Source organism: Oreochromis niloticus, linkage group LG7, assembly GCF_001858045.2.
Source record: "Oreochromis niloticus isolate F11D_XX linkage group LG7, O_niloticus_UMD_NMBU, whole genome shotgun sequence".
NCBI classification, from domain to species: Eukaryota; Metazoa; Chordata; class Actinopteri; order Cichliformes; family Cichlidae; genus Oreochromis; species Oreochromis niloticus.
The window spans coordinates 33,712,356-33,784,444 of record NC_031972.2 but is presented as its reverse complement, the minus strand read 5'-3'; the positions used below and the strand labels follow the sequence as shown (position 1 = coordinate 33,784,444).

At 39.3% G+C, this 72,089-nt stretch overlaps 2 long non-coding RNA genes across 9 annotated transcripts; one reads left to right on the top strand and one right to left on the bottom strand.

Annotated features, from left to right (window-relative positions):
- The first annotated feature begins 22,944 nt into the window (after positions 1 to 22,944).
- Positions 22,945 to 66,072, top strand: LOC100696331 (uncharacterized). 8 transcript variants are annotated; one of them, XR_003221221.1, is made up of 4 exons: positions 22,945 to 23,239; positions 23,343 to 23,455; positions 60,537 to 60,619; positions 65,786 to 66,072. It is a non-coding gene; the product is annotated as an uncharacterized LOC100696331 (long non-coding RNA). The 8 variants fall into 8 exon arrangements; XR_003221223.1 differs by lacking the exon at positions 65,786 to 66,072 and adding an exon at positions 60,697 to 61,928 and having other exon boundaries at positions 22,945 to 23,235; XR_003221222.1 differs by lacking the exon at positions 65,786 to 66,072 and adding an exon at positions 60,697 to 61,928.
- On the bottom strand, positions 65,786 to 70,796 carry LOC109202845 (uncharacterized). The gene is made up of 3 exons (XR_002062811.2): positions 70,452 to 70,796; positions 70,235 to 70,359; positions 65,786 to 65,905 (listed from the first exon to the last, which is right to left on the bottom strand). It is a non-coding gene; the product is annotated as an uncharacterized LOC109202845 (long non-coding RNA).
- Positions 70,797 to 72,089: the final 1,293 nt, after the last annotated feature.

Here is a 72,089-nt window from a genome sequence, read left to right as displayed (position 1 = left end):
AACAACCAACTTTATTTGTATGAGCACCATGAACACATCATATGGATGAGAAGGGAAAAAAAGGATATGTGGGATTCTTATGACTAAGCAAATATTGCCTTATAGTCAGCTGTAGGCAACACCAGGCTGCACCACACACAAGATTAACTCACCCAACAGTAACATGCACTAAACCTGCCCTTTAAATTTAGTTGCTTATTAACTGAAGGTGCAGGAACACACTTCTGGAGTCACTTCTAGCCCACTTTAACCCCCAGTAGTAGTAAATATAGTGATTCTTCTAAGGCTAAGAATCCTCCACTATATGTTTATCACCGAGGAAAATTATCCAAATAACAAACTCAGCAGAACTGGAAACCTATTTTGAGTTTAATAAATTGGTCAAAAACAGACAACAGACTGATAGAACTTTTTCAATACTAGACAGCCAATAATATCAAGTGAATAATATAAAATAAATAGCATAGAGAAATCTGATATGTTGGCAGCCTTAAATAACACACAGGTTTAGCCTGAGTGGCCTGGAATGGAATTAAAGCTATGAGAATACGCCAACCAGATGCTGAAATACAAAGAAATTAACTTGCATTTTTTAAAAAGAGAATGAGATACAGAGTGAGTGCAAAGCTTCAAATGATTATTTTTATAGTCAAAGATCGGGCTAGAGTATCAGAAACACAAACATTGACCTGATTAACTAACATTTCAGCATTTAGCCACATCTCTTATTTACTGTTACAACTGTTACTGTTCTTATTTACTACAATAATATCACTACTAAAGTTCACACTAGGCCAAACAGCCATCAGGTCACAAGGAAATGCTCCCTGCTGGTGATAGTCAGTCTGCTACTGCGAACCACATTTTCCTGACTGAAACACGTCTGACTTACCACACGGCACCCCTCTAATGCAGAACTTAAGAGGATAACAAGGTGTATGAAGGCACTAACACCATCTAAAAGACTGGCAGTATCTGATGCCCTGGTATGAGAATGTGTTATAGGGTTAGGCTTTAAAAAGCTCAGCAGTGCAGCATGTCATACAGGGAAACAGTTCAAAAGGGTAAAGCAACTGAGTTTAAAAAAAGACTCCTCCAGGGGGCTTTGACACAGCTGAAGCAGCCAAATGTGCCAATTATGTACCATAAGGCAAGACTGCATTATGATTTTCAATCACTAAAACAAGGCAATGAGAAAATGTGCAGCTGTTATCAGACATATTATCAGTAGTAAACCTCACATAACTTTAAGAGAGTTCAAACAAAGTCTTGTATCTTCTATTTTAATTTAGACTATGTCATAAGCATGGCAGCGAAGGGGCTCTTTTATCTCAAACCTTGATCTTTCACTGAATATGGACAAAACCAAAGTAACATGAAAGACATCTGAGCTATATCGTGTTCATATTGATCATACAGTACAGGGGCAAGGGGCCTATGGGTACAGAAGCACCACATCCACATCACTATCTCTTAGTTATGCTTAAAAGTCATTTGATATTACATGTTTAGAACAAAAACTGATTATTATTACAGGAAAGTCTGAATGTGCTGAACTCACACGAGCCAGTGAAGGGATCTGGGACGTCTGTAGTTGAACCTTACAAATCTAAGAGCTCTGTAATGTGCAGATACTCATTAGTTTTAACATGCTCACAACAAAACTACTGATTAAGATGATCACATTCACAGACACTATAACATTGGCTCCATTTTAGCTTGTGGTGTTAGGGATCATGTCAAAAGTGCTGGAATTATAAAGACAGAAAAGCATTGTCAGATTTTGATCCACCATGCAAATCTGATTATCGATAGCTTAATTTTTCAGTATGACAATGACCCTGAACACACAGTCAATGTAGCAAAAGCATGCCTGGATAGAAAACGCACAGGCATGTGAGTCATGGATAGGGCCCAGAGCCCGCACTGTGGAATCATCTTGACGAGCACAAAAGGTGACGCACATTCAAAGAGGAGCTTTGAATATGCGTCAAGAAGCCTGGAAACCTTTCCTGAAGGGCACTTACAGAAACTACAAGAACCCTTGCCTAAGAGAGCTCAGACTGTGATGAAGAATAATGGTGGTCATGCCAAATATTAACTTTCAATCTTGTGAGAATTGTACAAACTCTATTTTTGCCTTATAGATTCTATTTCCATGTATGTTAGCATTTTTAATACATTTCTGCAACTATTTTGCACAGTAGTACGTATATGGCACGTGGTCAGATGTACTCTGTTACCACCTGCAGCTGTAACTCACCTACAAGCTGTTTGCCGACCCCTACTGAACAACAAAAGTAGACAGAAGTAACTAGCCGATGTCGGATCCGATGAGCTTGCGTGGTGCTGTGAGATTAGATGCTGCTGTTTCAAAGCCATCTACAGCCATCATAGAGCGGGACTCTTTGATTAAAAAAGTATAAATACGGGAAAGTGGCATAAATGTGTAATTTCAAAGTAAAATGCACTTAGCAGATTTTTTAATCTGACCCATTATAGAGCTCTGTGGTGAAATGGTGTCGTCTAAAAATGCCTCCGTTTGTGTGGAGCTTTGGAGATTTCAGCTGTGTCTTTGTGGACATGCTGAACTTTAGGACAGCACACAGAGGCAGGTTTTTGAAGAGTTCTACTGCATTCTGTTTGGTTCTACTGTCTCTTCTGCATGTCGACTGACGAGCTGCCAGCTTCTGTCTGCAGGCTGACGAGGCGGATGAAGGAGGCCTGTGGTGAGCTGGTTGTTAGCTGAGGACTGGACTGTAGGATAAACTGTCTGACAGCTTGTCTCCTTCCTCCATGCTGAGATGTGAGCCTCCATCTGCTGCCTGCCAGCCTGATGGCCACTGCTGTCCAGTCTGAGTGATTAGATAATTCAGAAAGAAAAGAAAATTATAGAGTTTTAAGCTAGGTTCAAGACAGGAGAAACCAACACGCGCTGTGAGTTGAATATTCATTTTAAATAAGATGCACCACTCACTCTTGAGTGAAGAGTTTGACTTAGGTAAAATAAAGCTAACGTTTGGGACGAGTGACTTTGAGAAATCTTTATTAAACACCATTCTTTATTGATTTTGTTGGAAAAGCAATTTTTTCAAAAATAAAAGTCTTACCTATTCCAGTAAAATAACAAAAACTGACTAAGAGAAATAACTCCAAATCGAAGATGCTCAAAGTTACTATATCTGCAGTTTGATTTATTGTCACCAAATGTTATTTTGTCAAATTTACATGATTTTTGGTAATTGAATAAGTTATGTTACAGCCCTTGCTTCCTAAACTTGTCTTTTTAATTTGTTTTTTTTAGAGTTCTGCAACAGGAGAGAGATGGTAACACAACCACACAGTCAAGTTTTAATGAGGTTGCATAAGTGGAGACCAACAATTCCTCAAATTAAAACGAGTTTTGCCAGGAAAAAAAAAACACTTGATAAGAAAATCATCATCATTATTTCTGTAATAAACCACTTGTTATTAGTTAAGGTAATGTTTATTGTAGAATAAAAATGGAAACACTAAATGATTTCTCCCATGTCAAAATTTTGTTGTCCCAGCCACCCACCTAAACGTCCTCACTGATGCGATATTAACATGATCGCCACCACTGGCGGCTAAGGATTTCAAAATCTAAGGCCAGAAACGTCACCCATTGAATACTAGGTTCAGAATATATATGCAAGATTTTCACTTGCCAAAATGGAGCGGATATATCTCAGAAGAGAAACCAGCGAGCCATAGTATTTAGATAATATTAAGATATTTAGATTCAGATAATCCTACTGAAATGTTTCAAAGGGCACCAACATAAACACTTGCGTAAAGTTTTAACATGGGAGTCTTTGGAGACTCACTCGGTTTTGGAGCAGCCCCAAGTGGTCATAAGAGGAAATGCAGCTGTTCTGCATTGGCTGTATTTTCAGGTCCTGGAGGTTGTTGGTTGTCTAAGACAAACGGATGGGATTACTGATGGTATAGTAGCAGTAGCTTTGTTTTCTTAGACTTTCATTTTCATTTGTTATGTTTGCTTTAACCATAGAGCCAGTAGGCTATTTGTTGAATGGAAAAAAGAATCCTCAAATTCAGTCATGAACAGTTTATCAACTTTAGGGTCAAAGTAATCAATGACAGGCTCCATGAATAATAAATTGTAGCAGTTTGAATATAAGACTAGTCACCAAAAGCAAATTTGGGAAAAATTCCAACACCAGATTATATCTTTACGTCTGCGTAACTAAAACTCAAAATCAGAGAGAATAAACCATTGTGTAAAAATCAATCAGTGACACAGATATTATTTAACCTGTTCTAAATGTGATGCTCAGGATGACATGTGCTATTTAGCCTCAAAGCAGCGATTGTGAAACTATAGACCTTTTATTCTCCAGTTTACTGTGGAGATTTGAACAGGTTTAAATATCGACTAATTGCCCACACTTCAAAGCTCCTGTCTGAGCTTTCCACGACTTTGAAGGAGTAACTGCTGAGTTAGAAATAAGATCCAACTGTTTTCCAGTGCAGGAGATGCAGCTTTGAATACAAACATGCTATTGTTAAGTTTTTAAGACTTTGTTTACCTTCCTCCACACTCCTGTAATACTTGAAATTTAACACATTCTTAAAATGTGCTCCATCAAACTCAGACAATGTAAGCAAGCTAAAGAACATCGTGTCTCGGCTGGGAGTAAGTTTAGAAAACACCTACATTTCAGGTGTTTGCTTCCATATACCAAATCCAAAGCATGATAAGGTAAGGTAAAGTGTTATTGCTGCAGGTCTCTTTATTACAACATATTACATGAAAATAAACAATAAAATAACCCACAATTGTCTAATGTGTATCTGTGTCTATGTGTACCCAAAGATATTCATATTGTGCCAATGAGCTCCAACCCCCTAGTGGATATGGAAACTTTTGTTAGACCATGTAACACATCTTGACTAACTTCTGTTCAATTAAATTTCATTTATATGGCGCCTGTCATGGTCCTGGATCATTTGACCCAGTGTTTTGTGTTTTGGGGTTAAGTTTTATTCTGTGAATTCTGGTTTTCTGTTTGTATTATATTTATTGTTCCTGGTTGTTAGGTTTCTTTTTTGTTTCTGTCCTAGTATTTCTACCTTCCTAGTTCTGTGGTATTCCCTGAGTTCTGCTTCTTAGGTTTTGTTATTTGGCTTCCCTGTGTTCTGTGTTGTGTACTCTGTGCCTTCCTGTCCCATGTTTCAGGTCCTTATGTTCTGTCTCCCCGGTCTCTGCGCTACGTTTACGTATCTTGAGTCGGTGTGTTTCCTGTTTTACTTTGAAGGTCCGTGTCTTCTGTCAGTGTATTCAGTTTTGCTTCCTCCCTGTCTCATGTTAATTAGTTTTAGCCGTGTCTCCCTGCTGTGTGCAGTTTTCTTGTTTCCCTCTGTGCTTATATATCACTGTTTCACCCTGCGTGTAATTCTGTATCTTCCTGCATATCATTCTGCGTGTCATGGTTTCAGGTTTGTTTTGTTAGCTTTCCCAGTTCAGGTTATTTCTTAGCTTTTGTCCTTGCCATCTCCGCTTCTGTTTGTATTCATTTTCATTTTCGTTTTATTTTGTAAAGTAAAGACCCTACGACAATAGACAGCAACCCCAGCAATCAAATGGCCCCCTATGAGCATACAACTGGCGACAGTGAGAATGAAAAACTCCCCTGTAACAGGCAGGCTTGGCAGTCAATATTTCGTATGACCACCTTTATTTTTCAACACAGCCTGAGCTCTCTTAGGCAAGCTTTCATGTAATTTATTTAAGCAGTCTTCAGGAATTCTCCAAGCCTCTTGAAGGGCATTCAACACTCCTCTTTGGATGTTGGCTGCCTTTTGTTCTGTCGTCTTTCAAGATGATCCTACACTGCTTCAGTAATGTTGAGGTCCAGGCTCTGCGGAGGGTTAGGGTAGGAATGGTTTTACTGCTCTGGTAGTGTGTTTGGGACCACTGTCATGCTCAAAAAGTATGCCAATGAGATACTTTCGAGATGGTACTGTGTGGTGTTGAAACTGGTGACTGAGACCATGACTCACTGAGCTCATGAAGCAGAAATGGCCACCTGCTGGTCATCAGAAAGAATGCAGTTTTGATCCATTACTGCTTTGGCTTTATTTTTCATACCCAGAAGTCACATTCATCTTTTATATACAGGCCGGTTCCAATGCTTGCAACCTCCCACTCACTGAAGAGTGCAACGCTGTGTGAAATCACGCTTGCCGGTGCCGAAGAGTCTGTTATTAAAGTGGTACTGTAGAAATATACCAGCAAGCTTTGGAACCCTCTTGCCTTTCTCCCCTGAAACAAGAACTTCCAATCAGCATCTGCTGTGATTTATATTGCTATCAAATGGATGTATTAAGATCATCCATCACTTGCTGAAAAAAAAAATGTGTCTATTCTCTTTCAAATGCAGTCAGGCATATGCAATGGCGATAACAAACCATTTCCCAAAATGCTCCACTTTGCTTCATTATTTTCTTTTTCTGTTTGTTATTATCCTATATTTCAAAAAAGAAAAATTAAAAATAACTTTTCAAAAATGAACACAAATTATCTACAGGTTCCATCCATCCATTTTCCTAAATGCCTATCCGGTTCAGATTGGAGAGCAAGTTGGACCCTGTGCATGCTGGCATAGGGCAAAAAGTGGAGTGCAATATAAAACCACCAGTTAATCTAACATTTATGTTTTTGAACTGGTTGAGGACATGTGAGGCAATAGTGCTAACAACTGCACCTCTGTCAACCTAGTAATCTTACCTGCTCTTTCAAGATGTTGTTTACGCATGTGAAAATAACCATCAGGGAAAGAACACATTAGCTAAGGTCATGTGTGTGTGGTCAACAAAAATTGAAAAAACCAAAATACAAATAAATACGAGAAACTTTGGCCAAACAGGCGGCTGGGATATAAACACATGGGTGAAAAATCCCTGTAAGTAACAACTCTGCTAATACATAGGCGATATTTTTAGGCATTTCCACTGATTGAAGCAAAACTAATAGCTCCATAGTAGGTGTATTGGTGAGCTTGTAAAGTACACAAAAGATGCTGCATCTTTAGAAGTGTTGTTATATCAATGTATCAGTGAAGAATATATCAGTGAAGACTTGTCTTGGGGTTCCTGTTGCTGTTAATGGCTAGTTGGCTTAGAACAGCACTTAATGGAGCAGAAACTCCACGAAAATGCACAAATGAAAAAGGGATGAATGGGATATGAGTCATGGTTTGGCTTTCTGTTCACTCACTCCTTATTTCATCTTAAAATCACAAGCTTGCCTGAATTTTACTTGACGTCATTGTTAAGTTTCCCTCTTTTGTGCACCACCTGTCACCGGTAATCCAGTTCTTGTCTGTGTCCTGTTTGATTTCACTGACCTCCTGTGAATGGTCTCTTGCTTAGTAATAAAAGGCATTTAAGGGGTTTTAAGCTTTACCTACTTGTGTCCTCTTTTGTGGCATGCTTGTCATTTAAACCATTACAGTAGAAAAGTCAGAGTATATTCAGACAACAACAAAGAAATAGAAGTTCTAACAAAGTCAGTATACTGTGGAATGAAAAAGAAATTACATAAAAAAAATTTTCCTTTGCTGGATATGAAGCATCTGGACTGACATCTTTTCCTAGCAGTTTCAATAGATAATTAGTCCCAAGAACATCAGCCGTCAGTAAAACAGTGAAGCAAAAAGAAGGACAGAATGGTAAAGTTTGTTGCTTATGTGCTGTCTGAGCGAGCAGAAACAGGTGAGTCATGGAGAAAACAGAAGTTTTCCATTAAATGAAACATTGCAGGGATTATTTGCAATCCAATGGGATGCTACAGAACAGATGGAGAGTAGTTTATTGAGACGGCTGAGCTGACTGAGTCTTTAACCTCTCACTTTCTCTGTCAAACACAATCTGAAATGAGGCTTGACTGAACTAAAAAAAAAAGAGAAAAGCAGAGAAGGGAGAAGGTAAAAGATCAGTTAGAGTTAGGCACCATTATTTTTTTCATACCTGAAACCTTAGGAAGGTATAAAAAACACACTGTGAAAAAAATAAAGTTGCGATGTGATGAGCTGGTCCTGATGTTTCTAAACAAACCAAACCAAACCAAACCAAAAAAAAAAAAAAAAAATCGTAAGGAGGAGGCTGTATCACATCTGCTTTTGTACATAGGTCAGGATGTCAGTGCGACAGTTTGAACTCTTGATTGGCAGCTGGGACCACATCTGAGAAGGCAGAGAAATCATTTCAGAGAGCCAACTGATCCAGAGCAGTGTCTAGCTGTGTGTCTCAGGTAAAACAGTATTATTTTACATGTATGTAAGATTGCACATTCAGTACCAGTGCACATTTTGAGCTACAGCACACTTGTTACCCAATGCAGTGGTCTGATCGGTCAGTTCTGTTTATTTTGTTGCAAAAAATCAAGCTTGGTTTGAAAAAATAAATGCCACAAATTCGTCCAGCAAAATTATGCGGTTTTTAATAATGTGGCATTAAGAAAAAGTGAATCTGAAAAATATTTTTAACAAACAAAATATTTGCAATGATTTTACACATCTGGAGTGTAAAATCCTTTACTTTTAGAGTAGCTGCATTCTCATAATGCTCTTTCCATTCACATCTGGTGTGCAGACGTAAATTGAGTTTGAACTAGATTCAGTCTGCTTTTGAGGTTCATATATACACTTCAAGGTCAACTTCACTGTCAGGTTTATTCTTGGCATTTTTACTATTTTTTCTTCAAAAAAGCTCCAAAGCTAAAACTTCTGCTTATGAGCATAGTTTACTTTGTTTGCAACAGTTTGTGTCTTTACAAGAACACAATCCCATCGATGTCCTCACCGTGAAGAAAGCAGCAGAGACTGAAAAAGGAACCTCACTGTTTGTTACGTCAGGCAAAATGATGTGATTCAATGCTGAAAGTCTTCTTTCTGAGACTCTGATTGTTGTCTCTCTCTCACAGAAGCTCATCTTTCTCTTGTTTTGACTAAACAAGAACAAACACATCGCTGTGGATGCCACAAATCTTCCTGACCGCTCTGGTTTTTTATTATTTTGGTTTCTCTTTAACAGCTTTCTAAAATGGAAACTTCTTTGTGATTTATTAGAAAACAAGAGAAAAGTGCGCTTTGCCATTGAAACGACATAAGCTGCTGAGCAATAAAAGCAAAGCTGATGAGGATCACTTTTAAATTGAATTAAAGATGAATTCCTTCAGTAGAGCAGTGAAGTGGATTTGACAGCCTCAGTTTCTTTGCACGGTCACTCTCTCGCTGTGAGTGTCGCCCACGCATGCAGTTGAGGAACGTTAGTATCCACAGAAAATGGAAATGAAAGTGACTGTGGATGAAATTGGATTAGCTTCAGCTGCAGCGTGTTTCAGCTCAGTTTCAGACGAGACAGACTGTCGCAAATGTCAGCTGAAGTAAGGAGATGTTACAGGGGTGAGATAAGTCGGGGGATAAGTTAACCGACTGCCCGTATCTGGCAACCCTAAGGTTTGCCAAAATAGTGGCTACGGGGCAAAATGATCAAGAGCTTCAAAATGAACTTTAGGGAAAGAGAGAAAATAGAACATAAAGACACAAACTGCAGGTGAAAGAAGACTAAAGTTAATGACATTCATTAATGCCATGTAAATGCATTAAGACTGAAAGGAGCAAAATGATGGAGAAGTAGTCACTAATGGGAAACCCTCCAGCAGAGCTTGAGCCCATAGCCAGGTATCCTGATCCGGCTCTAACTGTAAGCTTATTCTTCAGAAGATATGATGGGGCAGTGTTTTGGCAAACTGGGAACAAAAACTGCCATTAGGACATCTAGGTGTTTTCGTGGATACTTTTATTTCTGCCTGAGTAGCTGAAAAAAATGTAATTGGATAAAATATGAATGAATTTAAGGTGATGATTAGCACTGTCACTTCACGGCAAGAAGGTCCTGGGTTCGAATCCAGTCTGTGACTTTTCTGTGTGGAGTTTGCAAGTTCTCCCCATGTCTGTGCGGCTCCCTCACACAGTCCAAAGACATACATGTGGCTACGCTAATTGTCCATAGGTGTAAATGTGAATGTGAATGGTTGTCTGTCTCTGTGTGTTTGGCTTGTGACATGTCCAGGGTGGACCCTGCCTCTTGCCCTATGACAGCTGGGAATAATGTGCAGACTCAAATGGACTCAGAGTCAGTCCAAACAGATTAATGAATTAGTCAAAATGTGTCTGGTGGGAATTGATTGTGTTCTGTGTGTTCAGCTGCTCTGACTTCATATTTACAGACACGATCCATCGCTCTCGATGCTCTTTAGCGTCCATCTGGGAGCCCTAACTGTCAGAGCAACACAGCTCAGGAGTTATTATTATTACTGCTGCTGTTTTTGTTAAATGACAGGCAAGAACACAGGGGGGGACCGACTTTACCAGTTAGCTTCTTATTAAATCTGCCCCTATGTGGCATGTCAGCGGGCGACTGAGGAAGCAGATACAAAGATGAGCTCTGTTAGAAACTGACAATTAATAAAACACACTATAGTAGTCTAAAGTTCAGCCATGCCTACATATGTTCTTTACTTTTACAGTTTTCCATTTATTTAAATACAAAAAACAATTAAAACGGTCAACTTTGGTTTGATAACAACTCCGATTTCTTGCATTTTTTCAACTGTCTTCATGCAGGCGTCTTCTTGGTTCTGACTAAACTGTATAGACAGGGTTATTTGCAGTATACCAACAATACTAAAGCGCATCATCAGCATCATCACATCAACAGCAGGAAAATCAAATACTATTCCAGGTGATGGCCTCATGAACCTCAGTAAGAGATCCACAAGCAGCTTACACAACAAATTGTGACAAATTTAGCTCCTTTACCCTGTCTATGTTTGCAACACATCTGCAAGCCACTTCCATTCCAGGTCCAAGTTTCATGCTCTATCTGGCTTAATCATAGTCTTGTCTGTTTTCAGTGATGCATGATCTCTTCCATACTGGGAAGTTTTGCTCATGCTCCTCTCACTTCCATCTTTACATGTGTGCATGTGGAACAGAGGATAGTTCAGAGAACAGAGCCATACCACCAAATATTAATTGCTATAGATAGAAACAGCAGTCTTCTTTTGACTGTAGTAGTCCTGACAGTGTTTTGATATCTTCAGTTTTGTTGTACACAATGATATGAACTCAAGAAAAACTTGAATAAGTGTCTCCAAACTTTTGACTGACACTGTGAGAGCTAGATGTGATCAGCAGGTATGAAAACACGGTTGTTGCACAAACATCTCTGCACAAGGCAACTCTGACTACTTCTCAACAGCAGCAACAACAGACACATTTTAACTCTAATGAAGGTTTTGTTTTCCTCTGCTAATTATATCATATTAAAAAAGATCAGGGAAAATGTTCATTCCACTTTTCACGTTTATCTAAACATATACACAAGAAAAAAAGATGACAGTAGATAGGAGTTAAGTAATCATTTAAATAAGTGGTATAAATATATGAAAATGCATTTAGGTTTCCTCTGAGGTTATTAGGAGCCGGGAGGGTATGTGCTGTGGATGGGCTGTCACGTTTCCTTTTTCAGAGCATGTGGGCAGGGCTGTGATCTGCAGTTTAGAGAGTCAGTGCTTGTGAGATTGGGTGAATGTGGCATGTTGTATACAGCGCTTTGAGTAGTCCGGGAGAGTAGAAAAGCGCTATATAAGAATCAGTTCATTTACCATTTACTCCGCCAGTCACCATGCGCCCCCCGAATTGTGTTATTTTCTTTTGTCACTGTATATAAAACCACTGCACCATAACCAAACGTATCTGTGTGTTCTGCTCCCGAGGTCCACCCGTAGAGTATAGAATACTCCCACCATACTTATGGACCCAGCAGAACACACAGACCTGTCTCCCGGTTCCGATTAGTGCTCCGGCACCCCCACCCGCTCCACCCATTCAGCAGACTCCTGGTTCTGTTCGTGACCCCGCTCCTCCGGCCTTGGTGCCGTTCACAGGGGCGCTGGGCTGCTGTGGGGGTTTCCTGATTCAGGGCTCCCTGCTTTTTCAACGTTTCCCTCAGGCATTCTCAGACAGTGCCACTAGAATTGCTCACGTAATCAGCTCCCTCCGACTATGCCCTATGTTAGTATGTTATTTTATTTTAAAATATATAATTTTTTAAGATCATTGTTGGTTTTAGTCTAGTTTAAACCAAACCACTCCACTGGGTTTAGCTACACTTTGCACTAGCTAGCGAGCTGATTGGAGACCAAAACAGCCAATCAGAATTTTTACATCCAAGTCTGTGATTGGTTGGTTTTGTGGCACATTTATAACACGTACAGAAAGAGTTGAGCACACAGAGTGCAGACATGTTGAGAGCAGGAGCGACACGCTGAGAGCAGGTCCGCAGATGTCCGTCAGCACCCAGAGCAGAGATCTGAGCAAAAGCAACAACTGAATGAGAGAGGCTGTTATTGTGTGTGCATATTGATAAAAGCAAACACTGAAATAAATTTTTTGAACACAGCAGTCCAAAGTCCAAAAGGAAATGCTTGTGGCCGGGTTTAAGAACTCTATACTGGCCATCATAAAGCGGAAACGAGGGAGGCTGATGGGCATCGTGCCTGACAAAAACAAACCGAGAAGAGTCCAACGACCTCGGAACAAAAGCGTTGGGGTCGAGGGACGTAGGAGCAGCGACATGTAAAGATGTGTGGCTGAGTTGCTCTGCAGGGATACACTATTTTTTTCATATAAACACTGTGACATTGGGCACTAACGCGTTATCTGTCGTCAGCTGAGTTACCACTGCAAACGTGCGCATCACCCAAGGGAACTTTGCAACAATGTCAGGGTCCAAAAATACCAGAAAGACTGATGGAGCCAAGGCCATTGATAGCAATGCTACATCCCCGGACACGGCCGCGCTAATGGCTGCCATTGCTAGCTCGGAGAAAAACGCAGTCGCCAAAATTTCTACGCTGGAAGCAAAAGTCGAGACCAAGTGCCAAGCTCTCAATGACCTGATCAGTTTGCTTCGCAGCAGTGTTTCTGACCAAATAGATGAAGTGCGGACTGAACTTTGTGCTAAGATTGATGCTCTAGCTACTACTTGCACTGACCACCATAGCTGGCTAACTAGCCTGGAAGAAGCTGCAAACATGTATTCAGACCGGGTTGTGGACTTGGAGAAGCAAGTTCACGACCTGAAAGAAATTGTATCAGCTCTTTCGGACAAGACCGAAGACCTTGAGGGGAGACAGCGCAGATGCAACATTCAGATAATTGGCATGAGGGAGCACTTTGAGACTGGGACGCACCCTGTCAACTCTGTGGCCCAGCTACTAAAGGAGGTTTTGGCCCTTGATACTGCTCCGACACTGGATCAGGCACATAGCAGCCTACAGCCCGTCCCTGCGAGAGACCAGGGACCCAGGCCACTTATTGTCAAATTTCACTACTTTCAAGAAAAGGAGAAGGTGCTTTGCAGGGCCGCGTTAAACAGTCCCCTGACCCATAATGGAGACAAAATCCTCATTTTCCCGGACCTGCCATCTGCAGTCGCGAAGAGACGGGGGGCTAAAGAAGCTAAAGATCTACTGTGCGGATGTCGGGGTGTGAGATTCGGGATGCTTTACGCAGCGAAGCTGAGGATTTCTTCTCCTCTTGGTGAGGAAATATTCACCAATCCAACGGCTGCTAAAGACTACGTCTTGGCTGTGTGTGGGAATCAAGACATGGGCTGAGTGGACTGTGTGGATTCAATTGCTCTTTGACTCTATTGTTCACTGAGTCAGACTACACTTTATTTTGCTGCGGACATTTAAGATACATGGACCCTTAATGCCACCTTTGGCGATAAAAGAGCTCAACATGGACCCTATAATTTCACAACCTAAACTTGTGTAACATTGAAAATTATGCCATCCCTCTTCCAGACCAGCAGACAGTGGCAATGCACCAAAATGCACCAAACACAGGAAGAAGAACAACTGCTGCGCTTTCATTCGTAGGTTACAATTATTCATAAGCAAGCACAAAAAAGAAGCTTATGAGCCATATGTTCTGGACCTGCTCTGATTTGAACCAGTTCTGGGAATTAGTTTTTAAAGCGTTTTCATATGTGTGTGGGAAAACAATTGATCCTAATCCGATGACAGCAGTCTTTGGTGTCCTCCCAAGCCAACACAGTATAACTTCTTATCAAATGAATGAAGTGGCTTTCTCATCTCTCCTGGCACGCAGGCTAATTTTTCTTAAATGGAAGGATTCAGGTCCGCCAGTGTTTGTTCAGTGGGTGAGAGAGGTGATGAGGTGCTTGCAGATAGAGCATTTAAGATGCAGTTTGAGAGGGTCTTAAAGTAAATACTACAAAACCTGGTCATCCTTTATTGAACATGTGGAGAAGTTGTCATTTACTGAAGTATGATGTATTACTGCTTTTATCTGTGTGTTTTTTTCTCTTCTTAAAGCCACCTACTATCTGTAGCAAGCCAACAAGAACTGCACACAATGCAGCCCCCCCCTTTTATTTATTTATTTTATTTTATTTTTGTTTGTTTGTTTGTTTTTTGGTGTTTTCTTGCCTTGTTCACATGGTAGTATTTTTTGTTTGTGTCCATAGATTATACATTTTATACATTTTCCTCAATCCAACTGGTTTGCCACTGCGTGGCGCAACTGGTTTCACAATGGCAATGTTTGTAATCGCAATTCCAATTATATTTTTCTGTGCTTTTGTCACATTGGAAAATCATAAATAAAGTTGTCAAAAAAAACAAAAACTTTGGGGTCACCAATGTGGAGGTATGGTACAGACAACACAGGAGCTCTAACTTTCCACTCCGACTTTATTCATCACAACACATCAACTGAACACATCATGCCACACAACTCGACAAAACCCCTCCACTCACACCCAACTTAGGTGTGAGTGGAGCCCTCTAGTGGGTCGCCACAACTTTAATATTCAGTTTTATAAAAACAAGAAAAAAACCTAAACAAATTTTGGTTGGTGGCAGAAAATGATGTGCTGTGCATAGGAAATTATTAAGCACTGCAAGTGTCTTTATTAGTAGCAGTCTAATTATATCTTAAAATGTGTCTGTGAAGGTTCTCAGTCATCCAGGTCATCGTAGTCTAAGGAGCTTGTACAGAAAAGCGTCTGGACTTCTTGAGTTGCTTGAAGACGTTTCACCTCTCATCCGAGAAGCTTCTTCAGTTCTAAGGATCAGTGGTGGAGAGTCCCAGATTTAAACCCAGTGGGAGTTTCCCCCCCAAAGGGGGACAAAGGACCCCCTGATGATCCTCTACGTAATCACATGAGCCAAGGTGTGAAAGCGGGTGTGGGGCCTAATCAGCCAGGGTTTCGGGTGAGCTCATTGTGAAACCTGGCCCCACCCTATCATGTGAATTCCTGAGGTCAGATGGCCCAGGATGTGAGTGGGCGTTAAGGCGTCTGGGAAGGGATCTCAAAACTGGATTATAGATGGCAGACAGTTGATGTCGTAAACCACCGCCTCTGTTCAAAGATGGTCGCTCACAGTGGACGTAAATGGCTTCTTTCACTCCTCTTTCAAACCATCTGTCCTCTCTGTCCAAAATGTGAACGTTGGCATCCTCGAAAGAGTGACCTTTGTCCTATAGATGCAGATGAACTGCTGAGTCTTGTCCCGTGGAGGTGGCTTTTCTATGTTGTGCCATGCGCTTGTGAAGTGGCTGTTTGGTTTCTCCGATTAGGCTGATTAGGACCCACACCCGCTTTCACACCTTGGCTCATGTGATTAGGTAGAGGATCATCAGGGGGTCCTTTGTCCCCCTTTGGGGGGGATACTTCCACTGGGTTTAAATCTGGGACCCTCCACCACTGATCCTTAGAACTGAAGAAGCTTCTCGAATGAGAGGTGAAACGTCTTCAAGCAACTCAAGAAGTCCAGACGCTTTTCTTTGCAAATTCCTTTGACCCTGGTTGTTGATAGTTTCTCTGTGTTTGTTGGTGGTCAGTTATCGTTGTTGTGTCAGTATGACCATGACTTTGTATTCTCTGAGTACGTGGGATGTTTTGGCATGTTGGTGCCTTGACATTTAAAGCCTCAGTTGTGTTTTCCTAATTCTTGATATATGTTCCATTATTTCAGCTGCTGTAGTTCCTGCTTCTTCTTTTTTTAAGCACACTTAACTTCACAAACCTGTTTTTGATTATTGGGTTCTAATTTTGTTTGTTCATAATTTTCTTTAATTAAAACAAAGAACCACCTCTTTGTATTTCAAGCCCATGAAGGACCTTTTTATTTATTGGGGAGATGCCTGTATCAGATGGATACAATGAGAGCATAAGCCGGAGATAGGGGGGAAGTTAAGTCAGAAGAGGAAAGAGAGAGAGAAAAAGGCAAGAACGGAGAAACACCGGATTTAACTTGTTTGTATTTGTAATATCAAGGGAAGTGACAGCACAAAGTCTATCTCTATTAAAAATAATTGATGGCAGAAGACAGAACAGAATGAAAATGGATAACATGAGTGGAAGAAGAAAGAGACTCAGAGTGGAAGAGATAAAGAAGATGACAAGAAGACCCTGTCAAAAAACTCATTTCAGGATGAGTTTGTATATCAAAACAGAAATCAATTAACTTCTCGCATATACAGAGTGACTGTGTTTACATGAGTCACTATCACCAGGCAACCAACAGGATGAGCCGCCACTAACGAGCTGCAGCAAAGCAACAACACGCAGCATAGAGCCTCCTCACAGCACCAGTGTGTTTGTGTGTGTGTGCGTCAGAGACGAGTGTGTATGGTTGTTTTTGAATGTTTGTGGTGCATGGAGGTGGAACTGATAACATGTATAAGAAGGTGTGTGCTGGTATATTCCTACTTTTGCGAGGACTTTTAAACTTAGAGTTTGTTTGGAGAAGGAGACAATTTTTTTTTAATATACTGTGATATTTACACGAAATGGATCCCTTCACAACATTTCCACAGGTTACCTGTTAATGTTAATGTGCTAACAATATGTTCTAATAAAAAGTGTGCTGCACTGAATCTTAAAAGGTGACTAATAACTACTGGATATAATATGGACCCATCCGTCATTAGATAGCCAGCTAACGCTAATTATCTAATATAATGTAAATATAAATGGACTGGTTTGTATATAACGCTTTTCTACCTGAACACTCAAAGTGCTTTATACAACTTGTCTCACTCATCCATTTACACCCATTAATACAAACACTTTTTCTATGCCTTCTATGTAACATTCACAAACACATTCATACTCTTGTAGATGCATTGGGGAGCAGCTTGGGGTTAGTATCTGAATATCTCACATGCAATAAGGTGCCACTTTTTTCTCTTCTCTCTCCTCTTACCCCTTAAATTGTTGTTACAAATGGCAGGCCTTCCCTCAGCCTGGCTATGCCAGAGGGCTCTTCCTTTTAAAATTTGAGTTTTTCCTTCCCTCTGTCACCACTGTATGATCACTGGGATTCAGTCTCTAATATTGGTAGGTCTATTCTTTGGGTACATTGGTGTGGTAGTTAGCACTGTTGTGAAGAATTGTTCACATGATTGTAGTCCAGTTGCTCCTGGAACAACAGCAACATCAGTCTGTCACAGTCTGTCACATCAGTCTGTCACATCATTGTAGACTAATTCTGTCCCACTCTTCTTTATAACGTGGCCTCAGTGTGAAAGTGTTTATGTACAACTCTCTTACAGTCCTGCCACAGCACTCCAAGCTTTAGCTGTCAGACAGATGGCCTCACGTTTGATTCTGGAATACTTTGGCACAATTAGTGAAAGAAAGTCATCATCAGTGAAGCTCCTATATGATGATTCATTGTGACAAAAACAATTAGGGCACTCATTTTGATCTGTGTTGTCCACTTAGACAACTTTGAGTTTCCTTAAAAGATGACGCTGGAATCCTACCAGATTTTATCTTTGATTTTTAAATATAATTATTTAGACGCAACCTGACAGGGACAAAATTCAAGTTGCAGCAAATGGAAAGAAAAGGGAGCATTTTATAATGTTCTGTCTGAAAATCATGGCGTTGCTCAACACTAGTGATGACAATAATTCAACATATATTTCTATATGAGATGCTAACACAATACATTACAGCTTTCTTTACTCTATGTTTGGTCCTGATCTTCGCTTCATTATGGCCACCATGAAGCCAACTACAATAGGGATTATGATTACAGCAAAACAAATGAATGTAGTAACAGTATATAGACGTATATAGCTGAATATAGGCAATATGTATATAGATGTTTGCCAGCAGGGGTGTTACGCGATCAATCTGGGGTGGTCTGGACTTTGACAGTGGGAATCTTGCTGCTCATTGCTGGAGGCTAAAGGATATTAAGCGTGCACAGACACTGAGCGTCTGTTTTTCTGTGCTTCGATGCTCAGCAGGAGGTTGAGGTCCTGACTGTCAGCATGTCCTCTTTTTTTGCCTGATGAGTCGTCACATTCTTCCTTACATTAGTCCAATTTTAAAATAGAGAGACAATGCTAAAAGCCTAACTATGAAAGAGAAGTTCCTTCTTTCAAGTGTGTGTATCTGTGTGTGTGTGTGTGTGTGTGTGTGTGTGTGTGTGTGTGTGTGTGTGTGTGTGTGTCTGGGTCTCGTGCTGAGATATGAACTTGTGCAAATCGCCTCAGTCCAGGCCTGAAGTTAGTCTGAGTTATTTTACACAAACACACAAACACACACACACACACACACACACACACACACACACACACACACACACACACACACACACACACACACACACAGAGCCCTGCAGGGTACCATCTCTGAACAGAGATTGAGCAGGCGGTCAAAGCGGCAGGGAGCAGACAGGAAGGGCTCTGAGTGGAGGGTCGATACAGTCGCTTCTGGCCATCAGAACTGAGTTTAAACAATGAGCAGAACTGTTACAGTTTAACCCTTTAAAGAAAACCAATTTTGAAGCCTCCAGTAATGCAGTGTTAGTAGAGGAATTTAATGACATGCTGCTTACTATGTAACAATGTTTGGAAATGTGATTATATTCACCAGCAGGATTTATCGATGATATTATGCGCTATTATGTTTGTACATGGTTTTAGATTGTTGTAAAAAATTAAATTTCCATAAACCTAAAGTGAATTATTAGGTGGGTTTAGAGAGAAATGTGGATATGTGGGGTTCAAAAAAGTTTTAAACACTTTAATTAATTATTTGTAAATTGTTCGATTCTGTTTGCCTGTACATTTTACACAGCATCCCGATCTTTTATGAGATTAAGTTTGAGATTAGAGAGATTAACACATAATTTCTAACAAGTCATGACTTGTTGCAGTTTGAAGATTTCCCATAGAATTAAGTGGTTAATCGCTTGTTAACTTTTCACTCAGGTGGTATCAATAATTAATTAATTCTTTATTCTTAATTCTTTTTATTATATTCTTTTCTGCCAGCAGGGGAGAAAAGAATATAATAATTCTGTTACAATTATTGTGACTTTGATTTTTTTTTCCCAGTTTTTTTCTCTCTGTGCTATAAATCATTGAAGTAAATGTACACACGGCATGTATGTATGCATGTACAAGTACCTCCAGAAAGCTAGCTGCTGTTGTTTTAATGGGATGGCTTTCTTAAGACTTTGCCATACTTAATATTTGGAGTTCCCAACTGCAGAGCAAAGTCATGTTAACATGCAGAAATCCTCAACTGTGGATTTGGAAGTGTTTCTGATTTCAGATGGGAGGCTACAGTGTGTCGGGCTGTGGAAAGTAGAACAACTCTCTGTGTAAGTGCCCTAAAAAATTAAACACTGGACATGCCAAGATGAGATTTGTGGATCTCTCACTGTGAATTATATATGTATTTTTCTATGCTTTCTGTTAATGGTCATAGACTACTGATGTATTTTGTTTGTTTCTTTGTTTTTTCTTAATGCCACCTTTGGAGATAAAAGAGCTCAACGTGGACCCTATAGTTTCACAACCTAAACTTGTGTAACATTGAAAATTATGCCATCCCTCTTCCAGACCAGCAGGCAGTGGCAATGCACCAAAATGCACCAAACACAGGAAGAAGAACAACTGCTGTGCTTTCATTCGTAGGTTACAATTATTCATAAGCAAGCACAAAAAAGAAGCTTTGTGTTTAAAGTCTACGTTCTCACCTGCAGACATCAGACCATCATTTAGAGCATATACAGAAAGAGCAGGTAGGTGTTTTATGTTGAAATGGATGAAGGTTTTCCTTTGGTGGTGTTGGACCACAGAAGCACGGCAAAAAGGTAAAATGGGGGAATTACTGTGACAAAAGAAAACTCCAAAACATATTATTTATTTGGTTATTTTGATTATTAGTCAAATTTATCTGTTTTGCAAAGTGTGCATGCAAAGTGGGGAAATGTTTTATGCAAAAGTTGGTTAACTAATTAAGTACACAGTTTAGTACACAGTTTTGGTTTTACTACAAATATTTCTCTCAGTTCAGTCTCCTGCAGATATGTCTGGCTGCGTCTGGCTGGTGTCAACCAGCTATTTTGTGCTGGTTTCAAAAGCTTTATTTGAAAATTATGAACATTTTGGATAAAACTGGATCACAATGGGAAAAAATGCTACTCACAAATGTGGTAGTTACTGTAATGCTGTAACTGAAGTGGGAAGGATGGAGGAGGAAGGGCACAGAGGCTTACAGGGCAACCCTGTCTCCTGGAATGTTGGCTTCAGGGTGGATAGTCGAACATACACTTAAGCTTCAGCAATGATGGTTTAGATCAATTTAAAACAGACATTTCTTCCCTGTGTTAACATATCGAGCATTCACGCACTAAATGATTTTGCTTTTTAACTTGTCAACAATGCCTCCTATTCAGAACTGCACCTCTCAGCTATGCTGATCAAAACTAAAATTGGCAATGCATTACTTGCATATTTGCAAGTTGTATTGTGTATATTTTTTAACTTACGGACAAAAAACTTAAGGCTTTTGTCCTTCTGTATAACAATTTAACTGTCATATTTAATTCTGAACATTAATAAAGTAGATTAATAGTATGATATAGGGATCTAATCAGCATAACACACCTTGACCGTGGATAATAATCTCTCAGACTTCTGTTGAAAAGCTTTTCACACATAATTTCCATTAAACCTGTGAATAAAGTGTAAAGCTGTGAACCAAGAAGAGGTGAAAAGCTCATTCGCAGCGTGCTTTCATTTATTCATTTCCACACTTAAACTGAGTGAAATTGTGAGTGTTGTGCGTGTTTCATGTGTGACTGCGGTTCTTGGATACTGTGATCAAGGCCTGTAATGTAAAATTCTGATTACTGCCCAGTGTGTTTTATGAATGAGACTCTTGCAGCTTGTCAGAAAAGACTTCACAGGAAACGTGCAGCTTGAAAGTTTTGGGAAACATGATTCAGCTGTTAATGTTTTGATCTGCCTCAACATTAACACGATGACAAACTCCTGAACAGTTATGTTTTCATACAATCTGCATTAGTGATTCCCACCACTTTTAGATTCACTGTGATTTATTACAGCAACTAAATCAGGTCTGGTTTGTAATGTTGCATGGAGACCTGGTTTTTAAAAAAAGAAAAAACTGGCCTTTGCAGACTTTTAAAGATGTTTCTTTTACTATGTTGGTCTGTAGCAACATTTTTTTTTTTTCCAAAGCAAATGTTTTTATTGGCACTGCTACAGTGGTCCCAGTACATGTTGGTAGTTCTCAGACTAAATAGAGTAGTAACTACCACAGGGTAAGGTAATACAATGCTGTATATAGAAAAGCAGTAACTTCCACTTAGAAAGATTGAAGCAATTTTCTTTTTCCAAGAAGTCATTATGATTGAGATCGCTAAATCAACGATCTCTAACTTAATGCTTGGTTAATAATATTTCAAGGATTATAAAAGGCTTTGATGTCCTCTGTGGAACCGCTGAATGAGATCTGTGATTGACTCGCATGCTGCTCTCTCTAGCTCATCGACTCACTCTATCTCCATTTTTTTTTAGTTTTTATTGAAACAATAAGCGAGCAGTGCAGTCGTGCGGTGGTTAGCTCTGTTGCAAGGTCTTGGTCTTGAATGCACCATCTGGCCAGGACCTTTCTGTGATAAGTTTGCATGTTCTCCCCCTCCAGCTGTCCAAAGACATCCAAAGGATGATGTTAACTGGTGATTCCAAACTGCTTATTGGTGCGAATGGTTGGCTATCTCTGTATTAGCCCTGGTACTGGCTGATGATCTGTCCAGATTAAATTCAATTCAATTTGCTTTTATTTATATAGCACCAAATCACTACAACAGTTGTCTCAGGGCACTTTATTTGTAAGGCAAACACCCTACAGTAATGCATAGAAAACTCCAACAATTGTACGACCCCCTCTGAGCAAGTGGTTTGACAACAGTGGGAAGGAAAAACTCCCTTTTAACAGGAAAAAACCTCCAGCAGAGTCAGGCTCAGGAATGGGCAGATAAGATAAGATAAACCTTTATTAGTCCCACAAGTGGGAAATTTTTTGGTCATAGCAGAAAGTGGACAGTACAAGTCAAGAGCATTAAAAGTTAAGAAACAAACAATAGAATAGAATAAGATAAACTAGAACAACATACTATACAAAATAGAATAAAATACTATACAAAGTAGAATAAAATACTTTGTTATATCAGGACAATTGCACTTGGTAATATTGCACATCAGGGAGACAGGGTGAAGGTTACCACTGTGTATTAGATGTGTGTGTGTGTGTGTGTGTGTGTGTGTGTGTCTGTCTGCACGTGTATGGTCATCTGTATAGTCTTTGTTGTAGAGTCTGACAGCAGCTGGAAGGAAAGAATTACAAAATCTCTCAGCATCTGTATTTGTGGTTGTTGGGGTGTCTAAGACCAAGAGATGCAGTTTCTCTTTTAGTCCACTTGATAAAAGCATGACTACCCAACAAATATTGCGGCCCGCATATTGATGTGAAGAAATATTTTTTAAAAACTATTACACGAAAAATTATTTAATACGACAGCAGAGTGTTACAGGCGTGGCCCTTTAAGACTGTAGCCTCATGGGCGGTGTAGTCCTTGCTGCAGGGAGAACATGTGGGACCGCCCCTCCCGCTGTGTGTGCGTGAGCGTGAGGGAGGGAGAAAAAGGAATTTTGAAAAGTACGAGGTGCTACCGAGCAGAAACGGGAGATGGAAGCATGTAAATATAAAAATAACTACTGCAGCCAAAAAGAGTGCCTGACGAGCCCAGTTGTAAGTAAGCTATTAAGACTCAACTGTACACTGTGTTCGGGTTTTCCTCCGAAACAATAAAGTTCTGCTGGAGCAGCCTTTCAATGCCTCTTTCTGTCTCTCGCTAGCAAAGCTGACCCAGACAGTAAAGCTAGTTCCCGGCTACGAGCCCGACATGGAGCCCAAAGTATTAGCCAGAGGTCTCCTTTCCACACGGTTCGGAGCCGCGGACCTGGCCGAGGTAAGAAGAGAGTGCAAATATCTTGAGAGATTGGCTGTGTTAGTTCAGTGAGAGATTTATTTGGAAAGAAAACAATTTTCACTTGCAGTCGAAAACTAATGTGTACGCTTATGTCTGCATTTTTATTTTGTTAAATACAAACATAATTGTAGCAAAACGAGCTGTTTATTTGGTAGTTCAATGGAACTACTGTACTATACTGTACTATACTGCTGAGTGACTGTCTTCTGCTCGTCAGATACATTTCATTGCAATGTTGACCCTGTGCTAACTTGCATATGACAAATGAAACTGAAAGGCTTCAGATAGTTAAGAGTGAGAAAAAAATTGCGTTCATGTTTGCAATTTTGTCTTGTTACACAATATTTGGAATTAAATAAATTAATTAAATAAAACAAACAAAACACTACATTTTAGGAAATCTTAGTGAGTGTTTTCGTGTTTGTTTTTTTGTACTACTTGGACACTAAAGTGGTCCTCCAATGAGATGATGGTGCCAGAAGTGGCCCGTGGCTCATTTGAGTTTGAGACCCCTGCCCTAAAGATTTCATGTACAAAAAGTTTATAAGAATCATTTTATATATTTTTCCATAGTATTACATTTGAATTTAACAGTTCAATCTTTCAAATAACAGACAAATATTTATGAAATTATGATACATTTGTGAATGTATTTTAACAATCTAAATATGCATATGTACAGACAAATATATTTAAAAAACAAGAAAATTATGTTTTATTACATTTACAGTGATTTTATGTTATTTTACATTTGAAATGTGAAATCACAGTCTATTTATGTAAATTTAATGATATTCTAGAAAAACAGTACAAAACTGTAAAATACACAGTACAATACTTTTATATTACAATTTTTTTTGCAGTGTACTGCACTAATCACATCTGTGACACTCAGCTGAATGGCACTGTGCAAAAGCAAATACATATTTCTACTTTTTCATTGGTTGTTCAGTTTTTTTTCTATCAGCTGAGATCATTAAAACCAGGAAGACGGAATTTAATAAGGTAGATGAATTTGAAAACGTCTCAACTCTACTTTTTCAGCATAGAGTTCTGTGCATGTCTTTGTGTCTATGCTTTCCTATCTTTGTGCGTGTGTGGTTACGCAGTGTTTGTCCTTGCATGACTGAGAGCAGCTCCACTCTCTCAAAAGGATGATTCATCACTTTATATCAGACTGACGGCTGCATCCGAGTGCCCTGATCAATAATGGAATACTTTCATTTACATGATACTTTTCAAAGCTATGCAGCTGAATATGAGTGTGTGTGTGTTTTAATACTTTAATGCTTAAGCTGCTGACTGAACACCTTTTGCATTTTATACCTGCTAGCATATCAGTATGACCCTAATGAATGACCTCTGTTCATTTCAAAAGATGTCCCTGTTCAGACTGTAAAGTGTTTGAGTCATTTAGAGTTTTATGTTTGTTTTTCAACACTGAAGGCAACTAAAATAGGAGTGAAGACACACAGGGCCAATTATATTTAGATTTTCTTTTTCTAATAACCCTAATGCTCTATATACATTTTAGAAAGTGTTCCCAAGGAACAATAGGGACTTTACCCTCTTAACATTCATCAGGTCATCGCAGACATGTCTCGGATTAGGATTAGGTTTGTGTTGGGGTAACGTTCACTCCTTCTTATGGAAATAAGCAACAGAAAAGCCTTTTAACAAAGTGTGGAATCTCTGGAAGTAAATCTTTAGTGACCACAAGCATAGACAACAAGACACGTGCAGAACTCTATATTGGAAAGGTAGAGTTGAGCCAATGGGAAAGAAGTGCAGCGATTTACTGAAATGTGCAAACACTGTTGGAAACATATCATATATGGTAAAAAAAAAAACCCCAAAACAAAACCCCAAAACAGTATGTACAATTCAAGCAAGATCAGTGTTTAGTATGACCACCTTTATTCTTCAGAACAGCCTGAACTGCTTCTGTAATTTCTTTATGTAGTCTTCAGAAATAGTTCTCCAGGCTCCATGAAGGACACCCCAAAGCTTTTCCTTTTTGTTCTGTTCTCTCTCAAGATGATCCTACACTGCTCAACAATTTTGAGGTCTGGTTCTGGTGACGCCAGTTCATGACTGTTAGTGTTCCAGTGTGTTTTTCTTTTCAGGTATGCCTTTACTACATTGGCATTGTGTATAAACTCATTGTCATGCTGAAAAATTAAGCTGCCACCAATCAGGTGCCAAACCATGACAGAGCCTCCACCATGATTTCTACATAGCTGTATACTCTTATTATTGTTCTTCTCTCCTTACCTCCTCTGTAGATACTGATGGCAATTTAAACCAGAAATTTCAAATATGAATTCATCCCTTCATAAGTCATGTTGCCACTATTTTCCAATCCAGTTCTTATGTGATTGACAATGTTCTTTGAAAGAAGCAAAGAACAAAAGAACAAATAGAATTAAAAATGGGTTCTTTCCTAAGGATTCTTTTTATGTGTGGACACAATAACACGATAATAAATCGTATCAGGGCTCGCAAAATTTCAAAATCTCTGGTAGCCCTTCGGGCAGGGACTCTTCAGTTTTTGGTAGCCCAAAATAAATTTAAGTAGCCCGAATAAAAAAATTAGAGCAATTTTTTGATTGATGTTTTGTTTCCTGTTTTGTTTCCGTTACAATATTATACATTAAAGTATAATATTGTAACGGAAACAAAACATTAATCAAAAAATTGTTGAAACATAAATTACAACATTGTATAAAAATTACAATCATCAACTCAAATACCTGGTTCGAATTGAACAGAAATTTCTATGAACTTGTAAGAACTGTGTAGAACATGAATCAGTCTGTGTCAGATCCTGAATCTGAAATTTCCACTGAAGTAAGGGGTAAGTGGAACCAAGATCTAGGCCATTTGCTTTTTGAAGTTTGCAAAGACTGCTAAATTTTGCCAGTGGTAGTTCACTCTTTGCAACATAGTACGCTGTTCTAAACAGATTTTTCAGGTTTATTTTCAGTATGTTATTTGCAATTGGTGTTTGTTCTGGGAAAGATATTGCAGACTGAGCAATAATGCATTTCTTGCATTTCTCATGGGTTCTAATGGGGGTCTTTCTTAAAATTACTGGTCCCAGTAACAAAGGCGCTTGTCGACTCAGAAATCGAGGGAAAAGCAACAACACACCCGGCAGAACATTATGTTATTTACAGGGGTGCACATAAGTGGTCCGCATGTGCACATTCGCTGTCAAAATAAAAGACGCGCACCAGATAAGAAGTTGCAACGTGTGTTTGCGTACATATAAAAGGCACTGTTTTTGTCCGCTAGAGTGGGATTTTCACGGCACATTCTGCACCACATCTCTGTGCGTTCATCATTTGTTTGAAGCCAGCTCACCTCCTGCAACCACTTTTCAGAGAATACGCGCTTCTTTTGTGGTTCGGACTTCTTCTGACATTTCTTTGGAGGTGGAGGAACACCAAAGTAATTGCTTAAAGGAGCTTCTTCGACATCTTTAAGAGTTCTAAACAAATGTCTGTCCTTCTCCAGAAAATCTTATGTACTGAAACGCGCGTTGCAACTTCTTATCTTGTGCGCGTTTTTTATTTTGACAGCGAATGCGCACCTGCGGACCACTTATGTGCAGCCCTGGTTATTTAGCTTGTCATATTGCAGCCACAGAAATTCTTTTGTCCATGAAACCATAAAGCTGCACTTTCTTTTTCCCTCATAGTCTGATTTGTCATAACTTTTCCGTTTTGTGGCAGCCTTTTCTTTGGCTGTCACTTCTTCACCCTGACCTGTCTTATTTGGCTCAGCAGAACTAAAATATATATCCTGCTGCTTTTACACATGCACTCACATAGCGCTCAGCGATTCTCTGCGCGATCAACCTCTCACATGTTTAAGCTTGCTGCGGGAGATTTCACTTGTCATGTTTGCACAGTAAGCTAACGACTGATAAGACGATGTCAGAGGAATTGGTGCGCAAATGATCGTCACTCACCAATCAGTGCTGCCGCTCTCTACACACCGTTCGCGCGATCGCAAAGTGAAAGCAAAAAACAAGCGCAAATTCAAACGCGATTTCAGTATGTCACATATTGGCAGTGGCTCATCGATGCCAATGACATAATTACTCAGCTACATTTCCGAAAGAATGCAAAAGCATTGACATATATTTTTCCTTCCTATGATAGCCCGACGGGCAGGGCTGAGATAGATTTTGGTAGCCCAACTGGAAAAATCGGTAGCCCCGGGACGTCGGGCTAGCGATTTTGCGTGCCCTGTGTATAAATAAACAAAATAATAGTTTTGATTCTTGTCTAATGAAACAGTTATATGAATTAAGTAAATTATGATTAGTGTAAAACATGCTTTAGGGTCTAACTTGTGACAGACAAGTCACAAAGTTGTGTGTGGTTGCAGCAACCTTTAACTGTTCCCACCCCTCACTTATCACATCCAGTTCCAAAAAACCAATATGGTGGTGATGGAAGGATAACAATGCAACTCTACTGACCAACGCATGGCATCACAGCCTGTTTTTTAGACGTAGTTTATGATGTTCCAGTTTAACATTTTGTCACTTAAATTTAGTTTCTCACTAGCAAATCAATAATTAATTCACAAATTCCTAACTGTACTGAAAAATTAAACCAGAGATTGAGAAGAAGAAGAAGAAGAAATTACTGAAGACCACATCAGCATTTTATTTTTCAGTTCTTTCCTCTAGAGTACAAAACACTGCTTTTAATTTTGATCCTTTGTTCAAACACAAAAAACTGCTGAGAAGTATTAAACTAACCAGGACAGATTAAAGTGGGGACAGCCCCAGAGGCTTCACTGGTCATTACAGCCGTAGTATGAAAGTGTTGGACAGAACAAACACCCTCACAATTTAGCCCCCACCACCACCAACAGCAGTAGGAGTGCCAGCAAGATCAAAAACTCCTCAGTGGCATGGCCATGTGCTTAGTGAGCATCCAAACAGTGAGCTTTTAGCATCTCCACCTTCACTGGTATCACTGAGAATCCGTGGCGTATTTATATGCACCATTATTTGCCACTAACAACAGGTCCATCATCTGGTTTAAAAAAATAACCAAAATCTACCAGAAGCTACAAAAAGAACTAAAAACGTGTCTCACTGTGGTTCCTTTTATGCCCATTTTAAACATTTGTGACCTTTTATTCACCAAAATCAAGACCTGTAGAGAGATTTTATTTTCTCTAAACCCATTTTTCCTTTCAGTCCAGATTCCCCTCTGTCCTCTAGCAGCAGACCCGAGAGCTATCTGCATAAAATTTACATTATTCATGAACACCTACTTTGCTGATGATGAAGAATTAATTTTTGCCATTCATAAATTAGATCATTTAAAAACTGAACCTTAGCTTGAAAATGAAACAAAATGGTTACAAAAGGTGGTACATAAATCTGCATCATTCATGACTACCCACTCTGACAGGGTAGAAATTCAGTTCACCTCCATCCAGTACAAATCACCTATTATTTTCTACAACAAAAACACATTTTTTATACCAGGTCAGATCTTTTGAAGTGAAATAAGGACCTCTGGTTTAAGATGATAAAGTTGTGTCATCTTAGGTTAAGTTACCTTAAATTATTCTCCCAGTGTAGATAAAGGTTTCTGCCTAAGCTTTAGTTAATAATAGAGGGCATTGTGTCTATAAAACGTTTTGATGCATTCTCAATCATCCAGGTAAGTAAATCTCCAAAAAGTTGATTCTGTTCATCTGGACGTAGCATTTTGTGGGAGAAACGTTTCGTCACTCATCCAAGTGACTTCTTCAGCCTCAGCTGACTGTAGGTTTCCCCAATCTTATAAACAGTACATTTGCATAATGACTGAAACCAGCCCACTGAAGGAACAAGCTGTGAGGTCAGTTCCTTAATCTTAATTATGCAAATTATCATGACCACTGATCAACAACCACTGACCAAAACTCACTGATTAAAGACCACTGATCAATGGCCATGAGTACCATTCACAGAGAGTTGGGGAATGGCTGCAATTACAGCATTGTAAGATGGTGAAAGATGTACCCTTAGGCCCCCTCCTCGATTCAGAGATGGTCTTTCCCTTTTCACATAAATGGCCTCCTTGACTCCTCGCTCAAACCAGCGTTCTTCCCTGTCCAGGATGTGTACATCCTCATCCTTGAAAGAGTGTCCACTGGCCTGTAGGTGTAAATAAACTGCAGAGTCCTGGCCTGACGAGGTAGCTCTTCTGTGTTGTGCCATCTGCTTCGCCAGAGGTTGTTTGGTTTCCCCGATGTATAAATCCTGGCAATCCTCCTGGCACTTAACAGCGTACACTATCCTTGGGGTGGACCAGTTTTTGGCGCAGCGTGTTTTGGGGTTTAAAAGCCACAGAGACCCGGTGTTTAGAAAAAATGCGTCTCAACTGCTCTGATACTCCTGACACATATGGGATCACTACAGGTTTTCGCTTGGGCAGCGGTTGTCCTTCTCTCCTGGATCGGCTGGAGCTTTCTTTAGGTGTCTTTCCAGCTTTGACAAAAGTCCAGCTGGGATAACCACATTTACTCAGGGCCTTCTTGATGTGCCGTTAAGGAACTGACCTCCCAGCCCATTGTTCCTTCAGTGGGCTGGTTTGAGTCATTATGCAAATGTACTGTTTATAAGATTTGGGGAAACCTGCAGTCAGCTTAGACTGAAGAAGTTACTTGGATGAGTGACGAAACGTTTCTCCCACAAAACGCTATGTCCAGATGAACAGAATCAACTTTTTGGAGATTGTCTATAAAAATACATGCAATTACTGCAAATAGCAGTTAACTTAAGTTAAAAGTTTAGCTTAATAAAAACAACCCTTCCAATGTGTTGCTTTGCCTTTTATCTTTGTGTGCAAAGAAAATACCATATCAAGTTATGCATGCAAACCTAGATTGCATATAAAAGTTGGATATAACAATCATGATGTTATCTATTGACTTGTAGATGCTGCATTTTCAGCCTTGATGTTATTGTCAATTTCATCTTTGCTTTTTCAAGTAGAGGTGACTACATTTTAACAAGAGTGGAGCGCTAAGTCAACACATGACTGTCGCAAGTTTTGTTAGGAAGCTGCATTAACAAACCACAAACCCCTTGCAGGAATTAATTTTTGCACAACTATCTTAAGGTCCCACCACAGCATTTCAGACAGATTGAGGACTGGACTATGTTTGGACCATTGCAGTGTCTTGATTTTTTTTCTTTTTCACTCCATTCTGTGATGTACTGCTGTGTCTTATCCTGTACTTATCCTGTTGCATGACCCAATTTCAGCCAAGCTTTAGCTTTCTGACTGATGGCCTTGCATTGAACTACAGACTACTTTGGTATAAAGAGGAGTTCAAAATGGACTCAGTGGCTGCAAGGTGTCCAGGTCATGTAGCTGGAAAACAAGCCCAAATCATTACCCATCTGTCACTGTGTGACAGCTGAAAATTCCACTTCTACTTTTAGAGAGGGGTTTGTGCTTATGTGCTGTTTGGTTATCAACACAGCACATAATGGCCCAATATATCCAGTTTGGTCTCATCTGTCCAAGGACATCCAGAAGTGTTTTGTTTCCAGAAATGGTTTGTTCAGATGCAGATTTACAAATCTAAACCATTCTGCAACAGGCATTCTCCTGGCAACTCTTCCAAATGAACCATACTTACTAGGGCTGCACAATTAATCGTTAGAAAATCGCGATCTCAATTCATACTTATGTGCGATCTCATTTCCAAATGACAACGATTTTTTTAAAAAAAGAAGAAAAAAAAAGATGACGATTGTACCGCATTTTGATCCGGGACATAATCTGCATGAAAACAAGCGCTCACTCTTCCTGCTCAACAAATGACAAGGGCGGAGCCTCATACCACGTAATACCGAAGCCAGCTGGCAGGGAAAAAACAACGGAGAGCACGTGAGAGATGACGAAGCTGTAAAGGCCAAGAAAGTGACAGGAGAAAATTGTCCCGGTCAACCACATCAATAATGGGAACCTTATACAGCGCTTCCCCATACCCGTCGAACTCCCGCAGGCACAAAGAAATTACGGAGGCTATCACGTATCACCTGGCTAAAGAAATGGCTCTCCCATCAACACTGTGCAAAACGAGGGATTTAGGAAAATGATCAACACCCTAGACAAACGCTACACAGTGCCGTCCCGCAACTATTTTTCAAATGTTGCACTACCTGCTCTATACACGCAGTGTCGAGCAACGGTGGAAACGGAATTACAAGCAGTACAACATTTTGCGGCAACGACAAAATGTGAGACATTTATTGTTTTTATGTTCATTTATTGTTTTTATGTTCAGTCTCAACTGTTACGAAGTTGATGTGCAGTTAATAAGTGCAATAAATATTTATACTGGAAAAGAAAATCGTGAGAGAATCGTGATCTCAATTCTAAGCAAAAAAATCGTGATTCTCATTTTATGCAAAATCGTGCAGCCCTAATACTTACTCTGTTTTATTCTAATTGCACTGTCATGAACTTTAAAGTTTAACTTCCTAACTGAGACCTGTAGAATCTGAGGTGTAGTTCTCCTGTTTGGTTTTTGGTTTTTGTTTGTTTGTTTTTTCTGTTTTTCTGAGCATTGCACGGTCTGACCTTGGGGGAATTGGCTGGGACATGCACTCCTTGGAAAATCATAGGACTGTATAAACATACACCTGAAGTGCATTTGATTAGCAAGACCTGACTTATCAAATGGACCTCTTGATCCCGATGTAGCAGTGTACTTAGTCCTGTGAAAACATTTGTTTTCATATGGATGCATCACACGGGCATAAACCTGAAAATTAATGTTAAATAAGATTATATAATAAGATCCTAGAATTTCACTCACCAGAGTGCATAAAGAATTCTAAAGGCGCAAACTAAGCTGTCCATTTAAGAGACTAGCTGAAAGCTAGCAGCACAATAGCAGCCCAGACTAATGCATACACTTTTGCCTTGATGATTTTTTTATTTTGTTTTAAGATGAATTATTTAAAAAAATCACCCCTTGCAAACTGACTACGGAGTGAGCCATTAGTTAAAGATCAAAGTCGTGTTTAGTTACAGTTGCACCTTTGGAGTCCGCCTTAGAGAGAAAGAGGAATGCTCTTTATACAGCTGGACGTCATTTGGGTTGGTACTTGGATGGACATGAATATTCTGGGGACCAACTGAATGTTTGCTTAAAGACTTAAAAAAGGTGATAGAACCAAAGGACTAACTGACTGGCATCACCATATCTGACATCTTTCACGGTGTTTAAACTAGGAAATTAACCTTTTATCCTTATTACCATTTCTCTTAGGACTGGACCTGACTTACTCACTTGCTGCTTCTTTTTTGTTTTTCCTCTGCCAGCTTCGCGTCCTGGAAAACAACATTAAAGCTGTGAGAACATTCACATCACATTTTAATCATTCAGCGTGACATAGGCTGTCGCTGATTCATTCACCTCATTATTCATGGCAAATCCATTTGTATTTGTCAGACAAGTTTCTCTCAACTCATTGTCCTGTGAACAATAAGAGTGCAGTGCTGTTTCGTTTGGTCTCTTCAGAGATCTTAGCTTTCATAGAGAGAGAGGGACCCATCTGAGGTTAAGATAGTGATCGACCGATCAAGTGATTAATTGTGTCTGGCTGCTGGACTTCTGCAGAAGCTCAAACGGGAGGTGTTTGATATACAGTGAAGGTGCCTGGTGATAGCAATGACAAGGACAGCGTAGTATAAATACATATTTCCTTCTGCCTTAGTATGTTCATATTAAATGTTTTAAAAACCAGAGAGTACAGAGTATTCATTTAAGAGACAGCATACTCTGACAGGTTGTGATTCTGACAGCCTTTCATAATATTTCCTTTGAGCCCACTGAGCTCTAATCACTTTCTGATGCTCTTTGGTTCAGCTGCGGGAAGGTAACGAAGATCCCGCTGTTCTCCAACAGCTGTTAACCAAACCCTGTCTGGTTAATGGCTCATAAATGACATGACTGGTTTCATTTCATTATTCTGAAATGTCTGATAGTAGCAGGATTATTTGAGATATCTGCAATCAGTGTCAGCTCATTAGCATCAATCATTTGATGGATAAAAGCTGACATGTACCACTTTGATACCTTGTAATTTAGTTTTTTCTTGAAAATTTCACTTAATTCTTTTTGTGTTAATATTAATGCTTTGAGAAAAATATATTTACTAGAGGTGCAGTCAAAATATTTCAGGACTTAGATTAAAATTGTGGAAGTTCATTTATAGAATATTAGGGGAATATGTGATGACGTAGAACTCATGCAACAATAATATAGTTTGTTTCCAGTGTGCTGTTAAGATTTGAATTCTCTTGATTTGAGTTACATTGCTGGAGATTATCTTCCAGATTAAAATATTTAAGCATAATATCCCACAGGTATTATTTTCTGCTATAATTCAAAAATCGATGAAAAATCCCAACCAAAAGAGCCAGGGTGATACCTGCCCCTGAGTTAGGCTGTAAAACCTCTTTGCAGTCAGACTGTCTACATTCTGTGCAAGCAAACTATGAACAGAAATGACAGAAGACCGCAAGACAGTCTTTCCTAATCAACTGTCTAATCACAAAGATCACTTAATGAAAAATATCAAGAGTATATATGGGGGATACAATGGTGACATTCCACCTGGGCAAGCAAGGCAAGCAGTGCTTGTCCAGTGAAATCTAAAAGTAGACATAAATTAAAACCAAAGTGAAAGTGATCCCTGCATCTCAGTGTTGTTTCACATAAGCTTCTCTCTTTACTTTTTTGCATTGATCATTAAAATTACTTTCATCTTGTGGCCACAATTAGCTATTGTCACTGGAAGCAGCTTAACTCTGCTTTTCTCAGACTCCAGTGGAATCTGTAGCATATGTGGAAAGGCTGGAGCTGGGTAAGCTCAGAGACTAGCAGCTTTTTCTGGTTGTTTGTGCATATGCATTGTGGATAAACCTGTGGTCTATGAGGGAAAACTGTTGGGAGACTAGCATGCTAGACAGGCTGCTGCTGGCTCTGCTTTTACTGCTCTGAAGTTAATTACAATCTGTGCTTTGGAAACACAGGTAGCATTAGCAAGTAAAAAAGCTTATGTGTTTTTTTTGTTGTTGTTTTTTTTACCTCACTAAACACTTTCTCAGTCATGTGTGATGTAGAGTTAGACTGTAGAGTGAGGAAGTTTTAAAAACTTCTGTAGCACTTTAGCAAAGAAAACCTTGATAATGGAAATGAGGCATCAGTACCTAACGTGGCTGGTTCATTAAACCTTAAACGGGTGCAGGCTCCACCAGCATTTTCCGATTAGCATTTCTGAGAAATCACTTTGTTTATTGATTAAGTTTTGATTGATGCTAGTCATCACCTTCATTTTTATCATTTTTTTTTAATTTACCCTGTAGATATTGACAAATAACCACTTCACACAGTGCTCAAGCTTTTTAATTCAACAGCGATTTTTTTCTTTTCTTTTTTAATTAAGGTCTAGCCCTAGACCTTGATTAAACACAGACAAGCAAACATAGCTTATCAAAACCTGTGTTTGTATGTCTGTGTGTGTGATTGTGTGGTAGGGGAGGGGGGCAAATTTTATAAATGAACTTAACACAAGTGCCATGACTTCAAGTCATCACTGGCATTATTCTATAAATTTACCAAACACAAAACACTGAACACCACAGGGACGATAACTAAGCTCAATACAAGGAAAACCCATCCCTCTCTCTGCTTTCATAGCAGATGGTTCAGTCCAATTTAATTTCAATCAGCCCCACCCTTATCCTCATCTTTTGTTAATGCAAGAAGGACTGGAGCAGCAGACAAGCAGCCCAAAACATAAACCAAATACAATGCAGCTTGTATAAACGACAAAACGGTAACAGTTGTGCATGCCACGATACAGTGGTCATTTCTTTTTTACAGGAAGTGACCACAGAGAGGTCTGGGTTTCTCTGCTGCTGCCTCCCCCGACCCAGCCCTGGATAAGTGGAAGGAAATGGATAGATTGATGGATGGTAACTGTTGCTGTAAACTAGTGCAATGTAAATAAAAACACATTGAATTAGACTAAAAAAAAACTAAACTAAACAAACAAAATACATAATGTATAACTCAAATATGAGTATGAGTGTGAAACCACAAAAATGCATCCCTGATTTGTGTGTTGACTGTAATAAGTGAATAAACATTAAAAAGTTTTTTTTTTTCAGTTGAATTTCAAGAAAACTACAGTAAATGTTTTGCTACATTGTGTGTGTGTTGATCCTGCTCTAATCTGCATGCATAAAGTGAGATAAAGTGAGAACATTAAGTGCAGTGTGAATGCTGTCGCTAGTCAGTCTCCTGAGCAGGCGTCTGTGTTTGCTGCCACTCTTCTCACTAAATTTGTCATTTTAGATTTCAATCGAGTTTCTTGCCTCCCCCGTCTGTCACTCAGTCACCTTCTTTTTGTTTTGTTTTTCTTCTGAATAGTTTTTCCTTTTATTAAACCCTGCAGGGTTTCTTTGAGCCACCCACTCTGGCAGTATATTTTTTGCTTCTATTCTTCTTATCTCATTTCTTTTAGTGTAAATATGAAGCCATATACTTTCTTTTGTTTCTCTCATCGGGGAGCTGGTGCAGCTGGAAGTACCCCAAAATTGTGCACTCTTTCATGAAGATTTGGTGCTATTGAAAATAATGTGTTAATTTTAATATTTGTCTGTGGAGAGCATCTGTGGAAGAGTATTTTCTGGCAAATGCAAATAGTAATAAATAATACAAATTCCACAAACCAATGACTGAATGATTAGATGATGAAAGTTGCTCTACTGGAGGTCATAGGTTTATAATGAAGCATGAAACCAGTCAGAATTCATTTCCATGGAGTGTTTGTGACAACCGCCGTGGTAATGGATTATGATTGGTGCTTCAGATGTGCTCAGACTGACATGTGAAAGCTAAGACTGCAACTCTGTGTTTATTGAGAAAGGGAGAGTTGGACTACAGTGGTGTGTGCAGAAAATACTGGTGAAAGTTAATAATACAGCAGATGTCTATGCAGCAAACAAAGAGCTGAGGCGCCTTCAAAGAGCCACACATCTCCTCACAGGTTTCCGTTTTTCTTCCATCTTGAGTCAAAACTTTAGTTCTTTGTGTTTGATGTCAACTATTGACAGTGCTGTGGAATCCAGACAGCAAGCAGCGTGGGCGTGACTCAGAATGACAAACTCATTCTAAGTGAAAATGGGAGCCCAATCCTAGGCATTTCTGTTGTATTAAATATTAGTCAGGCTAGAACACCAATGCGGCTACACTTCATAAAAAAAACTTTCATTGCATGCCTGTGATAGGACATGAAATTACCACCAAATTCTTTATTGACAGGTGGAGGAGTACCTGGGTGCAGCTCTTCTAATATGGATAGAAATCTCAGGAAAATGGATGAACTGTGATGGCAATGGCCACCCTGAACCAAAGATGTCAAATAAATAAAATAATGACATTTTGTCAAAGCCACTGACGTATCACAGAAACTATTCTTTGGTTGTCGTGTGTATTGCCAGGTTGAGGTATCCATGGTCTGTTACTCTGTTATGACAGTTTTCAACTGACATCTCACCTGTTTCAACAGAGCATCTGCTTTTGTTGTTGTTTGGTTGTTTCTATCTAAACCAAGATTTTTCCCAAACCTAATACTGCAATCACACTAACAGGAAATGGTGGTTTAAGACTGCAGCAAGGCCAAAATTATTATGACTTTGTCCAATCTTGTTGCCTATGAATAAAACTATAGTTCATTACTGTTCTCTGAATCAGTTGATGGCTTGTAGCTTTTCCCTATGGTTTAGTTTCTTCCCACACTGAGAAAAATCCAAGTGAACTCCAGGTGAGTGTGTCACTAAAAACCATGTTCAGTCTACTTATTGGCCAAATGTGTTGGGCGGGAACAAGAAAAGTAAATATGTGAAGAAGGCGCTGTATTCTGGACTACTGGGAAACACTGAGAATCTACATTCATTTCAGCAGGCTGCTAGCTTGTATAGACATTTGCACATTGATAGTAACTTGCTGCATCCCAGAATACAAAGCATACGTGACAGAAAGTGTTTTTGTTCAAACCTGCAACATCCACCCGGAAGATTGTTCGAATCAAACTTGGTTCATGTTCACACCATAAACAAACTGCTCTGTTGGTGTTGGTGATTATGAGATAATGAGATTACCGTGTTCACATCTGCACAAACAAACTGCACCAAGGTGGAAAACGAACCAGAGTTTAATATAAACAGGTTAAACACCACGGGTGTGAAAACACCCTTAGACGGCACGTAATGGGCGACTACATATAGTGTATGATAATACAGCAATCAGCTATTACAAATCAGCAACAATCACAAGTCTGTCACTGTCAGACACATACACAGAAAGTCACTTATATTCAGAGTACACTAGAACTTCATAGAGCTAAAAAAAAAATTCAAACTACTTCCACAAATCACTTCATAGAAACTGTGCAACTGTGATTTATAAAATGAACTTACAGTAGGCAGCTGATTACAAACCTCATCCAGTCTGAGTCAGACAGAGGTTGCCGTCCTATATTTACTGTAGTGTGATCAAGCCATAACCAGTGGGTTAGAGCAAAAGTAAAAATGTGTATAAAAAAACTAAAATAATGAGGAGAAAGGAAAAGTCAGATGATGAGTCAAACCTTCATTATGGGGTGGATGTGGCTCAGGGGGTAGAGCAGGTCATCTACTATTCACTAGCTCCTGGTGTGTTCATCAGAGTGTGAATATGTGTGAAAGATAGAAAACACTTGGGTGTAGAAAAAAAAGATTATTTGAATGTATTGAAGAATGAAATGTGTTTAATAGAGCACTTTGAGCTCTTGAGTAGAAAAGCACTATAGAAGAACCAGAACCAGAATTAATAACTGATATACACCCATTAACTGAGCTGTTCTTAGTATTTGTCAAGCCAGCTAACCCCTAGAAAACCCAGTTATGTTGAACTGGAAGATGTCATTGCTCTCTGTCCAGATTGGGATACTGTCAATATTGACTTTATGACATTTTATTTATGTTTCAATATAAAAAGCACATGTAGGCAGACTTGGTTTCATCAGACTTAAACTGTGAGTCCTTATGTGGCAGACGGCTGTAAAAGCTCATCTTCAGGCTTAACCTGCAGCTCCATCAATAATTGTTTTTGTGTGACCAAAATGTGCAACTTTTGTTTTCATTAAACTCATAACATCTATCTGCCGAGCTCATTAACACACACACGCACACACAAACACGACACAGTTTCTCTGCCGTTGTTTGCCGATATAATTGTGTTGTTGTTGTGTTGCATTTTCAATTTAAAACAAAAACAAAAACATGTGAGTTGGATGAATAATTCATTCACCATCTGTGTGTGTGGGTGAGGGTGTGTGTGTGTGGGTGAGGGTGTGTGTTTAATCCCTTCAGTTTTGCTGCTGATTTTCTTCGTCAAGCGTGAGAGAGTAATTAATCAGATCTGAAATGAGATTCTGGAATTAAAACCAGAATCTGTGTGTGCGTGCGTGTGTGTGTGTGCACATGTGTGTGCGTGCGTGTGTGTGCACACGTGCGTGTGTCTGTGTGTCTTACCAGTTTGGCCCTAATGAATTCCGACAGGCAAATTATATCAGCTTCCTCCTCCTCATCACTTCTCTGCTGCATCTATCTTTTCTTCCAGTTTTTCTCTTTCCTCTGCCTCGTTTCTTTGTCTTTTCCCTCATTCTTACTGTTTGGCAAACACACTGGATTAATGTTTTTTTAGCCACTAAATGTGTTCTGCATAAATATAATAAATAATATTGACAATAATTTTATTTTAAAATGTGGCAAATTATATTTCAAAAAACAAAACATAACATAAAGTGAATCAATCCACACAGGCAATAATGTTCAAATTTCCACATTCACAATAGAAATAAGCATGTTCACAGTGTATGGATCATTTCTGCCTTCATAACAGAAATATGGAGGGAGTTTGACAGGTGTGGTAACGCAGGCAGCTGTAGCCAATCACTAATTAGCATCACTTAACTGGAGCTTGCTGTTGTGTTTGTGTTGTTGGTGCTTTTTGAAGCATTTTAATGGAATTATTTGATTTGATTTTGATATACCTTTATTAGTCCCACAAGGGGAAATTTCATGTTAAGGCTGCCGACCTATTGCACGCAATGGCGGTGCCATCTTACCCTCCGACCATACATACATTACACAAACATCACATGGGGAAGACAGGTCAGAGAGGTATAACAATGGAAAAAGCACCACATGAGGAAAGATAAGGAGAAAAAAATAACTCCCCCCAGACTGAGCTCCAACAGGGAGATCAGTTTGAGAACAGAAAAAAACACCTCTGCACATAGCACATGAAAAAACTCTTAATACACCAAAGAAACACATGACAAGCAACAGGGATGGGTAAAGGGTGAGAGACAGCCAATGTAGACAGTACATCCGGGCCTGCAGCCTATGCGCTGGTCTCCTTGATCCACCGTCAGCATCGGAAGGGAATAAGCGTCGAAGGCGTTTGGAGGGGGAGGGGGGATGAGTGTACATCTGCATGTGTATATATGTCTGTGTGCGTGTGTGTATGTGTCCAGAGTTCAGCTGAGACAGTGTCCTTCACCCTGCCAGGCTAAGTAAACAGTCTTCCAGCCAACCCAGGTGGCCTTGCATAGAATGGGAAGAACAGACTCAACACAGTCGTTATCAGTGTGTTGTTGTTCAGCTCCAGCCTTGAGACCGCAGCTGGAGCCAAAGGGGTATCCGAATGAAGTGATGGTGGTTTTTACTTTATTGCGAACAACTCATATGAATTTCAAAGCTGTTCTAACAGTACACTGGTCTCTCAATCTCCCATTGGAGAGCCGTGAGCTTCTCCATGATGTTATCAACCTTACGCTCCGTGATGTTGTCATTCTTGTGCTCAAAGAGCCGATTCTGAGAACTCACGACCGCAGTGAGCTTCTCCAAGATGTGATCCAATTTGCGCTCAGAGGTGTTATTCCGAGCGAGCCCCTCCGGATGTTTATGTTATGTGATGACTATGCTTTCCTGTGTGGCGCAACCTGTGTGTCCTCCGGTTTTGGTGGGTGTAATTTGAGTATTTTATGATCTTTCTGATACAAAGTATTCTGCACTCATTTATGCTTTGGGAATTTTGCCTTTTGATCTTGGATGCAACATGCTAGCAGGCAGGGCATATATGGAAAACTATAACCAAGTGGCTTGCATAATATACATGCCAAATGTGGTCTGGAAGTTCCGAGGTCAAAATGGTATACACCCCCCGGGATACTCAAGAATGACCAAGCTAAGATCCTGTTGAACTTCCAGATACAGACAGGGACGCTACCCAGACACAGTAATGGACAAGCAGAGTAAAAAGGCTGTAGTGACAGATGCAGCTATAACAAGTGATAGCAACATCTGGAAGAATAAAAATGAGAAGCTGGAAAAATACCAAGGCCTACGAGAGGAGCTCGAGAGGATGTGGAGGCGGAAGGCTACAGTGACCCCCGACCTGTGCAAGTGGCTACAGCAGATCCCAGAAACAACATCCAAGACCTTTGTCTAAAAGTGCTGTCAGGATTTGGTGTGTGAGGAACCACGATGTTTAACTATATGCTCTTTATTGAGCTAATATAAAAACAGCACGAGGCAAAAAAGAAACTGAAGGGCATAATTTGCTTTCCCTTCCTGTAAAACACCTGGAAGTTACCCACTCCTTAAAATTACTTATGCACTATAATAAATAACAAAAATTTAAATAATACACTTGCATCATTTAAATATCTCAATATTGTCTGTAGTTTAGTTTGACATACACGAAAATAAATACCTTTAGAGCAGGGGTCCCCAATCTCAGTCCACGAGGGCCGGTGTCCCTGCAGGTTTTAGATCTCACCCTGGGTCAACACACCTGAATCACATGATTAGCTCATTACCAGGCCTCTGGAGAACTTCAAGACATGTTGAGAAGGTAATTTATCCATTTAAATCAGCTGTGATGGATCAAGGACACATCTAAAACCTGCAGGGACACCGGCCCTCATGGACTGAGATTGGGGACCCCTGCTTTAGAGGATGAGAAAGAGTTCCTAGTTGTGTTGACATCACATGAAAGTGCTGCTATTGTTCAGGTGAAAGGAAGAGCTTGTGTGTCTGCTGCATTATTGGTAGGCAAAGTAAATGCAGCACACGTCATATCAGGTCTGCAGCACATGCCTAACCTCAAATTTACTGGTAATCAGGTAAGCTTATTGTGTTTTCCTGATTTAATCAGACCTAGTCTTCTGTCCATCATGCTGACAAAGAAAGTACAAATCATTCACTGTTACATCCTGCCAGAGCCTGAATAGCTGATAATTATAGGTAATTAGTCCAATGACCGCTGTTGAACCACATACTCTGGAGATGATCATCGGTCCTGCTGTTGTATTATGCTGTTGGTATTTAATTAATGCAGAGAGTAAACTGTTTAGCTGTTCTAAGCAACAAACAAAATCTAAGTTCCTGCTGAATTTGGGTTTTTTGCAATGACGTCGATGAAGAAGTCCTGCTGTCTGTGATCATGGGGAAAGAGGAGGAGTCAGATACTTGTGTTATTTCTGTACAGTCCAGCCCTGTAAAGTGCTCTGTTAATGTTTGTGCCAGTCTGACTATTAAATATGCTGCAGGCTTGAATTCACCTGCTCTGTGCTGTCAGAATGGCCTCATGTTTATGTGCTGTGGTGCTGAGGTTGAAGTGCACATAAAAACCAAATCTCTTGTGTATCAATTTGTTGGTGAGAGTTGGTTCTCAGAATAGATGAAACGTGTGTAAAATGGGCTGTTATGACAGCATCTTGTACCAGCCTTTCTTTCAGAAAATTTCAAGCTGGCATTTAGTGGATGCGATTTTAGTGGCGTTCAGGGAACAGGGAAGAAAGTGTGTGAACAAGGATATTTTGGAAGCTAGCTAGTTAACACATGAATGGAGTTTTTGTTGTAATAGTTGATGACATCAGATCAGTTAACAGATAGCAGTGGAAGACTCTTTTTCTTCCCGCAGTAAAGAATAGGATATTTCTGGGAGAGATTTCTGAATAACATTTTACATTTATATTTGGGGACGGGATGTCAGTGTAGTGACTGTGAAATGGTCTGAGATGCTTAGGTTGACCCCGGTGAGTTGACATCCTGTGAAACCAGCAGAGCAGACCAAATCCATGATGTGAACACAGCTGCAAGTGTGGAAGGTTGATATGCTGTGTGAAGATGAAGGATTATAGCACCTCCAGGAACACTGTGGCATATTTTCGATGCAGAATGGGAGGTGCGCTTGACCTGTGACCCCTTCAGTTCATTGTGAAAACATATTCAGCTCCTCAGTGTTGCTGTTTACTTTCTGAGACTTTTTTTAGCCACAAGCTGTTTGCACCTGTTATCAGCAGGGCGAGGCGATGACACACACATTCACACACACAAGCGCGCCCTGCGTTGCCTCCGTTAGATCAGTGTATTGAGCTGTGAAATGACTTTTATTGGAGGACATTCGCTTATCCGTCACGCCAACATGCAAATGATGGTGTGTTGATTGCAAAAACCAAATATAAACAAAGATGAAATAAACAAAGTTTCTCCACCTTATACACCCCCACACTTGGCTGCTGTGTGGCAGCTCGTTTGTCCAACATGAACACAGTGTATTAAAAACCTCAAATACAGGATTTTAGGAGAATGAGCAATACACTATTAGGTCCAAATTACTTGTCCATAGAATCATGTTGCCAGGTTTTAAGTATTATGTTGAAAAGACGTCAAATGACATTGAATTAGGGCTTCAAAACACTTCAAGTGGTTCCACTTTTATCATGACTTTCTACTCAAAGATCGTACATTCAGTCAAACATGAGAGGACGCGGAAAGGATTCTAGTGAATGGCATAGGAAACAATTGCTGAGTCATCCGGAAAGCAACCACAGTGCACACAAAAACTAAACGGGAAAAGATGACACATCCATTGAGTTTCCTGCTGCTGACGACAGCCCTTGGAAAGTTCAAAGAGTGAAACATCATCTTGAGTATTTTTCTGAACTCACTCTACTTCTACTTTATAGACTAGCAAGATTGGAGATGCTAATGCTAACATTTTCTATGTAGCAAGGTTTTTTATGTTCTTGACATTTGTATCATTGTTTGGTTAGTTGGTCAAACATGGCGGACAAATTACGCTTACTTTATCTGCTTCATCTCCTGACTGCTAAACTGAGACTCAGACCAAGCACTCCATTTTTTGTTTGTTATAACAAGGTCGACCACTAAAACAGAGCTAACTAAGACTTGTTTATCTTAAAGTTGGGTCTTTTGTGACTATTCATCTGACTTTACTGATTCAAACTGACTCAGGATTGACTGGCCTTTTTTTAGAACATAACTTGGGTTGTGTTAGTCTTTAGCTGAAACTGGATTGCCAGCGGTGAATTAAGTAAGTCTTGTCTTCTTTTAGGATGGGGCTTTGTCTTCATCTAAACTGTAGAGTGAGTCCAATTTAAAAACTGTCAAGGACTCAAAAAGTTTTCATACATTTTGTCACCAGTCTAAGTTCTTATACCAGATCCAACAAATCATTGTCACGGTACACACTCCTTTCTTAAAAACCTTAGTTTGTCCCTGTTCAGAAACATTAAAGTAGAACCCCCCTTTTATTCTAATTTGAAATCCCCTTCTTATTGCAGTGCCATTAAAATAAAACAGAGCAGTTTTCTAAGCAATTTGAAAGCGAAACATGTCACATCGATTCACAATCCAAGAATAGTGTCTGTTTAATTTTCATTGGGAAACTGGGCTAATTGGCTGTCAGTTAGCAAACAGAGAGCTGTCAGATCCACTCCCTGCTCATTTTAGGGAGATTAACAAAACAGCATGCTCATACTTGGAGCAGGGGAGGAAACAACACACACAGTTAATGCTCTAATCCAGAATGACCTGCAGTGATTCAGAGAAACGCTGAGCAAAATTAGATTTTAAAATTAATACAGGAAATTAAAACAGTTTACAGGGTGTTCTTACCTGCCAGTTAATGGTCCCCGTGCACTCAGATTCAGAGGGCTAATATTAGGATTTTAAAGTAACTGCTATCAATTTGATATTTATTCTGGGTCTTCAGTTGTTGAAAGTAAAGAACTGTAAGTGTGACCTTTCATTTTGTCAGTATAGTTTAGGATGTGGGCCACAGACAGTGTTGGGAAGGTTACTTTTAAAATGTATGCCGAAAAATGTATTTTGTAATGTATTCCGTTACGTTACTCAATGAGAGTAACCTATCCTGAATACTTTGGATTACTTAATATATTATCATGCTTTTTTACAACTACATGAATGTACTACTGGTGTGTGATTTATTACTATTACTGAAGGTTACTTGCCATATCAATACCAGCTAGATTTTTAAATCTTAATATAAAATGAGTAACAGTAGGGTGGACATTAGGTAAGGCTGCACTTTTAGCAGCGATTTCGTATAGAAAACTATTCCGCATGTATATAAAACAGGTCCGTGGCTCCGAACCGTAGTAAAGGGACCTCTGGCTAATACGGTGTCGGGCTCATAGCCGAAAACTAGCTTTACTTTGTTGTCTGGGTCAACTTTGCTAGCGAGAGACAGAGAGAGGTGCTGAAAGGCTGCTCCAACGGAACTTATTGTTTCGGAGGAAAACACGAACACGGTGTACGGTCGAAGTCTTAATAGCTTAATTACAACTGGGCTCATCAGGCACTCTTTCTGGCTGCAGTGGTTATTATTATATTTACATGCTTCCATCTCCCAGTCCATTCTCGATGCAACACGGGCTACACTGCCCATGAGGCTACATTCTTTAGGGCTGTGCCTGTAACACTCTGCCTATTGCTTTCATATTAAATATTTTTTGAATAATTTTTAAAAATATTTCTTCACGTCATTATGCCGCAAGTAGAGGTGACATGGTCCGCGAGATTGAGACACAGGCATTACTGCCTCTTAATGCGTGTTTTGTTTGGTTTTCCACCAGAAATTGGAATTACCAAAAATAGAGAGGGCATAGCCTTAACATATGAAACAGGAAAAGGCCGCCGTGTAATCCATTTATTTCAACAAAGTAACTGTATTCTGAATACCACCTTTTTAAACGGACAGAATACAGTTACTCATATTTTGTATTTTAAATACGTAACGGCGGTACATGTATTCCGTTACTCCTCAACACTGGCCACAGATAGGCCTACATTTATTTGTAAGTCCTATTGCAGCCTTACGGTGCGTTCACACCGGACGCGAAAGAGGCGAGCGAAAACGCCCAAACGCCCCTAATGTCACGCGTGCACATTTGCACCTCAACGCGTGTCCAGGGAAAATCCACCGCACCTCAAAATTGCATGTTTCCACGCGCCTGAACCGGAAATGTGGGAGGAAGTTGTGCCAGATGTGTTGTGCTGCAGATGTCCTCTGAATAAACACATTATCTTGTTAGCGGAAAGGTATTTGGACATCAGTGGGAAAATATCAGGACAGTAGGTGGGCTTGCTAGCTTTTGCACGGTTTCATCGGGTCAGTCTGGAAATTAAAAAGCAGAATGAATGAACTTACCAGGTTGCCCAATCTCCTCACTAATGTGCCTCCAAGCTAGGTCCGTTTTATTCCTGTCTCGGTAGAAGTAGCAACATGCATCATTTAGCTCTGGATGATTCGCCACGGCACAGATGAGCTTTTCCTCCATACGGAGTGACTGGATCTGCCCCTTTGACCTAGTTACAGCCACGTCACCAGGCTCCTGATTGGTTGTCGGGGCGTGATTTGACACCGGAGTTCATATTTTCCAACTCAGCGTGTGCACAAAATGCAACACAACCTGACGCGCGTGGTTTTCTTTCGCGAGTCACACGCGCCCCACGCGGTACACTGACGCGCATTTCACGGGTTTTGGCGTTTTCCCGACGCAAATCTGCCTCCGCATTTTCGCCGGACGCGCAATCGCGTGTCATCGTGCTCTTTCCATTGACTTTACATGTGAACCTGACGCTCTGGCCGCCTCTTTCGCGTTCGGTGTGTGCGCACCGTTAGAGTCAAACATTGGATTTTTAACTTCAAGATTCAACTTCCAATTCACTGGGTTGGTCTCAAATACATTTAGTTTGCATGTATTCCTGTTTTTGTAATGAGAATTCCTCTGTATGGCCTTGCTAATGTCAAGTTCATAGTTTTATTTATGGGGTGGCTCTGGCCTCACTCCTTTATTGTTCTCTACATTTCCAATATTTTGCAGAGAACTCCCAAATCTATTTCTTGTTTGACTACAACACCAAACCAGAGTAAAATCTATGATGTCATCTAACTGTTCATAGTTTTTTAGACAGACAGGATGTAGGCAAACACAAAAGCTTATATCTGCATACCCCTCATACATTATACAATGTTTAGCCAGCTGTAAACTGAAATTGAAAACAGTCATTGATACTTGTGTTTCATAGTAACATTAATTTCAACTAAATTAAATATCTATGTGTTTGTTATTTATTTTTAATTTCTTCATGAACATGTTTTTAACAAATGTTTAAACTTGACAAAATTGCCATGTAATGTCAAATCATCACTGGTGTTTTGTTTTATATGAGTTCTTATCTTGAAAAAGAAATATTCATGTTAATTTCTAATTAGTTCTCAACAGGAACAAATGCTGGACACCTGGAGGTAACAGGTGTTTGTCCTTTTGTTTTTGTTTTTTTTACATTTTACACAATCTGCAAAATAAATTCTCTTGATTCATAAAATTGTAACATATTCAAAAGAATGAACAGTGATGTAGTGGAATCAAAAATGATCTACATATGTTTATTTACATTTATTTTTTAACCTATGTATTGAGTTTGTGATCATTTGATATGTCCCCTTACTTGAGTGAACTATATATATTTTACTGCTCACTCAAAGAGTATACTAGTTCTTTGTGTAGTGTATTGTCTTAGAAATCTTTGTTGTGAGGCTTCAAACTTAATTTGCAATCTAAGAATACAACTAAGAATTACATTTTGGATACATTTTCAAACACAGTGGTGTCATCAGCAAACAACATGCATTTTAAAGTCAAACACCTTACAAGTATCAACCACCACCTGTGACGCTTAATAGCTGCGAGGTTGTATTTACATAGACTTACTCATATGAGTCTTTTAAATAACTGCGGTCCCATTTATTCCATACATAGCTGTTTTTAGGTAGGTTAGCCCCTACCTAGAAAATTATAGGTAGTGGCTAAAAATACTGGCAACCTCCAGGACTCGGTCACTGAGATTCATATTTCTCCAACACTATTAGCAAATACAACTATGGTATCAATCTGAAAATTCAAAGTAACTTCTTTCTTATCTTATCGCACTCACAAGATTTTCAGAAAACTTGACCTCTGACCTTGAGAGGTTTTTAGTAGATATAACTAGTTGCTTCGGCCGAGTTATTCGATTCACAAACTTAGGTGTCCATGTCGCCTGCTTGCCCACCCAGTGGGGTGATGACAATACCCCATCAGTCTTTTACAGCTGAGGGGTAAAAACTTGTTGCTTGCATAATATTTGTCTATATTTCCTTAACACTGTATTGTAATTGAGTGCATTATTGTCTCCTTTTTACTCGGGCGATACACGACAATAACTATAAATAAATCATGAAGATATTTTAAAAACTGGGAGACGTCTATAATATTTTATCAGCCCTCTGTTTATGCAGCGATATCAAGGGTAAAACTCTTTGAGTAGTTCAGCATCTATCCTTACCTCACTATCGACTGGATCGTGTCCCAGCAGATATTCAGTGGACCTTGTTCTGCTAGCAGGAAGCTTAGTATTCAGTCATCACTGCAGGTAACCACAACATAAAGCTAAAGGCCAAACAAGACAGTATTTCCCAAGCAAACATGTCATAGTATCAATACCTCCAAAACTCTGGAGATGTACTACAATATACCTCCAGCATCAGTTTAATAAAAAAAAAGACATTTGTGGTCAGTATCGACAATGGCTGGGCATATCTTTAAAATATAATGAATTGGGAATCACTGGGGGAAAAGTGGTCAATCTAAATGTCAGTAAGCTGTATTTTCTCAATGCTGGAATACTTATGCTGATGTAAAGATAGACGTACTTTGGTCCCTCAATGCAGAGTGATGAATAATGAAAGATACAGACATAAGACAGTTCACAGCACACACTGCGTAATTACAATGATGCAACAATGATGATAGCTGTAGCATCAAAATGCATGACAAAAGTTTAATTAAGACTGATGAAAACTAAGCTAAACTTTTATGAACAAAAACTAACAAAATTCATGATTAAATTTGAACTTAAACTAATAAAGAACTGTTGTGAAAAAGAAGCTAAATAAATGGTGCTAAAAATAGAACTGTATGGACAGCTGGTGTGTTCAGGATTATTAAAAGTGGACTGAATGGAATCCACCGATGAAAGAGTGTCAACGATGATGTGATAGCTGGGCAGACCGTCAGATTAATTTCCTGCTTGATAAAATGCTAATTAACTGTCAGACAGGCAGCAGAGTCCTCTCTGTTAATCAGATCCACGGCGGCAGAATAATGAAGAGTCTCTCTCTGTAAGATTTTTTTAGACATCTTATTGTCCAAAGGAGGACCTGTTAGGATGAAGCGCAAAGAATAAAGCAAAGTATTAAAGGAAATAAGCTCCAAATGGATAAAAGAGTAAAAACACAACCTCAAGTGGAAAATGTTAGAAAATGAATTTGCTACCCACACATTTCCTAATTGTTCATCTAAGTGGGGGTTTCAGTTAAAAGTAGTAGCTAGTAAACAATGATGATGACCTTGCACATGTGCACATTATATTTATTAATGCAGAGTAAACAGAACTGTGCTCCAGGGAACTAGAGGGAGCGTCATCTTTGGTTTCTGTTTTACAAATTTAAATTATTGTAGAACTGGGCATAAGTTCACAAACCTCATTTCAGCTTCAACGGATAGTGAAGTCCCCAAACATCTGTTTGCAGTTGAGTCTTGTGGCCCTGCTCCACTACTCATTAGACCCGTCATGGAGTAGAACAGCAAAGACAAAGTGCAATTCAACTGAGCGTGTCACAACAGCAAAGCTCTCCAACAGCAGAACAGCTGTCTTTACAAATGACTGCTCCATGCTGTGGACTGATATCTCAGTTATCATTATTTATTAATCAGGGATTGATTTATAGCACTCATACTGAAACAGACAAGATCAGATAAAATAAAAAGATCAGCCATGGGAAAATAATAGAGTGTCAAAAAAAGAAAATCAAAAAGTTGCTTTTCAAAGTTTAAAAAGAACAATCAGACTCAGACAAATGTTTGCATCTCTAATATTCTAGAAGAATCAGCCTAAACCATTTTTCATTTCTTTATGTGCAAACTTAGGTATTTAGGACCATAACGCCGTTTAGATTCTACTGTTGCATTCTACTTGCATGTCATACACTGTAGGGCCATATACTACATAGATTACATAAGACTGTTGCACTAGTTTTTGCATTATCTGAACATTTAGACTTTGCCAAGCCACTGGCCACACAAATTCTTTAACATTTTAATAATTTAACATGCATAAATACCACAACACATATTGTATTATTCCAGTGCTTGATGAAAATTTGTTACCTTGCTAGTTAGCTAGCTGTCGTTAAAAATGACAATTGCAACATGTTATGAACATGGACGTGGAAAATGTATGTTTCTAAGACATTTAATAGCCTGCTAACTTCTTCTACGGTGAAGATGGTTTAACATGCATGCACACCATAAACTAATACAGCACCTGTACAGCCTATTCTTGATAAAAATGTTATCTTGTAGGCAGGTTAGTTAGCTATAATTGACACTGTAGTCTGGCAAGCATAAGGTGAATAAACTATCTACCCTGCTTTATGGATACATGGTTAAGAAAACAAATGAACGTATGGATGGATAGATGGATGGCATTGCGATCAGATGATGTATTCGCCTACTGGCTGAAAATTAGTTGGCAACAAAACCAAGAAGGTGACCACTGAAGTTGAGAAGTACAGCATTGTATATTCAACTCGCGTACCATGTACGTACATATGACTCTGCCATTTGTACAGAGTCATTTATGCACAGAAGAATAGAGAGTCTAAACGTGGAGCCGATGCTTTTACTCTTGGATTTGTGTTCATATTTGTAGCATTTCTGTTTTGGGTTGGTTTCTGTTCATGCTTGTGCCTTCCACTCATGAGTTCGCCTTGTCTTAAAAGCCTACTGTAGTCTTGAATGCTATACACACATTTAATGGCAGTCCCTTAAAGTAGACATAGCACAGTGCTTTATCCAGTGAGTCATTCAGGCAGCATGCTGATGTGGTTTCAGCTCTGTCAAACAGCAGGTGGTGAAGGCAGCCTTCTCTGACTTGAGCTGGAAGCACAGACGCTGATCAATAACTTGCTGTCGGGAGCTGAATGTATGAGCTTCCATCTGTGCCAAAAAAAGGCCAACTGTACGTCTATCGGGCTATATTGTCCTTATCTCTTCAGCCTGACAAACAGCTTTTTCCTGAGTGTTTGTGTTGTCACTGTCATCTAGAGTGTCTGTTAATGTGACGTATACGCCATCGGAGATCCTGGTTTCTAAACGGATGGCAGTTCAAACTTTTCTCTTTGCATTTTTTTCTTGTAACTACGCTTCACGTTGTGTTGCCATTAGGGGGTTACTGGAGTTTGACCCTTCAGCGTTCAGACAGAGTGCATTACTCAGTGCAAAATAACTGTATTGAACAGTAAATAAGGAGCTATTAGGCCTGAAATTCTACTTGAACAGAGAGAGGACCAGTTTCACAAAGTATTCCACAAAAAAGGTTGCATTTCCAGTCATTTACAGCCTTAATTTCACTCAACTGTAAAGTTTTTTTCAGTCCATTACTGTGAGTGACTAAAGGTGTTTGGTAAGTTCAGTTTGACCTCTTGTTGTCTACCAGGGCGCCAGTGAGGGTAGGATTAGGGTTAGGTTCGCATCTACACCTGTATATGGAATTTTCACTTGTATATCAAACCTAAATGGAAGTCTTACATTTTAAGGCAAACACATTTAAGGACTATAATTGAGATACTTAACCCAGGTTTGTTTAACATGTAGATAAAATGCAGTCCTAAATCTTTATGTTTTGGTAGGTTTGCTGGCGATCGTTTCTTTATGGACAACACTTACTTTACAGACAGCAAGATAATGTTTAAATGGATAAAAATCTGCATTCCTAAATGAGGCAGTGACTTTTTCTTTCTTTTACAAGCCTATGAGAAATTATGCACCTGCATCCATGGGTGGGCTTTGTGACTTTTTAACTTAAATAAAATAAAATTTAATCTTTATTTTAACTGAAAGGAATATATTCTAAAAATGTGGACCAATTAATCATTTGCACATTTTTATGAAACTGGACTGACATTCTCCATTCTAAATGCATCCCCTGTACACTGAACTGGACAACTGAAGGTGCTGTTGTGTTGCCATTATGCTTTTCATGCTTTGCATCTGGTTGTGCTCTGTATATTTAAGTATTAATCCAATCAAATACCTAAAGCCAACATTTAAATAACTCTGCAAACAAGTATTATATGCATATTCTGATAGACGGGGCTGTGGAGGAGACTAAATGCTCATAAACACTGTTTACCCACCTCTCAACTCTAAAGTAGTCTTTGCCCAACCGACTCTGAGTGTTTATACACACTTCACTTTGTCACATTGCACACCTGTTGGTGAGCTGTCGTGCTTGCTTTGTTTCCTGCTAGAACATTGTATTTCCATGTCATCAGTGTGCTCTTAGTACGACGCAGCATCTATCCACCAACCATGTGTGCAGGCAGTAAAACAAACACAACCAGCTGAGAAACTCGAGAGGCAAACACAGCAAACAAAATCACAAAGAAACAGAGAGCATCTGTTTTATAAAATCACAGAAAATGTTTGAAGAAGAAAAAGAAGCAGCTCTGGATCTGGTTCACAGACACGCGGTCTCTTAGAGGATGAAAAATTGAAGAGATTTTTTGCCAAAATTTAAATCTGACTAAATTAACAATACAGCATTAAAAAAGTGTTATGAATATGACTGACAGTGCATTTAATACAGGGGGTAACACTGTGTGATAAAGCAGCTACAGTGAGCGTTTTTCATTTCTGTCCTGATCAGTTAAAAACCACCAAATTCAAGTGGATTGCCTTCTGAAAACATCTATTAATAACCCCACATAATATACATATGTTGTTATGGTCCAAGATTTTATAGTGAGACAATATTTGATTAAAGTTTTTGCAACTGAAAAGCTTTTCCTCATCACAGCTGTGAAAAAATAGTGTAGCTGAGGAAGGCAGGGTTTAAGATGAGCTTAGCCATCATGCCATCACCCTTTGGTTTGTGAGGTGACCTTTGATGACATCTTGTTTTCTTGTTTTTTGTTTTGTTTTTTGTAGAAGGATGTAAACATGTTTATTTCTGCTATAAATTTGGACATTTTAAGATAGAAATCAATGGGGGCTGACTCACTTTTTGAGCTACCTTCAGAAATGAGCTGTAATTTTTAGTTTCCCCCCCCAACTCCCAGAGGTTGTCACTTTGGTTTACAAGAAAAACTCATGCCAAATACGTATTAGTGCACTACTGGAAATGATCCCACACAAATGTATAAATTCTTCAAATCAAATCAAATCACTTTTATTGTCACATCACATGTGCAGGTACACTGGTACAGTACATGTGAGTGAAATTCCTGTGTGCGAGCTTCACAAGCAACAGAGGTGTGCAAAGTACAATAACATAAGAACAAGCAAATATAAGAATGGCTAAATCTGAGAATTATATGAATAAATATATGTACAATATAAGAGTGTATGCATATTACTGAATGTGTATACTAAATATGTATGTCTACGTATGTGTATATATGTGTGTGTGTGTGTGTGTGTGTGTGTGTATACATATTTTACAAATTAAACAGAGTAAAAATAAAATAAATATATAAAATATACAGAGGTTGGTATTTGGATATTGAAATCTTGTTACGAGTAATTACAAAACAACAACAAAAAACTGAGCAGCAGCTATAATGTGGCGCATTATAAATACAGTTGTGTGAAAAAGAAAGAAAACAAACTCCTAGGAATAAAGAGAGTAGGTAGCAGCCAAGTGGTGTTAATCAAATGCACTGGATTAACTGATCATCAGCAAGTGTGAGTACCTCTATAAAATCAAAACCTTTGGCAGTGAGCTTGTCTGGAGCAGGATTGGGTGTGTGTTAACACAATGCCACACTGCCCCTCCCAAAGTCAGGCCATCCAATGCTCAAAACAACAAACCAACCCAAGAGCTGCATCTAAGACTCTACATGCCACATGTTAAATGTTAAAAGTTCATGACAGTGCAAACTTCTGGAACAATGCCCTTTGGATAGATGAAACTAACATGGAGATGGTCCATGATGCACTGTGCCATGTTTGGCCAAAATCAGACCAACTGTCGTGGAGGCCTGTTGATTTGCGCTTTCCCCCCGTCTACCAAACATCTTAGATGAATTTAAACCTCAGTGACCTTGACTTTAAGGGCAGAGGTCAAGTTTTCTGAGAATCTTGTAAATCTTGTAAATAACTTGAGAACAGTGTGAGGATTTTGAAATTGATACCATAGGTGGTCTACTAAAAGTCTGAAAGGGTGCCAGTTATTTTTTTGTTTGCAGCCACAGGACCTGGGCACCGTCCAGTCATTGAATCAACCATGAACTCCTCTGTATACCAAAGACAGCATGACTCGATCTGTCCAACATATTGGATCATGTACTGGGACAGTGATCCACTCCAGCAAATCTACAGCAGATTGGCAGAAAAATAAAAGAATCAACGTGCTGCAATGGCTCAGTCAGTCCAATCCCCAGCCTGACTAAAATGTGCTGATGGGACCTTAAGAGCATTGTGCATAAACAAAAGCCCACAAACCTAAAGCTATAACCTTGTTATAGCAGTGGGATGTAGTCCCACGACATAATTAATATGTGACACGACCGCTACAACAAAGGTGGACGTCGAGGCAAGAATATACCTGCTGCTCGGTCTGTGGCTTGTTGTCAGACTTGGGGGAACACAGTGTTGTTTTTATAGCTATTTCCCCCGGTTGCCGGGTTTCAAAAATGGCGGTTTTAATTTTTGTGAACGAGACACACTCATCACTCATCCAGTGATGCTACTGACCAGCCAATCGGTGGCATGCAGCGTGATGATGTCACATTTTAGTAACACTTTAGTGGCCATCGTACCAAGCAGGTACGATGACCTAATGGAAAACTGTGCCGAATTGATCTGAGTAGGTAATAATGGAAAAAGGGCTTAAATGTACTGAATCAGCAATATAAAAAAGCGTGGGTAAAAATTCATCCACAAAATTCATCCACACGGATGTGAGAAACTCAAAAAGTCATGCAGAAAACATTTTACTTCCAGTCATTGAGGCTTAAGATTTTTCTACAAAGACCTGAATCCCGATGTGTACAGTAAGAAGGTTTTTTACATGAGTGTCTGGCTAAACTAAACTAAACTAAACTAAGTAATAGCTTCCTTTTACTGTGAGCATCCTGAGGAACCACAGTGTCCACTTGATTTAAAGAATTCCTGAGCATTTAAGAAAGAATGAAACTTCACCAATAAGTCACAAATTAACCACTTATCCAAATACCTTTGCTACAAAAACAGCTATGACCTATCAGGGAGGATCTGGGAGTCCTGTGGGTTACAGTAGGCACTTTGGGTTTCTGGGTTGAACACCTTGTGGTCTTTGTCAGGTTGCTCGAGCTGTTCCTGAGCAAGTTTCAGAGGTATGACAGTACGTATTGTAGTGCTTGAGGAGCTTGCTACCATGTTTGCTCTGCAGTCGTGTTTAGGTTGGTACCTGTCAACGTAAAATCCACAAGAATGGCAGTTTCCCAGCCAAGTGTTGCGCTGTTATTGTCTTTATTGTTATGGTGAATGTATGAGATATTTTTGAAGATTAGTGTGTTCAGCAGGAACCAGTGGGCTGAAAGTTTTGGGCTTTGTGTGTAACTTATTGATATTAACGTATGCTAAATTGTTTTAGTTTTCCTGCATTGACAGGTCTTTTTTTCCTTTGTTTCTGCCAAGTTACTTGCATTGTATCAGTGGTTTAACAGAACAAAGACCCCAGAAAGTCTGTCTGGGATTGTTTAGCTCAGTTGTGAACTGCATTGAGTCTCTAAGTACCAACAGTTTGCTGGAGAGGAAATTAGGGGATTTAGGGTCACTGCTGAGCACTTTAACCAAATGAGCTTTACTGTGTGAGAGCTTCAGTGTGTGAACAGGCCTCATAATGAGCTGCTGAGAGCTTCAGTCCTGAAAATCACAGAACAAACAGTCATCATGGAGGGGAGTCCGGCTGTTAAACTCAGCACTGATCCAGATCACATCAGATAATGTGAAAAACCAGCAGTCCCTCTCCGTTAGTTTGGATATCGTCAATGCCCCCTGCTGACCATAAATCACAATGCTGCTGTTGTTGATGCTGCCTCCTGATGATCAACTCAGACTGCAACTTGCATCTAAAAATAACTTTAACTCGGATGGTAGTAGATTGTTTTCTGGGCTCAAGAAGTTCAAAAAGATTTTGAGCTTGTTAAGTGATGTTTAATTATAATCCTGAACTTTGTTCAGTTGTTAATCAACCTTTGCAGCCGTCTGTGAAAAGAACCATTAAAAAAGATGTGCAGTAAAGCATACAGTGTGAATAACAGCTGTCAAGTGAATGGTGATTGTTACATAAAAATGAAAAAGTAAAGATTCTAAAACTTAGCACTCACAGTTCCCTCTGTGTCTCCAGTTAAAAGTGCATTTTTTCCCTATTTGTTAGACTGGAATTTGGCTGTAAACAATTACAATCTGTGCAGAAGGTACACAATGGAAGACAGTATTGGTATAAAAAAAAAGGATTCAGCTTTAAAATATTTGAGGTTTTCAATATTTGTCAGCTGCTCATAGACTGTGGACTGCTTTTGTTAAAAACTGTACAAGACTCTGAAAGAGTCAGATTAAGCAGTTCAGCAGGATTTTTTGTAATACAGCCAAGACTGCAGAGGTGGCAACAAGATGGTCTCTCATAGTGAATGGTAGCTAGCAGAGATTGGAGGTTGGCAAAGTGAGATGAGCAGGTGGCTGTGGAATAGGGAGCTGGTCTGGGAAGCTTGGAAGCTGATGGTTCACTGGCAGGTAGCTAAGTGAGGCTGGCAGTAGTGGGTAATAGATTAGAACACACAAGCTACTATGAGGTCAAACAACACAAGGAAAAATGTGCTAACCTAGATTCTGGTATTGTATTAGTACCACACCGAGCAGTCTGGTGGAAAATCTACTGGAGACCTGAGGTTTATTTACTATGGATACTTAAGATAAGATAAGATAACTCTTTATTGTCATTGCACAGTCATACATAGTACAATAATACATCGAAATTGGAAAACTGTCCTACGTCGGCATTACATACAACACAACATGACATGATACAACAGATCACAATGCAACACAAACAACACAACACAGTAACTTAACTTAGTAATAAAAAATGAAGAATAAGTGTATGTGTATTGCACACTGTTATTATTGGACATTAAATATTATTGCACCATACTCCTAACGTTTTGTGCTAACAGGGAAATGATGCAATACAATAAAAGTGAAGTACTTCAGAAAATATTTCCTTTTGGCAGTGCAGTGTAGATGAATAATGTATTTCAACAACACACTTAAAAATCAGTTGACCAAAGGGAACATGTCAGAGAGAAGTGTGGATTTGTGATGCAGCTTATATTTTAAAGAAGCTTCTAAAGAAGCAAATCATTTAATTTACAGATCCTTTAGGGTATTAACTTAAGTAAACGACTTTTATAATTAGCACAGTTGAATCAAAGCGACAGTGTTCTGGATTTGAACCTGCTCGTCTTTCTGTGTTCAGTTTGTGTTTTGTATTTTGGTTTGTCTGTTTTTGGGAGGGATCGGAATTAATTGATGAACCTGGCTATGGTTGGTAATCAGTCTGTTTCTCTCTGTTAGCCCAGTCCAAACTGGTAATTGTGTAATCTGGGGCGGATTGATGGGCTAACAAAGCATCAAACTGTCACTTTATCATAGAAAGCTGCTGTTTATTTCCCATTTTGAACCAAAGTTAATGCTTCTTTTGATCATAGCAGCATCAGAATAAACATTTATAGCCCACTCTATCTTTTCTTTAACCCTAAATAAATCTTTAAACCTAAAGAAGCTCAGTGAAATTATTACCTGTGCTATATTAGGCTCCTGTTGGTTAAATTGGACTGTGACCTACCTGTCTGCCCATTAGGTAATTTGTTATGTATGAAATTCATAAAATGTTATAATGTGTTGTTATGGCAACAAGTAAAAGCAAGCAGAAATGAGTAAAGTAAATAAAATGTTTTTAAACTCCAACTAATGTAAAGCAGGCGGTTTCAGCTTTGTGGCCCTTTCCTGCTTCTGATTTTGCCTCGTTTTTTGTTTTTTTTAGTCACTACTGGCCTTTTTAAAAACTTTTATTAAATTGTAAGTCAGCAACCTTTCACTGAGCAGCCATTAAGGATTTTTCTATTGAAAAATGTGAATGAAGGGAAAGAGAAACCTCACACGCGGACTCATAGACAAGGTAAAGTACATTGGAACATACAGCCTGTTCTTTGCCAGTGAAGGACAATTCTTCTTGATGTTTCTGCTTTCATGATAAATCGGTAATTTCTTTGTACAGCAGTCTTTCCTCACACTCAGCCAACAGAAACATCTTTGTACCGTGACTCTCTTTTTCCAAATGGAAGCCGTTTTGAAGACGCTGTGACATTAATGTGCAGGTCCTTGTAACATGTCTCAGGACTGTAACATTTATGGCACACATTGGTGAACTAGCCTCTGAAATGCAGTGTGAAGATGATGCCAATCAATGAATAATGATCTAAGTCTAATGATTTAATAGTGACTATGCTTAAAGACCCCTCTAGTCATGTTTATAAAGCGTGATCAAAAAGCTGTGGAATTTGGCCCATGAAAAAGTACATTGTTCAAAATAATCTTAATGCAGTCCTGCTCATAGCCAGCCAACTTTATTTTTAAATGTGAAAGAAATGTGAAAAGAAATGGCATTAACTGGATAAACTTAAATAATATCCATTCAGTAGGTATAAAGGTGTAAAAGCCAACAACTATAGAAAACTATTTGTAACCTTCTATACTTTTATTAAATAACCTTTTTTACATTTTCCATGTTCCACTGACCTGCTGTGAACTGAATAAAGGACCCTTTTTACTTAATTAGAACATGTTCCTTCAAAGTGTACCAATTACACGCTGTCGACCTTTATCCTCTAATTAATTAAGGATTATTTTCGAGAACTCCATTGTTAATTTAAAGGTGCATATCACTTCTTTTGCAAGACATTGTTAGAATATTAGAATTATAGTTTAAAAAACATAATACAGGCTGTTTTTTATGGCCTCCAGCTATGTTTTATTGTGGCTCACTGACAAAGATAAGGATGTGGTGTGACAGAGGAACATAAAGTCTGTACAGGGGCTGCAGAAAAGTTTTAAGCTCTTTAATGAAAGGGATTTATAAGCACTGGACTAAGGAACAAATTAAAAGCGTGTCTCTGTTTGTATCCCTTATGCTGTCAATGAATGTACTCCATCATCCGAGAAGCAAAAGCTCTATTCCACTCTTAAAAAACATTAAATCTTAAATATCGTCTGATGCTTTTCTTGTTTTAAGCTCTGGTTTTTGTTACAGTGAGCTCCTCTTGTTTGCAGTGAGCTGAAGAATTGTACCCTCGCAAGACAAATGCATCAATTACCATGTTTGGTTCCATGCTCCAGTCCAGCAGATACCACCAATGTGGCAGAATCATCAATTGTTAGATGGTTTGTAGGATCTTTATGCACTACTGCATATTTGCATAGCTGAAAAATAAGACAGTAATAGAAGCAGTAGAAGCAAACAAGGAAAACAATTCCTCTTATTTGTAAATATTATGAATTCTTTTGAATTAATTAAGATGATTCTTCTATTTGGCAGAGGAAAAAGTCTACTGGACAGAATTTGTGTGAGTAATCAAGTCCAGAGAATATTAGCTGAAGTATAGAAATGCCAGAAATTAGTTTACTGAGTAGTGACAAGCGTATTTCTTCCACTAACACTTGTGCCCAGTTCATTTCAACTTATCCAGTTCTTCTTGTGTGTAAATAAAATGCAATTAGGATTTTCTTTTTCCATATGGGTTGCAGGAGTATAAGCATAGTCTTCAGCGCCTGGAGCTAAACGATTTGTCACTGTGCAAGGAAATCCAAACCTGCTGAACAGAATGAGGCACCAACACCACAAACATGACCAACAGGTCCTTTTTAGTGCCTCCAGTTAGCTGAGGTGAAGCTTTGTAGACGCCCCGGGGTCACAATGTGTCACAATGTTAGTGGGATTGGGTTTGTAGATAGAGTTTACACTAAAAGCTACATTCACACTACTTTATGGTTTGCACAAGAAGTGTTTTGAGTGGTGCTATATAGTTCTATATACTGCTATATATATATGCCAGATAAGGTCCTGCCCTCTATTTACCTTCTGCCCAGTGAACCGTAATATTGGAGCTTCAATTTGCCTAATTCAGAAGAACAGCTGTTCTCACCCTTTACAGTGAAGGTTAGTCAGCTCACGGTCTACGGTCAGAGAATATCAAACTGTAACAGGCCCCAAGTCTCACCACCACTGGGACAAAAGCATCATCACCACTGTCATCATCATTATTTCTAATCGCAGAATATTTTTGTTTCCGCTCTGGGTTTTTATCAGCAGCAGCAGCAGCAATGACTCAGGTTTTCTCTTTGTCAGCAGCAAGGTTATTCTTTAAATTTAGCAGGTCACGTCCAGTCTCATCTATTCACAAAGTTTTTCCGAACCCGCAGGTCACCCAGCATGCACATCATCATTTCCTTTCAGTGACACCACACTTGTGTCAAGGACACATCAGAAGCCAAGGATTCAACAGGTTTGTGCAAAATCAGATACCCAAAATGTTTGTTTTTCTCAATTTTCAAATTCCCTCATGTGTGGAGTTGATTTCAGGTCACTGTGGTGGAAAGTCCATGGCAGGGTTTAATCTTCAAGCCCTTCTTGAAAGATTTGAGGTGTGTTTGAGCTCATTATCCTGCTGCAGCATGATTCCTTCCCCACAAAGATGCAAACTGCAGAGTAAAGCATTTCTATGAAGAATGGAGGGCTGCTCTTCCTTTGTCAGTGGAAAAGTCGATTTGGACACCCCCTGATTTGAATAATATTTCACTGTGGGTTTGATCATCACAGTCATGTTCGAGAAATACTCGCAAAATTGAATCTACTGAAATGTATTCCTGGACAGAAAGTTTTTGGTGAGGTTTAGGCAATAAAACTTCTCAATTAGGTTAGAGAAAGATCGCGGCTTTCATTAAAATGTGATTCTCACTTTTGTCGAAGCTGTATTTTCTTGGTTGCCAGCTGACATGTCCCCTCAGAGGATTACACTCTGAAAAATATATATTTTAATTTAAGGTATATTTTGTGCCTGCAGAGTTATGTTGTCTATAACAAAAGACCAGTGGACTGCTTTAATGGCACTGTTACACATTTTTCTGTTTTGTAAGATGTTATCATTCTCAGACTTCTGCTACTTCGGCTACTCATCTCTAACATGGATTAATCAATAATCTCAATTTTTAACCCCATGTAGGGATGTTGCAACTCACAAGAACAATTTGACCACATCTGCATTTCTTGAAATGACAAAACACTTGACCTCGGTAGACAATCTTTATTTTCCAGGACTTATGCTGATTGGAGTCTTAGTTTTCATTTTTCTTTCTTTTGTTTTTTTAGTAAATTCTATATCTATGGCAAAGTTGCTTTATTCGAATCTCTGTGTATGAAGTTTGGTTGTCATTTAATCGTGTTCTCAATTGTAAACGTGTCATAATCTAAAGTCTTTTAGACTGGTTTTACTTGACTAAATGTAAGATTATCATAAATCTGAAATCGATTCAGTTGACTAAAATATAAAGTGTAAAAGTTTGTTGTGTTTTTACCACACGGTTCACAAAGTGTTTTATTTTCCTTGAAGCTTGTCCTACCTTTCTACAAAATGTCATTATTTCTGATTGGATCTCATCTCTCAAGAACATTTTTATCTCATGTTTGTTAATGAAAATGTAAATCATCACAGTTTTTGTCCTCGTGCATCACTTTTTATTTACTTATTGTCATGTTTTTATCAGAAAGGTCATTGACTAAAATGATTTCTTAATGAAATAAACACTGTGTCTTGCCTTCCTTGTTTTACTACTTTCTTCTCGTTATCTTCTTCCTCCTTCATTTTCTCCCTCCTCCTCCTCTAAATTGTCTTTCTTCTTTTCTTCCATCGTCTTTCTTCCCATGACTTCTTGAGCTTATTCCCCCGTCATCATCATCATCTTCTTCATCTTCCTCTCATCTTTGTACTTCTTTTTGAAATTCCATAAACTTTATTTTTGACCTTTCTCTTTTTCTTATGCCTGGCAACTCCATCTTCAGCATCATTCTCTCAGTATACCCAGTATCCCTCCTGCTCACATGTCCAAACTAAGTGTCACCTCTCTTCTCTGTCTTATATACTCATTCTTAATCCTGTCCATCCGTGTCACTCCCACTGAAAATCTAAACTCAGTTGCCTCTGGCACCATCTCTTGTCTAGTCGAACAATGATTTGATGCCCTTCTTTGCACAGAATAACAATCTGACTTCTGACTCTTTCACTTAGCTCTGATACCATGTTTCTTGTCAGAATGCTGTTTGATATACATTTTCTGTAAAAACTTGAGGCACGGCCATATTTCTAAGGGGCAAACGACAGCTGTGGATTGATTTCGTTGAATAAGTCGACTCATTCCATCCCAGGATCTTAATGTTGATCAATGGAAGGATAAAACTCAAAGAAATCTGTCTTTTCAAACAAAGGAGTCAACGTGGTCAGTGCCATTAATCTGCTTCAGATTGATCGCTGACAGAAGAATAGGCCAGAATCTGAAATACTTTTTCCTTTTAACATTCAGAGCATCACACAAAGTTCACATCAACCCCTTTCTCTGATATTTTCACCCGTTTGGCAAGCCCAGATAGAAATCTTATAAGAACTATGAGACCAAACCATGTGACTAAAATGCAGTCTATCTCTAACCCAATATCAATAGCAAGAGGAAATTTGAAGTAAGGAAAAGGTAAGGAGATACTGGCATAGAAAAATCTAATTTACTGACATACACAACATACTGAGCATCACCAGATGTATGAATACAGATGAACCTTTCAGCCATATGAGGCATTAATGTGCTGCTATATATCCTCCGCCTTCTGTCTTTCCTGGAGATTCTAAATATGCTGCTGGGATTTTCTCTCTTTCAGACACAGCGTTAGTTCAGCTCTGACACTGCTTGATAAGGTCAGCAGAGTTTGCAGTAGGCATTCCAGTTCATCTCAAAGGTGTTAGACGGAGTTAAGGTCGAAAGTCTTTGCAATTCTTGCTCATCAAAGTGGAAAAAAATATTTCTTTCTTATAATGGCGGATGCTTGTAAGCACTGAAGCACTTTCTCTATGTGTTAGAAGCAACAAATTTCTCCAAACTACTGTTGTGCAAGTGCACCGCTGGCTTAATTGGCTATAAGGGATATAAAACAGGAACAAAACATGACAAACTGAGTTTAGACAGTGATGTCACATGTTTTGACTATGCAACACACGTAAGAAAAGTATTTCAGAGTTGCTGCATGTGTTTCTCTGTGTGTTGCTGCCATCTGGTGGTCACAAGAAGAAATGTAGAATCAGCACACCATGCACTAATGCCGAGTATGTTTAGAAAACATTAAAAATATCAAGTTAACTACTCAGCTTACATTTTTATATTTATTTTCATACAGATATACAGTAGCTACTGATGAGGTACAGTATGCATTCAATTACACTGTGCATAGTACATGGTACACATTTTCACACGCATGATTAGTGTATTAAAATGTAAAGGCTTCAAAAGTCGCACCATAGTTTGAGCTACTCAAATGCATTAAATGACCTGTTATGGTTATTCTATCCTAGCTTCATATATTTATTCTAGGACTTTAATTTTGCTCAATTCACTGTTCAAAATAAACTTCAAGATAAAAAGATTAAAATATTTTTTAGACATATACTGGATCTGAGTACACAAGACCTTGTGTAGTGCTTAGAGTCACAATAAATATGCAAATATAAAACAAAGTGCACACTGGGGAAAAATAAGTTTTAATGTTTTTATCTCAGACAGGGCTTTGGTTCACCTGGCTTTTTCTATACTCACAGCAAGAGCCATGTGCCTCAGGTGACCATATAGGGGATATCCCTTCTTACTGACATCAGAGAGAGCAAGGAGTTGATAAAATGTCTGAAACTAGGTGTTTAAAGCAGTTTGGAGTCTGAGAGGTTTTTAATGATAGAAAATATGGAAAAGCACAATTAATTTAAGCGGAGCTTCAAGACTGCACTCTATGATCCCAAACAGAGGGATTAAAGACTGTGTGGGTGGGGCTTCTGAGCTCACAAACAGAGCCGTATGCCTGAGATGTCTGTGCTAATGATAACCCTGTTTACTGATGCCATACAGAGCCTCCAACAGCACCAGGTTTTGGGAGGGGCAACCATCTACTGCAACACTCGGGGAGGGGGGGTAGAGTAAGGGAGAGAGGGGGAAAATGTTAATGCATGTTAATGTTAATTGCATATAAACATATGGGAGTGAAAAGAAGGGAGTGGAGGTTAAGTGCTCAGTGCATCATGGGAATCAGCAGCATAGTTAATGGATGATTCAGCACATTCTGATACTGTAAGTGGATTCAAAAGGGAAGTTTAGAGCCTAATCTTAATCTACAGAGCATCTGTGTCTTGACGGGTGATAGCTGAAGGCTCTGCCTCCCATTCTACTTTCAGAAACTCTAGGAACCAAAAGTAAGCCTGCAGTCTGAGAGTGAAGTGCTCTAATGGGATAACATCATACTTTGAGGTCTTTGAAATATTACAGGTCTTATTATTCAAGGCTGTGTACTTATACTAGTACAATTCTGGATTAACAATGAGCTAATTGAGCAAAGTCTAATATGGGAGGGATAGGGTCTCCATTTCTACTCCCTGTCAGTACTCTCACTGCAGTGCGTTGGATTAATTGAAGGCTTCAAAGGGAGCTATGAGAACAGCCTGATAATAATTAATTATAATAGGCCAGCCCTGAAGTAACAAATGCATGAATCTGTTTTCCAGCATCACTCTGAGACAGGATAGTTGCTATTGCTCAAAAATTAAAAAAGAAAAAAGACTAGTGCCAAAGTGAAAAGACATTTTTCACTTTGGCACTAGAAATTATCCAGACTAGAAAAACAGAGTTTAAAGCAAACGTGTATATTTCTCTAGCTACCTAAATAAAACAAAATAAGTAACTAATCATTAACCTAAAAGACAGAACACAGTAAACACTGGTCACAGTCTAATGGAGGTCAAATACTGGATTACCTGTAATATTACCTGCGCATTTAGGATTAGCATTCTTCCATAGCTGACACTTGTGGCCAGCATTAGCACTGCTAGCACTAAAAACCTGCCTCTCTCCCGGGTTAATGTCCATGTCCCTGTGCATTGCTTCAGCTCTGTGGTTAAATGCCAGTTTACTCTGTGATGAAGCTGCACTGTGTTATTCTTAATACCCACTGCCATGCTTTAATTCCCAGTACTGTTCATTCTCAACAATGCAGGGCATCAATAACAGCCAACACATGAAGCATTTTTAATCTTTTGATTTTATTACTGCAAATATAGACATCACATTTACTTACTTAAGAACACATTGTAGCATCAACATATTTACATGACACTGACTAAGCAGTGGCACCAGGCAGCAATAAAGTATAGCAGTGTTCATGGAGTTTTAGTGGATTTAATTTATACTGAATATCGTTTTGTTTTTTGTTTGTTGTAGTTCCTCTGTTTCATAAAAATAAATGACAATACATGTGTAAAGGTCTAACCTTTAGCACCATAAACAATATCTGGACAGCAGCTGTTGGTCTGCAGCCTGATGGTGGAGGAGTTCTTTCTTTAACCACCTTCTGGCTTATCTTCTGGTTTCAGGGTGAATCAGTCTTTCCGAGGATTTGCTGGGATTTCTGCACTCGTCTCATTCTCTCCTCGAAGAAACTCTGCAGGTGTTGATTCCTCTGCTCCAACCTGATGACCCACTGCTCCCTCAGTCTGAAGGCAGCATTCACAGCAATGACAGGAGAGAGAAAAACAAGGAGGAGGTAAAGAATTAGCCGGTGATTACGATGAAAATACCTATTTAAAAATGAGACATGAGTGTGGGTTTCATCAGAAACCCTTCACGGTGGTTTTTAATACTATGACACAAGATTTAGCAATGTCACAGTTCAGGTGAACGATGCAATTATGTTGTTAAAACTAATCTTGTATGCTCCGCATTAATGCGTGACATTGAGGCTCTTACCGTGTCACTCCATACAATGAAGCATTGAGCTCAACTCAGCAGGGAGAAGGCAGCAACAAGTACCCCAGGGGAGTCAGCAGTGGCAGGTGTGTGAGCTACACAATGTGCAGCAGTGAGAGTATGGCTTTTGAGCTTAGACTTATTTTTGAGTAAAAATAGTATGTATTTTTAAAAGATGGTCGTGACCACTGTGCAGAACTGCTGTGACAGGTTTGGGTTTTGTGTGTGTGTGTGTGTGTGGGGGGGGGGGTTGATAAAACATCCATTTGTTGTATCAGATTGTACAGATACGTCACTTTCTATTGTAAAGTTGGACATTTGAAGATGGGAGTGTATTTAAAACAGCTGCAGTTCCTCACATGACCACTTGAGGCTATCTCCAAAGTGAGTCAGTCGCCTTGCTGATTTTTTATTTGCCTACCACAGGGCAAGACGCACAGTTTACCTTTGACAGGTAACCACTCCACCACAGGGTTAACAGGAAGAGACATACAAACATTCCTACAATCCTTCACTTTATGGATGTGCTTCACTCATTTGTCCAAATGTGCTCCAAAACTAAAATTGTCATGGTCAAATTAATAAAGCTGCACCAACAGGCCTCCAAACAATGGGTAACATAGAACACAATAATATAGGATTTTTAAGACCAATATTGATATTTGGTGATATATAATATTCAATATGTAGCTCAATAATTCTTTTCTTTCTGACACACAAAGTATGAACAGGTCCTTAACAACATATAATGACAATGCAATTTAATAATAATGTTTTATTGTCACAAAAAATCGTGGATTACTTGTTTACACTATGCTCAGCTGCACTCAGATCATCTGGTTGCAGAGCGCCCTCTGGTCAATGAACTATGTCACATCAACAGACACTCTATTTAATTATTAGTTATTATTAATCTCTGGCTCTCTTCCACTGCGTGTCTTTGTTCTGTCTTTCTCACCTCACCTCCAACCGGTCACGGCAGATGGCTGTACCTCCCTGAGCCTGGTTCTGCTGGACGTTACTTCCTGTTAAAAGGTAGTTTTTCCTTGTCACTGTTGCCAAAGCACTTGCACATAGGGAACTTTTTGATTGTTGTAGTTTTCTCTGTATCATTGTAGGATCTTTACCTTATACAATACAATACAACACTATACTTTTTAAATTTTCATTTATTGGCTGCTATAAATGCCAATGCAGATATACTGCCAAATAGCTAATATTAGCCAATAGATCACTCAGCCAAAATATCATAGCTCTAGTAGCTACATCCAACCATTGATACGGAATTGTTCCCAGAACCACATTTAAGTGGCAATTGAAAGAACTGCTTTCAGTTTTTCCAGGTCAGGAGGCTGCTATACGCACAAAGGCAATCAAACATGAAGCTGCTATGGTACACATTATGGGAATAACCAAGCTGGTAATGTGTCTATCCAATAGTTATCAATACATTTCACAGATTTTTAACTTTGTTGTGGTTCTAGATTAATGATCAGAAGATCATTAGAGCAGAAGCATCCCTATCTGTAGGTTTCACAGCAATCCATGTAACCAGTGATGATATTTTAGCCTAAACAAGGTGATTCACTGACTGACTACGTGCTGATGAAACTTTACTTTTGCCTGAAATAAAGAAGGTATTGAAATTCTACACAGGAAAGATTATCCATCCTGTACCTCTGCAGCAGGGCTGTTCTTTAGATCTTTAGTTTACATAAAGCTATATATCACTGTGCAGTTAGGAACTACTTTACACTATATAAATGTTTCATAACCTGAGAGATTATACACATTTTAATCAAAAATTTATTGCACATTTTTTTAAACTCACAAATCACAGAAAGAGCTGCTCCCCAGCAGCAGCACTGCGGTCCATTTGTTGGTGTAAAGCACAGATTTAAAATGTGTGAAAGAAGAAAAAGTCATTTGTGGCTTTTTTAGGATGTGTTCTATGTTTGGAAGCAGAGATGAGCATCAGAGTCCAGTATTTGCCCTGACACCATAACTCCTAGGCTTAAAGTAATCGTGCAGACATCCAGTGAAACTTGATCTTCGGTCATTGCTGTCACAGATAATTGTGTTACAGAAAGAGAGGAAGTGTGTGTGAGTCTGTGTGTGTGCGCTTGAGCGAAAGAGAACTAGGCTATGTTAGCTGTGGGATTAATATTGTTGTGTCTGTGCTCGTCTGTCAGCACGCGCCATCTTGCGTTGGTTAATCTGCTGCGCTCTGATTGTCTGTCCTCAAATATTCATGCTGATCTGCAGGATTCAAACGTATAGCCGAACTGGCTCTAATCAACATTCTCAGGGTGATGACAGACAGAAGAGCTGGAAACATAACCGAGCCATTTTCTGAACTAATCAAGTCATGACGCAGTGAGACGGAACAAAGGGCAGTTATCAAGTTTATTTTTGATGACCTTTTCTTTTCTCTGTGCCTCTCACGGACCCTGCTGCTCATCATCAAACACTGACTCAAAGCTCTTCACCAAGCTTATATAGATTTGATTACGTAACATCTCAGCATATGGAAGCACCCATCATGCTGTCAAGCTTATGTTCAGTTGGAATGTGGAAGCTATGCTAACAAGCTTTGACTGGCGACACAATATGTCACATTTCAACTGGTGAAGTGTTTGCATCTGTTGGAATTTAACTGATATAATGAACTGTGTGTCAGCTGGTGGTAGTCCAAGGTGTTTAGAAACACAGAGGTGTAGGGTTTGGGTTAGACTGCCTTTTAGTCACGAGCTACACAAATACAGTTTCAAGTCTCTAACATGCAGTTTGGTCGTACAGTTCTTCTGTTATATAATTTCCATCACCACCTATTGTTCAGAAGAATACTGCATTAAGCACTTGCACCCTCAGCACTAGTAGACATGGCACAGAGCTGTGGCAACATCACTTTTTCCGTGCAACACAACTGGCTATATAAGTTAAATGGGCCCTGAAGTTAGCAGTGTTAGCCCCAGCACCTTTCTTTCCTTTTAGGTTTCCAAGATCTGTCCCTGGTTTATTTCCGTTTATGTCTGTTTTGGATATTTGTGCAGGTGGACGGTAGCTGATGAGTTGCTGCTCGTTTTTGTACTCTGATATTAATAATTAGTTTAATAAACTATTATTTTTAGTGAAGATGAACAAGAATAGCATCCATTCATCATCATTCATTGGGGCGCCATGATAAGCAGAGACAATCAGGTGTTTGATGCCTAAACCACCACAACTGGCTCCTTTCGATGTGGACGAGAAGTGCTTTACTCTGAGTCGCTCCGAAATGACCAAGCCCCTCATCCTATCTTTACTGAAGTGTTCGGTCACACTTCTGAGGAAGTTCATTTCCACTGCTCGTGTCCATAACCTCATTCTTTCAGTCACTGCCTGAAGCTCATGGTCATGGGTGAGGTCAGGAAGGTAGATCGACCAGTAAATTGAGAGCTTTAGTTTCACATCAGCTCAGTAGGAGTACCAGTCTCCCCTCACTCATGAACAAGAACCCAAGATAATTAAACTCAATGATTTCAGAGATGCTGATTCTCAATCCAACTGCTTAACATGTGGCTCCAAACTACCTTAGTGCACACTGGAGATCCCCACCTGATGAGACCAAAAGCCAGGAGATGGTACCAAAGAGGTTACTTCCATATTTTATATACATTGTCTCACTGCAGCATATTGTTGTGGGTTGCTGTATTAATAAAATTGAAACAAATAGATAAGCAGTATTGTCAGTGTTAGGCACTGAAATACAATGACTGTTTGGGTTGGAGGAAGAATGTTTGAGGAGCAAAGAATGCTTGGTTAAAAAAGCGCTTTTACAGCACACATTGTTTCTATTGGGCAGAAACCAAGCTGACTTCATCCATCTTGGTTTTCCTGGGATGCATGCAAATCAGGGATACTGCACTCCGAAAGGTCATCCTTCTGCTGCTATCCAACACATCACAGACAGGCTTTAGAAAGCAAATATTTTCCAGCCTGAAATCATCTGGAATGTTAATCAGGGTTTGCACTATGAAATTACACACTTGTAACATGAACTTTCCAGAACTTGTTATGTTTTTGTATTTGCTGACCGTGCCAAAGCGCTGTTCCTCATACGGTTCTCCTCATCATTCGTCTGCTCGCTGTGCTGAACAATCCTCTGCTCCCAGAATGACTTCAGCTTCTGTTTGTCATGAATTCGAGCTGCATTCATCACCTGAAAACAGCAATTACACAGCAGCAGACGCAACACTAGTCCACAAAAACTCAGATGTGGGTTCAATAAACTCTGAAAGTCTGTTTACTTACTGCTGGCTCTTTTCTCTTGTTTCCTTTTTTGTTTTCTTGTTTTCTTTCTTTGCCTCTTTGTGCTCTGTCACCGTCCTCTGTTTCCAGTTCACCTTTATTTCCTCTTTAACTCCTCCCCTCTGCTCCACATCTCTGTTTTATCGTCTCTCTCTGTCCTGCTCTCCATCCTCTGTCCAATGCTCTTCCTCTTTTAACTCATCTCCACCTTGTTGCTTCCTCTTTTCACAAATAAAATGATCTCTCTGCTTGTAGTTATTCATCTTTCTTATTACTTCTGTCCCCTTACTCCAGTCTGTGAATTAAGTAAAGACTTTTTCATACAGCAGAATAAAGCCTGTCAGCCATCATCATGTACACCAGCCAGGATTAACACTGAAAGGACTGGCAGGTGAAGAAAGAAACATTAATCACTGTATTTCAAAGGAAACTGTCAAAGGCTGATATATAGTGTCTGCTACTGAAATTATTACACAATATAATATACAGAGATAAGCAACATTTTAATGATGGAGTTCATTTTAACTCTTGTGTGCTGGATATAATGTGGTTCTTTGGATTTAATGAACAGAAGACAAATCCTTAACCTAAAGTCAGATGCAGAAGCTGTTTAATGGGATCTCTACAATACAGCAGGAGCATGAATATGAGATCCCACAGCCGCCCAAAGGGAAGCAATAATAACTCTGTTTTCATTTTGTCAGTGATTTGTAGCGACCCGCTGCGATTAAGGGAGCAGCCGAAAATAGCTTTAATCAGCAGTCGGCTAACAAGCGAATTAAACATTATGTTGTCATCATCATTAGTAAATAAATTCATTCATTTTAAATTGACATGAACTTAGTTGAACTTTAGCTAATAATCAGTTAACAGGTGTTTTTATGAAACTGAGACCACAAGCACAATACAAACCTCACTATTACATCTTCCTGTCCTTCTAAAGCGCAGTACTTAGTGCGCAAATCACTTAAAACTGAAAGTGGTAGAATCAGAACCAAATTAAAACTGATTCAAGAATTTTTAGAAGACTTCTTCACCATTGCATTTTGTGTCATATATTTATAGATGCATGTTAAATTAGAACCTAAAACACTGAGAGACAGTGTCTTCATGTCTTCAAGTAAAAAGACAAAAACTAATCACAATATCTTTTTGGACACAGACACTGGTCCATGGTGGTGTAGAGCAGCTTTTCGGGATTGGCAAAGCTATGGAGTCTCCTACTACTCATTAAAGTGTTATCACAACACATACTACCAGCTGTGGATGACTTATGTGAGCCATCATTCCCCACATTCACTGTAATAAAGACGCAGCTAAGCACATCACGTTCATATGATTTTCTGTCTGTCAGTTGGGATCTGATGCACAGTACTGATTGACACATAATGTATTTATTTCAGGGAAATTACTGTCGCTGCAAATGGGGAAAAAAGGCCTAAAACTGTACAGTAAAATCATAAACAGCTGTCTGGGGAAAGAGGGTTTTATGTCTGGCTCTCTTCCACAGCCTGTCTGTCCTTACTCCCCCCCCCTCACCCCAAACTGGTCACGGCAGACAGCTGTCCCTCCCTGAGAGCTTTCTTCCCGTAAAAAAGGAAGTTTTTCCTTCCCACTGCTGAATATGTTGTGTGTTGGGCT